Source organism: Plectrocnemia conspersa, unplaced genomic scaffold (genome assembly GCF_051122295.1).
Source record: "Plectrocnemia conspersa isolate PC_06_02 unplaced genomic scaffold, ASM5112229v1 ptg000009l, whole genome shotgun sequence".
In the NCBI taxonomy this organism is placed as follows: Eukaryota; Metazoa; Arthropoda; class Insecta; order Trichoptera; family Polycentropodidae; genus Plectrocnemia; species Plectrocnemia conspersa.
Genome location: NW_028277173.1, coordinates 29,237,980 through 29,288,593, shown reverse-complemented (window position 1 = coordinate 29,288,593; position 50,614 = coordinate 29,237,980). Strand labels below are relative to the sequence as shown.

At 42.3% G+C, this 50,614-nt stretch overlaps 8 protein-coding genes across 13 annotated transcripts in view; 6 read left to right on the top strand and 2 right to left on the bottom strand.

The window, feature by feature from the left end:
• The first annotated feature begins 813 nt into the window (after positions 1-813).
• On the top strand, positions 814-7,243 carry egl (Egl_like_exo domain-containing protein). Its single transcript, XM_088191572.1, has one exon. The coding sequence runs from the start codon at positions 890-892 to the stop codon at positions 3,272-3,274; it is 2,385 nt and encodes a 794-aa protein (XP_088047698.1). The 5' UTR covers positions 814-889; the 3' UTR covers positions 3,275-7,243.
• LOC148232559 (hsp70-binding protein 1) lies at positions 6,167-11,919 on the bottom strand. The gene is made up of 6 exons (XM_088191573.1): positions 11,765-11,919; positions 11,622-11,702; positions 8,139-8,331; positions 7,860-8,081; positions 7,638-7,793; positions 6,167-7,571 (listed from the first exon to the last, which is right to left on the bottom strand). Exons 1-6 carry the CDS (start codon positions 11,870-11,872, stop codon positions 7,270-7,272), a joined length of 1,062 nt encoding a protein of 353 aa, XP_088047699.1. The 5' UTR covers positions 11,873-11,919; the 3' UTR covers positions 6,167-7,269.
• Positions 11,920-16,128: 4,209 nt separating this feature from the next.
• Positions 16,129-30,743, top strand: LOC148232558 (cholesterol transporter ABCA5-like). 2 transcript variants are annotated; one of them, XM_088192095.1, is made up of 27 exons: positions 16,132-16,243; positions 16,317-16,479; positions 19,116-19,286; positions 19,346-19,521; positions 19,585-19,786; positions 19,854-20,083; positions 20,145-20,223; positions 20,286-20,393; positions 20,460-20,603; positions 20,666-20,816; positions 20,878-21,028; positions 21,387-21,732; positions 21,793-21,942; positions 21,999-22,242; positions 22,301-22,477; positions 22,537-22,686; positions 22,753-22,832; positions 23,233-23,765; positions 23,832-24,018; positions 24,084-24,200; positions 24,269-24,576; positions 24,635-24,824; positions 24,888-25,061; positions 25,130-25,827; positions 25,894-26,265; positions 26,328-26,512; positions 27,826-30,743. In XM_088192095.1, exons 2-27 carry the CDS (start codon positions 16,372-16,374, stop codon positions 27,939-27,941), a joined length of 5,547 nt encoding a protein of 1,848 aa, XP_088048221.1. In that variant the 5' UTR covers positions 16,132-16,243; positions 16,317-16,371; the 3' UTR covers positions 27,942-30,743. The 2 variants fall into 2 exon arrangements, with proteins under 2 accessions (XP_088048220.1, XP_088048221.1); XM_088192094.1 differs by having other exon boundaries at positions 16,129-16,243; positions 22,537-22,832.
• Positions 28,000-31,089, top strand: okr (DNA repair and recombination protein RAD54-like okr). The gene has a single exon (XM_088192096.1). The coding sequence runs from the start codon at positions 28,353-28,355 to the stop codon at positions 30,600-30,602; it is 2,250 nt and encodes a 749-aa protein (XP_088048222.1). The 5' UTR covers positions 28,000-28,352; the 3' UTR covers positions 30,603-31,089.
• Positions 31,090-32,769: 1,680 nt separating this feature from the next.
• On the top strand, positions 32,770-34,561 carry gny (ALG6 alpha-1,3-glucosyltransferase garnysstan). Of its 2 annotated transcripts, XM_088192623.1 has the most exons (2): positions 32,770-33,048; positions 33,380-34,561. In XM_088192623.1, exon 2 carries the CDS (start codon positions 33,599-33,601, stop codon positions 34,535-34,537), a length of 939 nt encoding a protein of 312 aa, XP_088048749.1. In that variant the 5' UTR covers positions 32,770-33,048; positions 33,380-33,598; the 3' UTR covers positions 34,538-34,561. The 2 variants fall into 2 exon arrangements, with proteins under 2 accessions (XP_088048749.1, XP_088048748.1); XM_088192622.1 differs by having other exon boundaries at positions 32,770-34,561.
• On the top strand, positions 32,770-36,571 carry Mvk (Mevalonate kinase). The gene is made up of 8 exons (XM_088192624.1): positions 32,770-32,859; positions 34,644-34,738; positions 34,808-34,882; positions 34,946-35,096; positions 35,156-35,911; positions 35,973-36,026; positions 36,128-36,255; positions 36,322-36,571. The coding sequence occupies exons 1-8, from the start codon at positions 32,797-32,799 to the stop codon at positions 36,443-36,445; spliced, it is 1,446 nt and encodes a 481-aa protein (XP_088048750.1). The 5' UTR covers positions 32,770-32,796; the 3' UTR covers positions 36,446-36,571.
• Positions 36,506-47,434, bottom strand: LOC148232554 (uncharacterized). Of its 4 annotated transcripts, none has more exons than XM_088192617.1 (11): positions 45,165-47,434; positions 44,765-45,106; positions 41,256-41,391; positions 41,069-41,177; positions 40,865-41,000; positions 40,476-40,805; positions 40,199-40,411; positions 39,985-40,137; positions 39,835-39,913; positions 39,545-39,767; positions 36,506-37,253 (listed from the first exon to the last, which is right to left on the bottom strand). In XM_088192617.1, the coding sequence occupies exons 1-11, from the start codon at positions 47,382-47,384 to the stop codon at positions 36,686-36,688; spliced, it is 4,509 nt and encodes a 1,502-aa protein (XP_088048743.1). In that variant the 5' UTR covers positions 47,385-47,434; the 3' UTR covers positions 36,506-36,685. The 4 variants fall into 4 exon arrangements, with proteins under 4 accessions (XP_088048743.1, XP_088048745.1, XP_088048746.1 ...); XM_088192619.1 differs by having other exon boundaries at positions 40,476-40,802; XM_088192620.1 differs by having other exon boundaries at positions 44,807-45,106.
• Positions 47,435-50,200: 2,766 nt separating this feature from the next.
• Positions 50,201-50,614, top strand: part of Rad9 (cell cycle checkpoint control protein Rad9) — a 1,173-nt gene continuing 759 nt past the window's right edge. Inside the window, exons 1-2 of the mRNA XM_088191769.1 lie at positions 50,201-50,315; positions 50,376-50,614. The exon at positions 50,376-50,614 is cut by the window's right edge and continues 759 nt beyond it. Coding sequence (XP_088047895.1) covers positions 50,282-50,315; positions 50,376-50,614 — 273 coding nt within the window. The 5' untranslated portion in view covers positions 50,201-50,281. The remainder of the gene's footprint in view (positions 50,316-50,375) is intronic.

Here is a 50,614-nt window from a genome sequence, read left to right as displayed (position 1 = left end):
ATGGTTGCGAAAGTAGTATGACATTTACATTTCAATGTTGGAATCCACTTTAATGGATTCCGTCTGGAAAATATTTTTAAATGCTTCGTGCCTTTGCTAAAAAGCAGGGGTTAGTTTGCGCCAAAAGGTCACTAAACATAAATCATTTATGGGCAAAATTAAAAGGAAATGTTTTCCCATCACAATTGCAAATCCAAAATTGATTTGCGAATAAAATTGCAGATGAAATATGCCAAAAAGGAATTCAGCGGTAATTATAGCTAAGGGTGGATCAACTAAATATTAAAAATAAGCTTAAAATTAGCACTTTAAACAAATTTAATCGTTTTTTTTATTCATATTTCAACGATTTTTTAAGATACATTTTTGGAGTGTATCTTAAAAAATCTTAAAAAACTGATAAAATAGCAGTGGCCACATTATTTCACAAGCTTCTCCTCGTATTATTTTTTTATTTATTTAATTTAAGACTCTCGTCATACAATGTAGACCTCAACTGACCCTGTAAAATATTTAAACAAAAGTAAAGTGAATAAATACCTCCATAGCTATTTTTTCTTCGTTTAAATCCGTCGTGTCTGCGTGTTGACGCGATCGACGCATCAAACAAGTATGTAGACATGCGGTGACATATTTGCTTTACCCTTAATACTGAATTGTATGCGTCAGAATTAGGTTGCAATCGCTTGTTTTTTGTTTGTATTTCGCAACTGAAAGAGTAAGAGGGTTTGAAGTAATTGATGTATTTTTTAACGAAATCGCAAAATTGCGAAATTGCGAAAACGGCGCACGCGCACACTGCTCGTCAGAGACGGCGAGTTTTTCGCTGCGGCAACACCTGCGCGACGTCGGGGCTCGCGCGCCTGACGGGCGGGGGCGGCGGCTCGCCATGGAGTCGGCCGAGTACGAGCTGACGCGAAACCTCACGCTGCTGTTTTTCGTGGAGCGGCTGGTGGACAAAGGGGAGCCGCGCACGCTGCACGACCTCAGCTGTCAGTTCGGCGCCAAGGGCTTCACCAAGGAGATGCGCCAGATCGCGGGCGGTTCGCAGGCGGGGCTGCGCAAGTTCCTATCGCAGTACCCCGCTCTCTTTTCGCTCGACGGCGACCGCGTGTGCGTGTCCACGCTGCGCTCGCCCGCGGCCCGCGACCCCGCCGCCCCCGCCGAGGACTACGGCGACGAGGCGCGCCGCTACTTCGCCGCCAAGATGCTGCAGTACGGCGGCGACGCGGAGGTGCCCATCAAGAGTCTGCTGGGCCACCGCAGCCAGGCTTCGCCGCAGGTGCGCCACATCTCCGGGCAGCGCGTCGGCGAGTTCCGCGATTTTCTGCTCAAGCACCCGGACACCTTCCGCGTGGCCGACGACACGGTGGTGCTGCTGGACGGTGAGTACCGCGACACGGACGCCTTCCACGACCTGCCCGCCGCCGACGTCGACCCCGAGACCACCCGCCGCCTGCTCGACTACTTCGCGCGCTGCATCGAGGCGAGGGGGCCCGTGCTCGTCGATCAGCTCTTTCACCTGGCCGTCTCGGAGTTCCCGCGCCGCTGCTGGGTGCGCACCTTCAAGACGCCCGACGACCTGCTCACTTTCCTCAAGCTCTTCTCCGATAGCTTTCGCGTGCAGTCCAATATAGTCACTTTGCTGCACCGGCCCGAGTACGCCGAGGGCTCCTTCCTGGATCCGGCGTCGTCGCCGCTCCCGCAACTTCAACCGTCGCCGCTCCCGCAGCGACCTCCTTCGCCGCCCTCCACGCCCAGTCCGCCGAGCTCCAACGGCACGCGCCCGGTCGTCGCTATGAAACAGCGCCTCAACACCATCGTGCTCAAAAACTGGGTGGACAACATGGTGCGCGACTCCATGACGAACGGACAAGCGGCCGAAGAGCGCGCGCCGGCCGACGGGGACGCTTGGAGGCGCAAGGTGCTGCAGAGCGCCTGTGTGGTGGTCGACGTGAAGGAGTGCGCTGCCGTCGTGGAGCGCGTGTCGAAGCCTCGGTCCAGGGGCGGTGCAGACGGGCCGCCTGTGGTCTCGTTCGACTGTGAGGGAGTGAACCTGGGCGTCAAGGGCCAGATCACGCTAATGCAGCTGGCCACGCAGCACGACGAGGCCTTCGTTTTCGACGTGGTCGCCTGCCCCGCGCTCGTCGTAGAGGGCGGACTCAAGGCGCTGCTCGAGAGCGAGACCGTCGTCAAAGTGGTCCACGACTGCCGCAACGATTCGGCCAACCTCTACAGCCAGTTCGGCGTCATGCTCAAGGGCGTGTTCGACACGCAGGCCGCTCATGCTGCGCTCCTGCAGCAGCTGCACGGCGCGCCCGCCCACAAGGCTAAGAACTTGTCGCTGAACGCGCTTTGCGAGATGTACGACGCGCCCGTCAACCCTGCCAAGGAGCAAATGAAGAGCCTGTACCGCAAAGACCAGCGATACTGGGCTCGCCGCCCGCTCACCAAGGAGATGTTGATCCACGCCGCCTCCGACGCGCTCTCGCTGGTGCACCCCAAGCTCTACGGCCGCATGAACGGCGCGCTGGCGCCCGAGTACCGCTCGCTGTTCGAAGACCTCTGCAGCGAGCAGGTGTTCGCCAACATCCAGCCGGACGAGGTGCGGCTGCGGAAGCGCCAGCGCAAGATCTGCGCCGAAGTGGCCGAGCTGCGCGAGAAGCTCGCGCAGCGCAGCCGCAGCGTCGTGCTCAGCAACCGCGAAATCCGCCTGCTGCGCTACCTCGAGCTCACCGACGAGGAGAAGGACAAGCTGCGCGGCTCGCAGAAGATCTGCCGCAAACTTGAAAAGCTCGAGTCCTCGGGCGCGGTCGACTCTGACGGCGAACGTGAGCCGAGGAGCATGGACTCGGGTCCTTCAGACGGCGCGTCGACTCAACCCCCGAGCCTCACCGAGTCGATGCAGCTCATGGACGAGATCCTATCGGACAACGCTATGGACCGAGCGGCCAAGTTCGACAGGATCGAGGCCATCCTGTCCTCGGTGGCGTCCTCGGTCGAAGTCGACTTTGCGACGGCGACCGCGGAGGGGCCCGGCGAACGCAGCCCCCGTCGCTCGTGCGAGTGCCGCTCGCGAGAAGACCCCGAGCCGCTCTTCGAGGAGCGCGCGCCGTTGCCGAGGGGCGGCCGAGTCCACGCCGGCTCGCAGACGCTCAGCACGGGCGACATCGTCATCACCAAGATACACTTCAGAGAGGAGGACAAGGCGTCGGAGCGGACGCTCGAGGCTTCGAGCGCCGCCAAGAAGCCGCGGCCGCCGGACGAGCGATGACCCCCCGGAGACCTCCGTTGCCATACTTCGGGCGCGCCGCGCCGTCGACCGTCTCCGTACGCTAGTCAAAGACGACGGAGCGCCGTGCCTTCGCCGCCTCCCCTCCTTTCGCTCCGGCGAAGGGAGTCGGAGGGCGGCCTCGCTCTCGTCGTCCGGCGGCCGACTAGCATAGTGTGCCTTTCCACTTTATTTATTTCGTACGCGTAGTATTAGGCGTTCGGGAATATCTTCGCTCGCTGTTCTCTCCTCGCAGCTCTTTCGCGAATATACTTTTTAGATGACTTTACATTGCGACGAAAAGCGTCCAAGATCTCACAGACCCAAACTATAGCCGTCCATTTTTGGCAGCTACCGTAGACCAGAAAGAGAGTGTATTTTTATGTGTATTTATACGTTTATTACTCATTTTTAAACTATAAGTGTATGCAAATACACATTTCGATTGAACGATTTTAACGCTTCCGAGACGAGAAAAATATTCTAAGAATAGATTTTAATTTTAAACTATTTTTTATCAGCAAATGAATATTTAAGACAGTTGAAAATTATATTTAAAAAAAACATTAAAGACCCTGACGATGATCACACTAGTCCAATAATTAATGTGGCAAAATAAGAATATTAAATAATTTATACAAGTTTTAAATTTAAAATTAAATCTTTTAAATTAAACCAACTATAAACAACTACTTAGAATTGATAAAATTAAATTGAAATTAACCAATTATTGATTTTATCAGCACAGTTTATTTTTCATTTTACAATATTTCAGGTAAAACAATGACAATAGGAAAAGGTGTAATTTAGAGGGGGAAAATATGATATTGAAATTCATTTCTTAATTTGCATATACATTTTTTGCACCTTGTTCACAGCAAAAATTCTGATCATAGATGATTAATATGCACATATATGTATATTTAAGAATACATTAATATATATATAAAAAAAAGATAATGTATGTTAATATAATTTTAATTTGGAAATATCGTGTTTTAAAAATATTTTACAATTATATTAGTAATTTACACTGGTATGATACGCTTACATTTCCTATAATTCAACATTTTACTTTAAAATAGAGAAAAATATAAAGCAGTTGGAATTAAAACTAAAATATATTTGACAATCAAACAATCACATATGTTCATAATTTTCGTCTGCGCAATAATCCGATCACTGTCCCCTTCCCATGTTTATTATAATTACTTTGGACATTTGGCTGAGAGATAGTCATATATATCTTTACTTTAGATGATAATCTTCCGCATTTTTGAGCACACGAAAATCTGACACAAAAATTCTGAGCATAGATGATTAACTCAAATAAATTTTAGTTTTAATTCTGACTGCTTGACATTTTTCTCTATTTTTAAGTAAAAATTTGTGTAATAATAGGAAATATAAGTTTATGATACCAATGTAAATAACTTATATAATTGAAAGAGATTTTTAAAACATGATATAGTCAAATTAAAATCATATAAACACCTGCTATATATACATTAATGTATATTGACGAATTCTTAAATGTACATATGTATGTGTATATTTAAGAATTATGAATCATCTATGATCAGAGGATTTAGAGGTGTGTTGTTGAAGCGATATAGTAACTGTTGAATTGTCTTAATAATCCAAAAAATCATAGGGAACAAAATGTTCATGAAATTTTTTATTCAAAATAGCTGCATGAATAAATCGGTCTCTTCACATTGCCTCTACTACCATCTTTAGCATCCCAAAAATATTTCTTTCCAGATAATTTATTGTATACTGAGAGGATCAAAATTCCCAAAAAACGTTTAATTTCTTCGGACTTGACTGCGAGCTTTGATGAATTTTTGTAAGTAGTATAGTTTCAGTTACTAGATGATTGATCATTCCCTCGTTAAAAAACAATTCAAAAAATATAAGTCGCAGATTTAAATATTTACTATAGTTTTCTACTGAGAATGCAGTTTTTGAAATATGCTCAAGGTCCCTGTCAGTCCAAGTGTGATTATTATGGTAGCCCAAGGCCCGGTGCACGCATACAGTTTTAGATGTGAGACTTGAGATACATGGGATTCAATGCAGCCGTGCATCGCCACATTGAATTCCATGTATCTCAAGCCGCACATCTAAAAATCGCATGTGTGCATTGGGCCTTATAGGTATTAAAATCTTCTATCGGATATCCCTGCTTTCTTTTTATTTCTGCTCTTGCGGCAAGTTGGTGAACACTCAAATTATCTTCATCTCGTTAGATTCCAGAGGACAAATGAAAATATCAGTAGTTTTAAGGATTGTTTTCACCAATGATGGGGTTCTCCAAAGAATTTATAATTACTCCTAAAATTAAATCTTCATTAGAACTGAAATAATAACATAAAACTGCACTTAAAATTTGAATTTATAAAAAGTTTAAATAAGATGTATAAAAAAAACAATTTTTATTTTTTTGTATATCCGAAGGACTAGCATGATCAATTCGGTCACACAATTATTTAGGAATGGATTATAACTATTTTTTTTTGTTATACGAAATTCATTAGTAAAATAATAGGAAGTATATAAAAAATAAGTACTTCAAAACCGTTGTTATCATCCCATGTATTTTGAATGTTTATTTGTGAATGATATTTATTGTTACCATATGGTCACTCGTCTTTGGAGGTTTAAGTCGAAACTGGCATTTTTAAAAAGAACGCACGAAACAATTTTACAGCTGTGAGCTTAAAAAACATATCTCATGCAATTATACCGTAGTAAGATAATTAATATTCCGGGGGCGTATTGCTACTGCTTTCTGCGTCAGTCTGTGAGATCTTTTAATCGAGTAATATTTAAAACTTAGGAAGATAATAATACGTTTATTAATATAACATAGTACATATTAAAAAACAAAGATGAGCGTTCATTAATATTTATTACAATTATTATTTAGGTTTACATGCAGGCAGTGTATTAATTTACAAATACACTGCCTGTGTGGAATATTTTATGTATTATTACATAGCAATACACCGTTTAGCATTATTGCATAATACACTATTTAAGTAACAATTTTATAAAAAAATAATAAAAACGCACACTAAACAGCATCGGACGAACATATATAGAAATGGAATCATGAAAACGTTACATTTATCAAAAATATGTATATATGTTTTAATATACATGCGAAGTGAGAATTGTGAGCGAAGTAATTTTCTCGACCCGTAGTATTAACCTCGTCCAACGACGACGCAGTATTTCTCAGTATCGAAGCGACCGTCAGTCGCGCCGTAATGCTCCGTGTAGCTCCAGGAAGTGGGGCGAGGAGAAGGAGCGGGTTTGGGCTGAATTGTTATGGGGATATTTACGGTTTGGGCTCAATTATCATAGAGAATAGTTCGAAACAGTCGTTTCTGTAAAAAAAACAGTATTCGCATATAGCGGAATCTCATGTCGGACTCTCGCGCGTGGACTATTTTAAAAGTCTCTTTTTAGGAACGGCTTTGGATTTGCACGCGCTAGTAATAACGACGACTGCGATATTAAACGTGTACATAAGAGACGGTTGTTATTTATGGACCAAAAATTATTATTGTACCGCGGCGTCGGTTTAAAGTATTAAGGTGCGACGATCTCGTCGACCAGAACGCACACCTCCCGCCGCATCGTCGAAACCGCTCCGCTCGCGCGCCCGTAGTTTCCAGTAGTCGACGTGCTCAATTAGTCGAGAGGACTCTTTCGACGACGCGTATTATATAGTTATAGGAAATGAGACCGTTTCGATTATATATTTTATAATATCGATACTTTATTTTTAATCAAATTTATATACATAATGATTATATATACTTATACACTCGTTCTCGCACAGAGACACGTAACTCGAACGCTGTGACGCTGCGGGGCTTTTGCCCCGTGGACCCTTTTTTGTTGTTGAAGAGCCTCGTTTATCATGTTATATTATAAAATTTTAATAAACTCATTATTTACTATCCGATTGTTTCTTTTCGAACGCCCTATCTGTCGACGGATGTTTCGCCCCTGGCACGAGGAGGTCCTAGGTCAATCGACAGCAGAGACTCGCAGTATAGCTTCTCCTCCGATTGCGCGGCGTCTTCGCGTTTCAAGTCTTCGCTCTCCAGGTAACCGGCGAGGAGTCGCCTCAGATGATCGCATTCGGGCGTCTTCAGCTCTTCGGCGACGCGAGGGTCGGCGGCGAGCGTTTGCAGAGCGCGCAGAATCTGCTCCGAGTCGACGCAGTATTTCTCGGGGAGAGCGTTCACCAGCGCCTTTACCACGCCGGTCTCCACCAGATCGTCTGAAAACGAAAGAGACAATATAGCGGATGTGCGTTATGTAATTGCAAATTTGAAAAGGTACGCACTTCCGATGTCGGGAGTTTCTGGAAAGATGCCGTTGATCAAGAAAGCCGTCTTGGTGCGCAGGGCGGGCGAGGGTTGTTCGAGCACTCTTCGCAAACCTGACAGTCCTCCGTCCTTTAGAAAAGCACGTACGCAGGGTTCATGGTGACGGATAATGCCTTGAAAATCGAGTAAGTTAGACATTGCAGATTACGAAACGCACGAGACACGGTTTAAACTCTCACAGGATATGCCATATACAGTGCTGGAGAGCAGGTCCGCGTCCTCCTCCGCCCGGGACATGTCTATGAGTGTCCGAAGATATCCGCACTCGAGCACCCTGGTCTGGCAGAAGGGATTGCTTTGACAGAGTTCGGCTAGCAGTCTGCAAGCGGCACCTCTCACGGCCGGATGCTCACAGCTGAGGCACACCGGAAACACCGAGAAGCCGCCCAGCTTGTAAAAACCTAGAGTGATCAAGAGGTTAAATGCAATCTTGCCATTCTACCGAACGCAATACGAACCTATCGCGTAGTCGATATGGGAGACGAAGTTTTCCAAAGAGTCAAACGCCTCGTCTATCTCATCCGGAACTGCATCGTTGACTTTTATGCTGCTGATTTTTTCCTTATCTGAAAGTGTGGCGATTCCGCTTCGAAGTTCAGATGTCACATCCACGGAGATGTTATTTATGGCTTCCTCTAAGAATTTCCTTCGCTAGTAATGTATAAAATATATTGTAATTTTAGCAACATAATTATAATAAATTATAGACAAACAAAAATAATATGTACAAAAAAAACCTCGATAGAAAAGTAGGTTTTTCGAATGTTTCTTTAATAAGAAAATAAATAGCACAATACAATGTTAGTGAAGTTTCCATAAATGGATTAAAATATTATGTGATTTTAAACAATGATATAAAACTTTATTTCACAGAATTTTTTTTTATTAAATTAATATAAATAAACATTTTTTCGAAAATACTCTATATTTCTATGTATGTATTTAGTTAGAGGCACGGGCAGAACATTGTTTAAACATGTATGAGGAGGGACCCAAAAGTAACTGGACTCGAGCTGTGCAGGAAAGGGATGTTAGGCGAACGAGTTCCGGATGGTGGGGCATTGTAGAGAAAACCAGTATGAATCAGTATGCAGCGTTTTGTCGCCGTGAGAGCAACCATTCGTACGTAGCATTTCTTTTTACCAAAAGAACTTTTTCACACTTGGCGAAAACGTGAAATGGCTGACCTGGCTAAAATTTTGTTTTCTGTTATGGAAAACTTGTAATGCTTTAAACGGCTTACAAGGATAATGCTTCGAGTAAAGCTCAGGTCTACGACTAGTTTTTACAGTTTAAAAGGGACGTAATGACAATTGATGCGCCCCTCACTTCAAGGCCGACGACAACGTTGAAAAAATCAACACCCTCGTCCGTGAAGATCGTCGTCTTCTATAGGTAGGTATTGAAAAGGTTGAAAGAGAGAGAGAGATTGAACATCAGAAAAAAGGGCGGATCTTTGGCGCACAGGGAATTGGTTCTTTATCATGACAATGCAACCCGGTTGTCTGTGAGGCAGTTTTTGAGCAAAAATGGAATGACACCGATTATTCATTTGCCCTACTCACCTGTGACTTTTTTTGTTCTATACACTCAAATTGTACATGAAAGAAAAATGTTTTTAGACTGGAAGAGATAAAACAAAAATCGCTGGAGGGGTTAAAAGACATCCCATTATGTAGTTACAGAACTGTTTTGAACAATGGAAAAAACGTTTGGAAAAGAGCATATTGGTCAATGGAAAGTACTTTGAAGGTGATCAAAATTTGGTGTAAAATATTGAAAAATAAAAAAGTTATAAATAAAGTCTCGTTATTTTTGGGTCCACCCTCGTATAACATTTACAGGATTTTTAAACAATTTTTACATTTGACCGGATATTTAGACCATTATATCGAGGCTTTACTGTACAAATAATTAACACATACAAGCAAAAGATAAACAACGTCACTATAATAAAATATAAAAGTCCAAAACTTGACTGACGACAAAGTGAAATATATATTGCATTATTTATTACTGTTTCGTAATTACTGGTGATAAAGGTTTTTCGTTTCAAAACAAACCTTATAAAAATTAAATTAAGCAATTGGATATTTTTTTATTAAATTCATTTTATTGTACTACAATTTATAAAGCTTCTTTTGCAGCAGCTTTCAAAGAATGTTGTTGCATGAAACAATTGCGCACTCCGTGGTTAATTCAAATATTTTTCGCAAATTTTTTGAAAGATTATTGCAGAAATTAGCAGAAAAAAAAATCGAAAAAGTGGTTAGTTTTTGACAAGGCTGGCAATCACCATATCTATAAAGTGAGCCTGTTGAACACACAAATCATAATTTAATTTTTCTACCTGCATATTGACCAATGAGAATCTATTCAAAGAAGTTTTTTCAAATATTAATTTTTTGCTAGAAATTTGCTGGCAGATCCATCAAATCGATTGAATTTGGTAGATCTTATGTACAATAAACGAGTTTATATCCACTGTTACTCCGGCGAAATTTAACAAATATTATATGAAATTAACTTCAGCTGCTGCAAAACAAATTTTATAAATTGATATTATGTACATGTGAGTACATATATTGAAAAATATCCAATTTTTTAATTTAATTTTTAAAAGGTTTAATTTGATTTATGAAAGGTTTAATTTGAAATTAAAAACCTGTATTTAGAGATTCAGATATTTTGCATTTAGCAAGAACAAAAAATTTCATATATTGGTAAAGAGATGAAATTTAAAATATATAAAAAAAAAAAATCAAATGAATTGGGATCTACGGTAACGGGGCGAAACATGTCGAATACAACAAGTTTAAAAATATATTTAATATTGGCAACTAATTATATGATAAGTGAATAATTTCAAAGATGATCAGTTAAATAAAATAAATGGCTTGTGAATATAACTAAATGATCAGTAGACATAATAAATAATCCGTTGCAATGTGACCAGTTATTGTTAAATTTAGTGGTGGACTTTTCTGGCAGTCGCCATTTGATTTTATTAAACATGGAAATGATATCTCTTCGATTCCTTGAAAACATTTTTGGAGATGGCGACGCCAGCCGGTTTAAACATTAACAAACACAGCCTTCAATGATAACAAGCATCAATGGCAGTGTTGATAGATTCGAGAAAGGTAATTAACGACATTTTTTTTGAATTTTTATGAATTTTATGCAATGATTGATTTCAATCACTGCATAAAATTGTGATTATATATACATATATTTAATTAATAATAGATACGACATATCGAGATACAACAAAAATAAATGTTTTGTCACTGTTTTGATTTGACATGTTGTTTATTTATGGAACCGGGATCTAATTCATATGCTATTTAAGAAATTGCGATTAATTTATTACTTTTTCAGATAAATTAAAAAAATGCTCTTATTCTTTTGTGTGTATATTATAGAACAAAGTTGATTTCATAGTGAATTACTTTTATAATTCATGGAAAATAAAATTGTATCAGTTGCTAAGGAAGTATTTTAAAATTGAAATCTTATCTAAATTTAAATTAAAAGGTTCCACAATTTATTTATAAATAATACCAAATGTTTTGAAGTTATTAAAAGCGAAATACTTTCAATCTGCATTTTAATATAAAATAAATTAATTATAATCGTTTGTAGTATTTGTGAAAAATTGTTTAAAAATAATTACCTATTTAGGTTATAATCATTTTATATTTAGTTTTTTTATGCAACATGTACTGAACTATAAATTAATTGATATTATTTTTATTTATCATAGCCATTAAGTTTCATTATTAATCGATATTAATTTAGTACATGTTAAATTATTAGTCTTATGACTACTACAATACACTATTCGAGCGGTGACTCGCATGTTTCGAGACCGCGACTATAATAGAAAGTCGATAAAAAGTAAATAAAACAATAGCCATTATGATAACAAATTTACTCACATCTTCGTCCAAAGGAGCTGTTATTCTGACGCTGGGAGCGTCTTCGCTCCTCGTCGCCTCCATAGCAAATCGTAGTAATCCCTACAAAAAAAGAAGCAAACGTGAAACCATGAAAAGGGTAAGAGCTTTTCTGGCGCGCTTACCTGAAGGTTCGAGGGCTGTCTTGGTTGAACGGGAGCCATTTGAGGTGCGTCTTCGACCGGAGGTTCGGCCAGTACTAATCTCTGATCGTTAGCGTGCGACCCCTCCATGTTGCCGAGAGACCGATAACTGTCGATCGACGATGACACATGCGAGTGACGTAGGCCCTAACGCCCCCGAACGCGTCCATGAACTCGTATGCGATACCTTTTGATTTTATAATAGGTACTCCCTTTTGGAAAATTGAAAACTATACGTTACTGTTAATATAAGGCAAAACAAATTAAATATGAACCCGTTCTAATTTTTCGAAAAAAATAAATAACTTTATTATTCCATAACATATTTGTAATACATAAAATTCCTAATGCATAATCAATCAAATATAATTCGTGATAAAATTATATTTATTTCCGTCCCTCTCTTATTTTAAAACCAATCCCTATTATCAATAGAATCATTTAATTTTACATATACAAATGTAGGCTTATCTTATGTTAATAATATTATTTTAAATAATGTAGTCAAAATAAAAAATAGTGAATATAGATTTTATTCCATATATATATTTTACTTCTTTTATATTGTTTATACGTGTCTATAAAAAGCTAATGTTTTAATTGGAATTTTATTATATTTAATTAATATTTTCCATTATATCAAAATGTAAAAAAGGGCTATTACCTATAAGTAGATTTCATATAATTTTTTTATATATATATATTTTTTTTAAATAAGTAAAAATACAGGTATTTTTAATCCCATATCACCTTAAAAATTTCGCTGTCTTCATTTCTTTAGTATGTTTACTTATTTTTATAAACCAAAATAAATTATAAAGAATGATATTTTTCTAGCTGATTGATGTCAGAATGCAATGATATATTAAATTATTACTTTTGGTGGTTTATATAATATAAGATGTATTAATGTATCAAAATAAATTATAATTTCGTAATTCTGGGGTAGATAATTATTGATTTTACGAAACAGTTTTTAGAAAGTCATTGTTTTCTTTTTTTATAGCAACTTTCATCGCATTCACATTACTACCAATAAAACTTTTATTGAACATATCTTATCTTTCCTCATAAGATTTATCAGTTTTCAAGTTAAATTAGTAATCTAAAAATGTATTTAAATAGTAATAATAATATTTATTTCCTGTATGGTTCATTATGGTATATTTCATTTTCTTCCATTTTATTTTTAAAATTAAATACGTTTTATCTAGTCATTGTCGAAGAGTGATTCTGGATCTGGAAGAAGGTGAACTGTCCATTAAAAATTACGGTAATAAGCTGATAAGTTGATAACTTATCGGAACGTTAGAACCTTTATCAGTTTTTTCATTACAATGGATTTTTTAAATTTTCTAAAAGGTTCTATACCCAAAAGATAAGCACACTCTAAACAAAGATAATGAATGAAAATTCTAAGAAGGCCAAACAATATGCTTTCTAATATATCAATTCCTGGACTTTCACTACATATAAATGTTATTCTCCAATAGATAACGATTTGATTTGCAAAGAAACACCATTAGAAATTTCAAGTGTCGTTAAAAACTTAAAAAATAAAAATCGTTTCTACGAAAACTATTCGACGACTCATAGAAGTTTGTTTTACAAACCCTCGACCCTGATAAATTTTGTATGGTCATACTTGAAACATATAAGCAATGTTGTTTCTCTAAATAATTAACATTCATTACTGAGTATAATATCAGCTGGAGCTAATCATGGAACTTTGCTCAAATTGTATGTATAAATGATCACTAAAATTAAAAATACGCGATTATTTATGTATGCTGCCATTGAAATTGAAAAAGGTGTTTATTTTTTTCTATTAAATTGTTAGTTTTAACGTTTTCTTTTTCGTGTTATTGTACTAAAATAACACATTTGTAAACATGAAAATGGTTAGAAACCCATAACATATATTATATTTTAAAGTATGTCTGTACATTTTAAATAATAATTATTTTTAAAATATGTAAAAGTTTTTATTAGAGCAAGAGTATGTCACCAGGCCCAGTAGAGCGTGAAAGGTTAAAAAAAATCATATCAAATCAGAAACTATCTCTTTGATGAATATTGCAAATGCTATATCATTAATAAATGGTGACAAATCTTTCGAAAATTGCTGCTATGTAGAAAGCCATCGATAACTTTCAACAACAACGTCATATAACCCTGAAAAAGAACACTAGCGTGACGGAGCTTAATATAGTTATACTAACCATCCAATGTACGTATGTAGGTATAGACAAAACAGAATGTCATCTTTCGTGTTAGTTCAGAAGCACTATTTACGATAAATTGCGGAAAACTTATTAGCTTAATAGAAAATATTTCATTGACATTTGAAGCCTATAAGAAACAACGAAACAAAGTATAAACCTAAAGGTCTGGCAATAAAAAAGGCCGTATACTTTGAAATCTTATTTGATTTAAATTAAATTAAGTAAGAAATAATACATAGTATATAAGAAAAAAACCTGAAATATTACAATGCAATGATACGAACCGGACCAACTTAACGTAGTTGACATTAAATACATTAATGTGCAATGCCAGTATATTAGGGAGCTGGGTAATTACAGCCATAGGCGAATTGCCTGGTGTCAGCTAACAGGCATCAAAAGAGAACGTGATCGTGACTTTTATAAACTGGAATTCCTCAAGACTACTTGGATTGCTTAGTTATACATACAACTGAAAACTCAGCGAATCATATCCAAATGATCCTAAAATAAAGGCGCTGAAATAAAAGAATGGATAGTAACCAAATAGCCTCAAGAACCTTTTCTAAACATATTCGATCAAGAGGAAATATTCGGTTATTCGAGAGGTCCAAATCATAGATCCCGATTCAAGAATCCTGCGAACTTAAGTATCATAGAGGACACGAATAACCGACGGCACATGACTCATAACAAACCCGATAATTTCGGAAGATTCATAGCAGTTGCATACAAAATAACGAAGAATAAAAATACTTTCTAACTGCCGAAATTCTAAAAATTACTCATATTGCCGAGATATTATGCATTTTTATAAATTTATATTTTTTTATTTTTATATTCCATTATTACATTTGAAGCAAAAGTTTACCAAATAAACTTGAGTTAAATAATTTAAATATTTAATCGATATTTTAAACCATTCATGTAAGGTAAATCTTGTTGTCAATTTATATAATCATAATTTTAAATAGATTCGTTGCAGAGAGTTATTTGTGGGGTATTCACTGTTTTGGCCAACGCTCTTTTTGTGATTAACTTGATTAACTAGGTATAAAATTTCATGCATATTTTTTAAAATTTTACTAATAAAAAACCCTTGTAGCCATAAACGATTGTAACATACACATTTTCAAAATATATATCACAAATCTTGATTTTTTAATCTCCTTACAATCAACAACTTAAAAAGTTGTTCTGTAAAATCACCATCTTTGTATCAAATCTAGAATCACTGTTGAATATTTCAGCAAATTTAAGATGCAATCGTTTACAAAACTCACTTCGAATTCATAGATTAAAATGAATAGAAAATGCATAAAATAATTGAGTAAACACATATTTCATAAAATGAATGACGTGTTTAAGAAATCACTTATATTGTTTATTTCATGCAGATAGATAACACGCTCGTCTGTCAAATCTTGTTCGTTGACGATATAATTAGCCCGCGTCGGAGGGTTCATACACTCACTAGTTAAAGCATACACAATGATTGCATACTTTATCTAGGGAAAGTATACATAAAATGAAGCATTGTAAACTTTAACTAAAACTCATAGTTAGTGCATACTTAGCCTAGTCATTATATACATTATCGAAATTTAGCACTTCAACGTTGACATATGTATATACAAACAAATATGGAAAAGTGCGACTATATTATTTAGATGTAACAGTACCAATAAGCTGCAATTATCATTGTCACCAAACATTTAGGATTTGCAGTAACTAATTGATCAATAAAATTTTACTTAATATTATTTAGCATGATAAAATATATATATATATATATATATATATATATATATATATATATATATATATATATATATATATATATATATATATATATATATATATATATATATATATATATTTATAGTGAATTTTGCAAGGCACTTTAAAAAATCAACATACTACTGTTTCATATAGTTTAGAAGTGATTATGTATTTTCTGTAGATATTCTTAAAAGTTTTCACCCTTACAGGCATTTTCTTTCAATTCGTATTTATAGAAGCTTAAATTTGAGTAAATGTGTCGGTCAGTCGGGCAGAGCGCGAAGCGTAAAGGGCAATCGCTCGGGTAAATGTCGGGTACGGGGGCAGATCGTATAGGGTGGGCGGTCGAGGGTGGGCGGCCGAGGGTAGGTCGCGTTGCGCAGTGCCAGTGTGACTCGCGCCGCGCCCGACTGACACACATCGATTTTCGAGAGCATGGCACGCGCTCCTTCCGGTCTGTCCTCCGTCGAGGGTCCGCGACTGACCCTTCCGACGAAAGTCCTAACCTTGTCGTTTCGCTTTTTCAGACACCTGATCGAGAGGCCGAGGATGCCGGAGCGGAACACCTAAGACGCCCGGAAAATGGCCGCCGACCGACCCTCCACCCGGCACCTCTACTGGTCGCAGCTGCGCGCCATGCTCATCAGGAACGTCTACCTGAAGAAGCGCGACACCAGGAAGACTATAGCGGTAAGTGCGATTAGATTTACTTCTATCGCAAGCTATCTCCAAAATGTATTCCAAACTATTCAGAGGTGTGTGCTTCTAACTGTCGTTTTTATAAAAAATCTTTGTCACACATTAAACGCAAAATATATTTTTTGATTACAGTCTAAAATGAGGTTGCACCATATCATGAATTTCATATGAATTTTATTCGTAGGCATCGCATTAATTCAGTAATATTTCATACCTATGTAACATCACAAAATATACTGTTTATGTAACATCTTTGGATTAATGCACAACAATTGTTAAAAATATAGTCCAGTTGTGAGCGGGAAGCGCGAGATTATGAGCGCAATGTTTGATAAAGCTGACGGACAGACAAAGGTTAAAATGACCCAGAATACTTGTGGGCGAGATGTTGCATTTAAAGAATTGTGGGCGTTGATTATGACGAAATTTATAAATGAAGCCATAAGCTTAGTTTGATTATATTCGATTGAAAGCTATTTCTATAAACTACAATAGTTACAACAATTACTTAAAATATAGATGTCTGATCATCCATTACCATAACCTAAATATTTTTTTATTTTGCATATTTACTTTATTCTTCTATTTACATTTATCCATCTTCCATTGCAACATGACAGGCCTTAACCTAACGGTTTACAACTGGGTAAACACAATCAATAACTACTAAATAAGACATAATACTGTAAATCAGTTACATATATGTTATTAAAATCAAAAATTACAATCAATAAATGTCACTAGCTCGATTTTATTTTAAGTATCTAGAAAAATCTAATCTGTGAAGATCAATCTAAGTAATAGGTGTTACCATTAATTTCGATTTCCTAGACACTAGATAGAAATATAAAAAAACACTTAGGTACATATAGGATTCGATGTATACAAACAAATAATAAGATAGTTGTTTTCACAAATTACTTTCGTAAAATATTCAGACAAGATGCTCTTATCTCCCCGATCATTTATTTCCTCTCTTTGCATAAGAAAATAAGGTGTATTAGTTAGCGTTATTAAGAACTATCTTTCTTAATATTTGACATCACAAATTCAGAATACGATACAACATGCGTTTGCAAATCCACATTTAAAAGGCTTTTAAATGATTCAAACTTTATGTGACAGTAAACACAATAAACATTATCATTCGCATTATTTAAAGCAAGCTCAAATTGTGCCCGTAAATAACTTTCTTCATTTATTTAAATCTTATCCTGGCTTTCTCAATCCGACACTTTGTCTCAAGTATGTGGTCCAAGTTTTCATCAAAACTGTATTTTATTTCACTTCAAATTGGAATTTTAATGAAGTTGAGTCGTCTGTGGTACTCCATAATGAGCTAAACACTCATCCGAGTGACGATTGCCTTAATTCATATACTGACGGCCACTTAAGTAACTCGATTAAAACTAACAAAACCGTTCTAGAAACCAAACTTCTAAGAAGTAATCATAATTTTGTCGAATGTTTTTTGAAACTTTGTATGGGCACTAGAGGTTAGTGACCGTGGAATAATGCAGATTAAAACCCTGTTGTTGGTCCACTAACGCCTCAAAATTTCAGGTAGGTCATTTGGGGAGGGGGAAGTGGGTTTGTATAGAAAAATATATACCATTTGATGAAATACTATGAATCTTAATGAAATCAAAATATTAAACAAACGACCACTGACTTGTCAACTTTTGCCTGCACTTCGATATCACACTGTTTCAAAAATATGATAGCAATTCTTACCGATATTATTATGGACTTCTGATATAAGAGGGCTAATCGAAGTATATTCAAACCAAATTTAGGTCAATAGAAGGGCGTAAAAACAATTATCACTTCTCAGAAGTCAAAAATTCACGTTAAAAGCAATAAAATCATGTCAGCCCCGTTGCAGTGGGAACTCTCGTTACTGAGCGTTCCTACTGCAACGGCGCCGGAATTATTTTATTGGTTTTGACGTGGATTTTTGCCTTCTGAGAAGGGCAAATTGTTTACTGTGCTATTGGTCATAATTCGGGTAAGATATGTTTCATTCGATTCTCACTAATTGTAAGTCATAATATTATTTTAAAAAGAGCGCTTTCACTACGACAGCGAAGGCACGATTTTATTACTTTTGACGTGGACTTTAAACAGGAACGTCGTTTGGAAGAATTTGGCCAGAAAAATGTATGTCGCTTAATGAAACACTATGAATTTGAATAAAATGGAAATATTAAAAAAACGACCACTGACTGGCCATTCCCCCCCCCCCCCTTGGAAAAAGCTGAAATGACGTCCCTGTGTGATTTTTGATATACATATTAAGTAAAGAACGGATATCCTTATCGTCTATTCGTTTACCTTTTCAAATGAGCGTCATTTTTATGTTGAAATTTATCAAACGCCTTCTCAAAGTCGATAAAATGTAAATGAATATTTATGTTATATTGCGAATGCTTTGTAATTAAGCTTATATACTAAAAAATATACTTTTGTTAAGTAATAAGACGATTTATCGACTGAGGTATATTAAACTTACTTAGTTGCGTAAATGTGTGATGTTATGGATATTTATATTAAGGGGAGATTAGTAAAAGCCTATAAAATTGTTGTCGTAATGAATTTGAAGTCGAATTTTATTTATCTTCTTGCAGGAAGTGCTCGTACCACTGTACTCGCTGGGCGTTCTGATCATCATGAAAATCCTCGTCCGCAATCCCAATTTTCCCGAGATGCTCGAACCTCGCTTTGACGCTCGCCTTTTCCAGCATTTCGAGAGAAACAATCACACCATCGCCGTAGTGCCTAATGACACCGACACTGCGGTGAGTTAAAAACGCCACTCTCTCTTTCTGGATAGCCCGCTGATCGATCATTTTTTCAGGAGTTCCTCGACGAGGTGAACGCTCAGCTGCTCGGCATCCCCCGCGCGCGCCATATTAACTGGCTGGCATTTCAAACCCAAGAACAGCTGCTGGGTGAGTATTGGAGTCGTCCCGAAGGCATGCCGATGGCCGTCATCTTCCGCACCAATCCAATGGCCTCTGGAACACCCCTTAAGTAAGACAACTTTTCTATCTCGCTACTCACTCAAATTTCCTTACTTTTCTCTTTATTTCTAAGGTATACAATTCGAACAAACCCATCTCTGGCAGCGACGCCCTCCACCCGTACACTTTGGTCCTCTCCAGCTGCTTGTAGAGTGGCTCCTGCACACTGGACCAGCGGGATGTTCTCCACCGGCGGCGACACGTGCCCCGTCAATCAGTATGTCTTTTCGGGATTCGTGGCGTTGCAGGCACTCATAGACTACACCAAGATCAAGGTTGGTCGCTGCTCTGCGTCATCGTTCGGCGGAGCAAATTAATAATAAAACATGAATGCGCCTTCAGCTCGAGAGTCCCGACGGAGAGTTTCCAATGCCAGACATCGCGCTAGAGCTATTTCCTAAGCCGGCTTACACGGGCAACTGGATCGTGGCCTTCCGAATCGTCATACCAATCTACATGGTCATGACGCTGTCGCAGTTCATCACCTATCTGCTGATGCTGGTCGTCGGCGAGAAGGAGAGCAAGATCCGCGAAGGCATGAGGATTATGGGACTCGTCGATTCAGTCTACTGGTACGATTTTTCGCCTCGACGCCCACAAACGTCCGAACCGACATTTTTCTCACGCTTTCAGGGCGTCGTGGTTCATCTTATACGCTGGCTTCGTATTGGTGCTCTCGATCGTCTGTACGGTCCTGCTGTTCACGCTGAAGGTAAGCCGCTCACATTGTCGCAATGCCGATCTTATATTAAAATCTGGGGGTCTTCTTTTCAGGTCTTTCAGCATTCTTCTTGCGTTCTGGTGTTCCTGTTGATCCTGCTGTTTGGATTCACTATAATCATGTTCGGGTTTCTGCTGACGCCATTCTTTGATAAAGCGAGGGTGATTGTCGCAAGTTCGCTTACAATTTTATCACACAAACTGATGAAAACTCTGCTCTTCTTTCAGACGGCCGGCATACTGGGCAACTTTGCAGTGAATCTTATGAGCGTGCTGTACTTTATACAAGTGTTCGTGTCAAACGCGGACTCTGTGGCCTTCTGGTTTGTTTCGTTGATTAGTTCTAGTGGATTCGCGCTTGCGATGGATAAGGTGAGTCAAAGAGAAACGCTCGAGCGTAGAAGAGTCGATCAATGAGTTTTTTTTATTTTTAGGCTTTGGTGCTTGACATGGCTGGGGAGGGAGTCACGTGGGACAACCTATGGAATGGTCCCGGAATACCTTTTGGAGGCTCTCTGATCATGATGGCCTTTGATACTGTGCTCTACGGCTTACTGGCTTACTATTTGGACGCTGTTATACCAAGTAAGTCGAAAATTAACTACGACGCGTAGAGTAATCGATAACACGCTATCTCCGTTTGCAGGCGAGCATGGAATCAAGAGACGTCCCTGGTTCTGTTTTTTGCCTTCATTCTGGTGCTCGAAACATAAACCTCACATGAACGTGTATCACGCTAATTCTAACGGAGAGACGCTGAACGTCCAGCTTAATAAGGACGTCGAACCGGTGCCGAGGTAACTTTTAACTCAGTAATTTTCGTACACTCTGGCGGACTTATAAAATTACAAAAATTGAAATATATTTTACAATGACGTATTATTATTTATTTTATTATGAGACAATGTCCCATTAAAAATGAGTAGTAGTACTTCAGATCACCTAAAAAAATATTGTTATTTTGACACCAAATTTGGTCTTAATCAGTTTGTATATAATTTTATTACACATTTATTTATGATTATTTTTGCCTCCTACAATATACTTTTGATATATTTAATATACGCATATAAACAAATACATAATCTTACTAAATTTGACAATACTTCTATTTATGATCTATTATAATCTAAAAACGATTTTCTTTTGTCGCAGAGAGCTGCGGGACAAAGAGGCTATTCGTATCGTATCGCTCCACAAAAGCTACCGGAATTGCAGGAAGGCTGAGGTGAAGGCGGTCGACGGAATAGACCTCTCAATCTACGAGGGGCAGATAACAGCGATTCTCGGGCACAATGGAGCGGGAAAATCTACAATGTTCAACATATTGACGGGCTTAACGGCACCCACCTCAGGAACGGCTTACGTGTTCGGCTTGGACGTCAGAGACCCGCAGGACATGGACGAGATACGTAGAATGACAGGAGTGTGCCCACAGCACGACATTCTCTTCGATTTGCTGACCGTTAAGCAGCACTTGATGTTCTTCGCAGCCGTTCGAGTGAGTGCAGAAAAAAGCGACTGGCCGAGCGTAGAATTGCACTAATCTATCCAATTTCAGGGAATTCCCAAGTGGAGACTAGAGAAGGAAGTGCATCGGGCCATGCAGGAGGTGTCGCTGACGGAGCAGGCCAACAAGTTCGCCAAGCACTTGTCGGGCGGACAGAAGCGCAAGCTGAGCGTAGCCATCGCAATTATCGGCGATCCTAAGGTTCGAACAAAATTATTGCGATATCTTATTAAAGTTGCAACTGATAATATTTGCAGATTATCATTCTGGACGAGCCGACTGCTGGAGTGGACCCTATTTCCAGAAGGCATATGTGGCGCATACTTCAGCGGCTGCGTTCGGGCAAAGTGCTGCTACTTACGACGCACTTCATGGACGAGGCGGACATACTCGGCGACAGGAAGGCAGTCATCTCTAGAGGAAAGCTGCGGTGTGCCGGAACGTCGCTGTTTCTAAAGAACAAGTTCGGCATTGGTTATCACCTGACGCTAGTGTTAGACGGTGAGCGATTTAGTGTCGGAAGTGAATGTAATTCGATGTGAAAGACTGGTATTTTTAGGAGTATGTCGGGAGAACCAAATCACGCGTCTCGTCACCAGCAGAGTGGCCCGCGCAGAGAAGGCTCGTCGTCACGGCCGTGAGCTTTCCTACATCCTGCCTCACAACGCCGTGCACCAGTTCGTCTCCCTATTTTCAGCGATCGAGGAAGAGATCAATACTAAAGCCAACAGACTAGGTAGAATGTTCTTCGGCGGAGCAATATTTAGACGGTCGAATAACGTTCGGCTGTTGCAGGTATCTGCAGCTACGGCGTATCAATGACGACGCTGGAAGAGGTATTCCTGCACTTAGAAGGCGAGGGCGAAGAGTCTGGCACGCCGGTAGATGGCCTCTCCCGAAAGTTGGTGAGGGCGAGGGCGCTGTCCAGATCGCTGTCGCTGCAGAGTAAGAGCCCCAGCTACCAAGAGCTGCATGACAAAGAGAACAATTCAACTCAGGTTTTGCCCCCAGACGTGCACTTCAACCCTGTGGGAACGCAGGCGACGGGGCTGGCTCTTCACACCACAGGCCACGGGGTGGAGCACGTCAAAGTACTTATGTTTTAGTTTTTTGCACAATATTGTAATGGATTAAGTGAGATTTTGCTATTTTAAGGCTTCTTTGTGAAACGTGACCAACCGCGATACGGAATCGGTCACCTTCAATTAACATGAGTAATTCTTTTTTGCGTATTTTAATAGATTTTTCTGATACAATAAATTTCTGTACACGGGATTCATGTGAATGTGTTGGAGAGATAATCAATTATACAATTAAATATTAAAAAACAGCGAACAAGATATTTGCCACAAATACAAAATAATCAAATTTATGTAATTATTGAAAATATTAGTATTATTACAAAATTAGGTAAAATAGTTTTAATATATGACTTTTGTACTCCACTAGCAATTGTATAACATTTAGATTTCATTTCATTAAAAATCTTAGGTGGCCGGCGCAAACAACAATGCAAACAGCTCTGCCGCACCTCCACCGGACCTTGGACAGTTCGCTGAGAACATTAAGATCAGATCGAGCTCAACTCAGATCCTCGGCGCGCTAATCTGGATCCGGACGATACGCATGATTCGGGATCCGTACAAGCTGTATATGCTGATAATCTTGCCTATCCTGTTCGCCGCGTTTGGTCTGTATGTCAAGTCGCGTCAGGTGTCCTTCCTGAAAATGCATCCGCTGGTGCTTAACGCACACACCTACCGAAATTTGACGTCGGTGGCAGTGAACGCCGCAGAGGAGGACTCGGAGCGTTTGGCTGACACCTTTTCGCTGCTGGGCGCCGGTCCCGTAGATGCATCTTACGACGGAACCTTCGCTGGCTTGCTAGACATGCCGCCTAACATGGCCGCCTTTAACGTCAGTCGCCTGGATGCGCCTGGCGCCTCGCTCGCCATCGTGTACAACGATACCTTCACCCACGGCCTACCCATCGCCATCAACCTCATCAGTAACACGCTCTTCAGGTACGTTATTGTTTCATTTTTTGACGTACAAAACTGCCACCGCTTTAATGAGAGATTCGGTTTCAGAATGCGCGCTACTGAAGCCGGTGTTGCCGACAAATGGCATCCGATCGAAGTGGCCTCGCATCCTTTGCAACAGACTTCGCACCCCGAGGAGTTCGACGTTGGCACTCTCTCTTGCGCCTCCTTTATGGGCATGATATTTGTGTTGGTACCTGTGAGTCTCGCCGTCGACATGGTCTACGATAGAGAAGTAAGAACGTTCCGATTCTGTAAATCGCATCGACCGCGTCGCCTCTCACGCTATTTGGCTTATAGATCAAGGCGAAAAACCAGCTAAGAGTAAATGGGCTGTCTCTGGGAATGTACTTTGCTACATACTTCGCCGTACTCGCCGTCATCATGTTAATAATCACGATCGCACTCATGTTTTTGGTAAGCGAGCTACGGTCAACTCTCAGTCGGTGTTTTCATGACCTCACTTCCGGTTTTATCGCTCGCAGATAGTCTTGAACGACATACCTTCGCTGAGGGAACCTCCAGCACTGGCGACGCTGAGTGTCCTCTTTGCTGTGTACTGCCCGGGATCGATCCTCTTCTCGACCAGCCTCTCGTACATCTTCGATCGTATGGACTCCGCCCAAGGCATCCTCCCGAACATCGCCACGTGGGTCGGGATGATCCCGTTCTTGTTGGTGGCCATCCTCGACATGCTGAGACTGGGTGACTCTTGGGCTTTTAGTCTCCACGTGACGTTTTCGCTGCTTAACACAATGTATATTCCGTACGCACTGGTGTACTACGTGGACAGGTGTGTTGGTAATTTATGTACGCGCTTCCTACTCTGTCTGACGTCGTCGCGTTTTCAGAGTGCACTTGATGTGCAGACTCAGTGCGACGTGCTCCAAGCTGACGATCGCCGATTACGCAACCGAAGAGATAATCGTGCTTGTCGTGGGCTCCGTTTTACACGTTCCTCTGTGGTGCGCCGTGCTGTACTGGGTGGACGCACTCAAGGCTGGCGCGCGCACCTCGGATATCTTCTCTTTCGGACGAAAGGTAATTTCATCTCACGTGTTTCGAAATGACTGATCTTCTAATTGGAGTTTTTGAACATTTTAGAAAACTGCAGCAATTTCGAACGAAGAGAGTGAGGATTCGGAGCCAGGCAACAGGTGCGCGGGAGTCGGCGGCGAGACGAGCGACCACGAAGACGCCGACGTGCGCAGAGAGAGGCATAGAGTGGCCAGTCTGCTGAAGGCCCCTCCAGCGCATCCGCCCGTTCTCATGGTTCACGTAAGTTTGGTCTTAAACGTCTGCTTTCCTGGCGATCGTTTCTCTCACTCAAATATTTGGGTTTGCAGAACTTGCACAAGGAGTATAAGAGCTCGACCTTGTCGTCTTGCTGCCAGAGTGACGAGACTGAGGTTGAGGATGGAGAAGCTGACGGCGAAGGCAACGGAGCCCGCCAGACTGCTGTGGCATCACTGTCGTTCGCCGTAGAGGCAGGAGAGGTGTTCGGATTGCTGGGGCACAATGGCGCTGGAAAAACCACCACTATGAAGATCGTTACCGCCGAGGAGTCCCCCACCGACGGTACGGTCGTGCTCGGCGGCCACAACGTGACGCCGTCCAGCCGCGACGCTTTTCAGATGCTGGGCTATTGTCCACAGCACGATGCGCTCTGGAAAAACGTTACCGTGCGCGAACATCTCGAGTGCTACGCAGCCATTCGTGGAGTACCCAAACAGGACGTCGATAGAATCGTCGACCTGTATATGACGGGGCTGCAAATCCAAGAACACTCAAATAAAAACGCGGACGAGTGCTCGGGGGGCACGCGCAGGAAGCTGTCGTTCGCGATGGCGATGGTAGGCTCTCCGAGGCTCGTCCTGCTTGACGAGCCGTCCACCGGTATGGACCCCCGCAGTAAGAGGTTCCTCTGGGACACGATCCTCGCGAGCTTTCAAGGCAAGAAAGGCGCAATCCTCACCACGCATTCCATGGAGGAGGCGGACGCTCTCTGCTCGAGGGTCGGCATAATGGTCAAAGGAGGTCTGAGGTAAGAATCAACGGTTGAAAGGTGGCGTTTTCATTCGTTCGTCTAATGCGCCTCGTTCGCTTCCAGATGCATCGGATCGACGCAGCACTTAAAGAACCTTTATGGAGCCGGCTATACGCTGGAGATGAAGTTTCTGCCTTCCACCATCAGAAAGAGGCACTCGCCGGACGCGGCGGGTTCGGCGAGAAGCGCCGGACCGGTTTCCTGCAAGAGCGCACCGCCAACAAACGGGAGGGCCAACAGCGTCAGCCCTTCACTGGGTGAGAAGGACGAAATTGATTCAGCCGGGGGGTCACTCCTCGAGGACGACGGGGCTACCTGCGCAGCGGAGTGTGCCGTCGACGCCAACATCCACACTCCACTCGTCGGAGTCTCCGACGCTCTCGACAACGACGATGATGACGACATTCGTCGCAACTCGGTCTCCGTCAACTCCAGGTTTCGACCGGCGACTTGATTATTATTTTTAAAACGTGGTAATTATCTTTCTTTTTTTACAGGGTTCCCTCTGATGCAGAGAGCGTCGACAGAGAGACAGCGGGTGACGTGACAGTCGTGATGCAGTTCGTCTCCGAGCTGTTCCCCGACGTAAAGCTCGAGGAGAGTTTCGCCGATAGACTAGTTTTTAGCATACCGCAACACGGAGTCACTTCGTTGGCGCACTGCTTTTCGAAACTCGAGGCTGGTAAGTGTCGTCTTACATGCGATTGATATTCTGAACAAACTAAATGTGTGAAACAATGTATCTCGTGTTTGATAGTCGAAACAGATGTCAAGATGTTCTAGAATAACAGATCCAAATGTGGCTTACTACATTTATTAACTTTATTTATCTAGAATATTTTAAGAATTTGATCAAGGTTTGGTATTTTGTATATTAGTTTGTTTAACAAAATATGACATGAATGTTTGTTGATTATAAAGAGCAGATTTTAAAGAAGCTTGCGTTTATCCGTAATTCTGACTTACGTGGATATTCAGTCGAAAATTATGAATTATTTTTCGTAATGGTGTTTCATGTTATAGACTTGATAATTTGCAAGAGTTTTTTCGCAAATATCGAGATATTCATATTGAGCTAGTGATTTTTTCAAATTTTACACACATAAAAAAGCTACAAAAATTATAAAATAATTTAGAATTTATTAAGACTTGAGCACGTGTGGGAAAGCATGGTCTAATTATGGTTATGTCAAATCACGATATCAAGGGAACTAAAAGCCGGCTTACACACTATACACATTTTATATTACTTTTGTATTTTTTTCTCACTTATAATATCTTTATATGGATCATTTCATTCAATCTGTATTATTATAATTCTTTCGATTTGTTGATCGAAATTATTCTGTATAAGTTAACTGATAGTATTTGATGATGTCTTTTATATAATGGTTCATAAATACCCATTTTTTCTGTAATTGTTCATTAGCTTGGTGCAACGCTAAAAAATATCAGTTTTAAACCCCACTGCGTGATACTCTAGCGTGGTGTATGTGTATGCGTGCGCGCATTCGCGCCTGCAGTAAGACCGCAGCATTTGCATGTTAATGAATTCATTATTGTTCAAACCTAAATCTAATTTAAGCAAATTAGCCATTATACCATTATATTCGTTTATCATTTTTTGGGTTTGAACAGCAAATTGACGTTTCGCAACTGTCAAATATGCACAAATATGCTAGACGCTATTGCAACGCAGTACGGTGTAAAATCAGTGTTTTTTGGGCGTTGTGCTGTAATAATTAACACGTACTATTTTTCTATTTGCATAGAGCTAAAAACATTTTTTTCGAATTGACGTACATACATTATCAACTTAGCAATCTTACTATATTAATTATAATATTATGTATTATTAATTTATTTAGCTAATATAGCTAATTGTTTAGAAACAATGCAAAAAAAAACAGTATTTAAAATAAAAAAATTGATCACCCCCCTCTTCGGGCCTACAGCGAAAGATTTATAGTAAATAAATATTCTCTTTCGTTTCAGCTAAGGAGACTCTCCGCATCGAAGAATACAGCTTCAGTCAGACGACGCTGGAGCAAGTGTTCCTCAAGTTCGCTCAGTACGACGACGCGCAGGAAAACGAGGCGTCCGATCACTAGTCGAATTTTCGTTATCGTAGATACTCGATCGCTTGCAAGAGGAAGTAGAGGAGGGCGCCGTTCCGTTTCTCTATCGTAGGAATTTACTATTAACCGTGGTACCTGAGATTCGCTTCGCAGTCGGTCGTGGAAATTATTTTTGTAACGAGAGCGAAAGCGGTTTTTATATCAATTTGTAATATTTTATACGTCAGCAATAATATGATTAAATCAGATTAGTTAATTGGAGTGCGCCTTTTTGTCGTTAGACTGAAAATGCAGCGGAGCAACGCTATACTTTCAGCCTAAAGCGATTTGTATTAAAATATAAATTGATAATAGTACGCTGCGTATTTTGGAGATGGTCGGCGCGTCGCGCATGGCGGCCAAAACTGTCAAACGAAGGCGGCGCGAAGTGTCAAACGCTCGAATATGAGACGCAGCCTAGCGCCAAGTCGGTGCTTCGACGGCGGCGGGGAGCGACGATGCGGTTTCGAGTCGCCTCTCGCGCCGGGGGCGAAACGCCGCAAGACCAGGGAGGCGAACAAGCGGCCGCCGCCGCCGCCGACTCCCATTCCGATCGCCGGCTCGGACCACGAAGCCCTCATATTGCAGATTCTGAGTCGACCCTTCCGCGTCCCCATTCCCGACTACGTCTCTTCGTTCAGCGGAAAGAGCCTCGGGTTGAAGAAGTCGGCGGTGCGGAGGGCGCTGCACGATCCCGACGAGCCGAACGCGCTCGTGCTCTTCCGGCCGCCGCCGCTCTCGGAGGCCGATAAGCTGAAAGCGGACCCGGAGACGCTGCAGGTAGCCGTCGTGGTGGATCCCGTCGTCGGTAACGTGCTGCGGCCTCATCAGCGCGACGGGGTCAAGTTCATGTTCGAGTGCGTAACCGGGGCGAGGATCCCCGATGCTTTCGGCTGCATCATGGCCGACGAGATGGGCTTGGGGAAGACGCTGCAGTGCATCTCGCTGCTGTGGACGCTGCTGCGCCAGGGTCCCAACTGCAAGCCCATAGTCACCAAAGCCATAGTTGTATGTCCGAGTAGTCTCGTCAAAAACTGGCACAACGAGTTCCAGAAATGGCTAGGTCAGAGGATCGACGCCATGCCGATGGACGGTGGCTCGAAGGCCGAGGTCGAGACAAAACTGAATCGTTTCATGAACGCCTTCTCGACGGTTCGCGTCGCCACTCCCGTGCTCATCATCTCGTATGAGACCTTCCGCATCTACGCTAAGATTCTGCACTCGTCCGAAGTGGGGCTCGTGCTGTGCGATGAAGGCCACCGGCTCAAGAACTGCGAGAATCAGACGTACCAGGCGCTCATGGGGCTCAAGGCGAAGCGGCGGATCCTCATATCCGGCACGCCCATCCAGAACGACCTCATCGAGTACTTCAGCCTGGTGCACTTCGTCAACGAAGGCATCTTGGGGACCGTGCAGGAGTTCCGCAAGAAGTACGAAAACCCCATACTGAAAGGACAGGACGCGCTCGCTTCGCCGCAGGAGCGCGAGAGGGCCGTCGAACGCCTCGAGACGCTCACGTCGCTCGTCAACAAATGCATGATCCGGCGCACGAGCCAACTGCTCACTAAGTACCTGCCCGTTAAATTCGAGCAGGTCGTCTGCGTGCGCCTTTCGCCTTTACAAGCGCAGCTCTACCGCAACTTCATCGCGTCGGACGCCATCAGAAGGGCGATGAGCGACAAGTCGTCCTCTCTGACTGCTCTTTCCAGCATCACCGCGCTCAAAAAGCTCTGCAACCATCCCGACCTCGTCTACGACAAGATCGTCCAGAGAGCCGACGGGTTCGAGAAGGCTCTCGAGCTGCTTCCGCCGCGCTACAACGTCAACGACGTACTGCCCGAACTCTCCGGGAAGCTCGTCGTCTTGGACTGCATCCTCGCCAACCTGAAGACGAACACGGACGACAAAATCGTGCTCGTTTCAAACTACACGCAGACGCTAGACCTGTTCGAGAAGCTGTGTAACAAGCGCGGCTACGGCTACGTCCGCCTCGACGGCTCGATGAGCATCAAGAAAAGAGCCAAGGTGGTCGAGGAGTTTAATAAGAGGGAGTCCAAAGAGTGGATCTTCATGTTGAGCTCCAAAGCCGGGGGCTGCGGGCTCAACCTCATCGGCGCCAACCGTCTAGTCATGTTCGACCCGGACTGGAATCCGGCCAACGACGACCAGGCGATGGCGAGGGTGTGGCGCGACGGTCAGAAGAAGCCCTGCTACATATACCGCCTCCTGGCCGCCGGCACCATAGAGGAGAAGATATTCCAGCGGCAAGCGCACAAAAAAGCGCTGAGCGACACGGTCGTCGATCAGAACGACGAGTCGTCGCGCCACTTCAGCGCCGACGACCTCAAAGATCTGTTCCGTCTGGAAGAAAACACGCCCTCCGAGACCCACGACAAGTTCAAATGCAAGCGCTGCGTCAACAACATCCAGGTGACGATCCCTCCGGAGGGATCCGACTGCACCTCCGACCTGTCCCTGTGGTATCACAGCGCCGACAAAAAAAGCCTTGCGGACGTCGTTCTAAAGCAGTGCTGGGACCTCGCCAAGTCCATCTCGTTCGTCTTCCACCACAGATCCGCCAGAGCCGAAGTGAAAAAGACGCCCGAGGAGAACGAAGAGCTCCGAGAAGCCGACGAATCGAATCCCGGCGACTAGTCGCCTTGCACCGACGTTCCGAATAGAGTAGGTTTTATGTTAAGTTTGCGCGTCGCCGCCGTACCGACGCAAAATATATTACGTTTATTTTTCTAACTGTACATTTTACGATATGTGTAAATATAAATTATGTTATTGTTATTATGTAATAAATCATTCGAAGAGTTAGCCGACTTACTCCGATCGTCGCGTCGCCTAGTAATAATCGAAACGGTGCTTCGTTTAACTTTAAACTCCAATTTGTATTAAACGAATACACGGTGCGAACGTTCGCTTTTACATTTTCACTTGTACTGAAAATAATAATTTGCCTTAAAATACGTACGTTTATGCCGGCCGCGGTAAAATCGTTTGCCGTACGTTATCGCCGCCGGCTCTTCAATTTTTATAACGAACCTAATGATTAAAAATCTCATCTCACAGGTCGATCGGTGAAACGTAATATCTAACCTTTGTGATAAATTGTAAATAAATATGGAGTTTCAAATGTTTGTTTATTTCCTACTCTATATGAATGTTCGCTTGTTGGGAATTCGTCGGAACAGAAACTATGCTTTTATAAGATTCGTTTACGTATTTCTAACTTATGTATACATCTGCGGTATTTATAAATGGGAAGTTTGCCTTATTATTAAAGAGCACCGATACAGTTAAGAATGCTGTTAGAGTTGCCGAATGACTTGTGAAAAAATCTGCAAAATTTAGAACTGCACATATTCGAGAACTCGTTCAAAATTAATTCTATAAAATATATAAGAACTAAACAAGGGCCGCAAAGAAGAAAATATTGGAAGATTTAAGTTAAAAAGTATAACAGAAAGAGGAATACTGTTAAAAATTTGACCATTTGATTTTTTACTGTGCACGTATATAACAATATACATCCCAAAGAAAGCTAGCAAGTTAAAAAAATAATGTTGATAATACAACGTTTACCAGGCAAAGTGTATATAAAGAAAATACTCAAAATTGCAAATATAAAAAATATATATAAGTTCTAGGTCGAAGCCTTACCTAGAAGCCATTTTAAAGTTAACACAGTTTTTCTTTACAAAATAATCTTTTGCTTTTGTTTGAGTTGTTTTTAATACACCCGTATTTAAAGTAAAGAAATTTCATAGTTGCCAAATTTAAAGTAGTATGAATAATACATTCCATAAATTGGACCTATGCATGTAAGCAGCAGTGTGCTGGACGCCGATTCTCGCGAACCTCCTAAAATTTCCGAGATGACCATTTTTATTCTTGGTGTTTTATTTTCATAATATATTTTCAAAATCTGGTCACCTTATTTATAATCATGCCGAACCATCAATATTAAAATGTTTTACAACCTGAACATTTCTACTTAATCGTACGTTTTTATAGATTAAAAGTTTTTGTTCGTTCGAAACAGTTACTAAAATACACAGTCAAGTCGTTAGTATATATATTGAACTTATTTAAATATATTCTACACGGAATTTCGAATTGGGTGCTGACTAAATAAATTCAGGCCTAATTAATAAAAAAAATGCTATTAAATTATGGCAAATCGTGTCGTATCATAGAAATAAACACAATCATTTTATATTGTTTTTACTGATGAAACCAGGTAACAAAAGTTGAATCTCGAGCGTTTCTAATTTATATTAGAAATTTTCTAATTACAGTTATTATTAAAATTGTGACAATTTTCTGTACATATTTTATATTAATATATTATGAAAGTAAATATAGTTAATGTTACCAACGTAGCGACACCTCTTCAAATTGCATCATCTACAACTATACCTAGGACTGACGAACAAGTTGTTAATGATAAAATAATGTATCTGATGTGTGAAGAGGATATTGATCTGTGCAAAAGGAAGTCGTTTGTTTGTTAATTATTTTTTTGTAGATTTATATAAATATATGACTTTAAAAATGTTGTGTTTTTACTTCCAGCATGTTTTTATTTGCATTTTTAAATATGTATATTTTCTAGGTAAATATATTTTTTATGTATGAAAATGTATATTTATTATATGTAATTAATTTGTATTACTATATAAAAAAATATTTTAATAATTTTTGAAATATTACAGACTAGTCAATTTTTACCTACACCTGTTCCTGAAACATTCACGTACAAATCAAACATTATTTGACAGGTGCTACCCGGCTTAGAGATTTTCCGTGCGGCAACACTGTGCCGATCGACCATCGAGTCATGGCGATATCGGCCGAGAAACTGCGGCAACTGCTGACCGAGCGCTTGGAAGCCGTTCACGTGGTGAGTGCGCGCGGAGGTGCGTGGCGCAACTCCGCTCTGACGCCGCGGGTCGTTTCATTGCAGCCAAAATTCGCGTAAAATGCTGGCAGGCTCTCCCGGGTGCCTGCTGGGGTGCGCCCTGATGGTGGGCGCTCTGTTGCGCTGGTGCGTGTCTCTGTACCCGCACTCGGGGCAGGGCCGCCCGCCCATGTTCGGCGATTACGAGGCGCAGCGCCACTGGCAGGAGATAGCGCTGCACCTGCCGGCGCGCCATTGGTACCGCAACACAACGCAGAACGACCTGCAATACTGGGGGCTGGACTATCCGCCGCTCACCGCCTACCACAGCCTGGCGCTGGCCCGCCTGGCCGAGATCGCGGACCCTGACTCGGTGGCACTGTTCGCTTCGCGCGGCCACGAGACGCCGCGCCACAAGCTTTTCATGCGCTGGACCGTTTTCCTCTCGGACGTCTACTTCTACGCGCCTGCCGTCGTTGGCTACCACTTTGCTGCGCACCGCTCCAAGGTCAAGGAGATGAAGGCGCTGCGCCTCTCCACCGTCGGCCGTAACGTCTTCTTCCTGCCTGACGTGGCCAGCTGCTTCGCGCTGCTCTACCCGGGCTTGATCCTAGTCGACCACGGCCACTTCCAATACAACTGTGTGTCGCTCGGACTCTTCGTCTGGGCGGCGGTCTTCGTCAAGCTCGATAAGCTTTCGGCGGCCTCCTTTTTCTTCGCACTAGCGCTCAACTACAAACAGATGGAGCTATACCATGCCCTGCCGTTCTTCCTCTATATGCTGCGACGCTGCACACCTGCCGATCGCTCTGAAGCGAAGCGATGCGCCTTCTCTCTGTTCAAGATAGCCGCAGTCGTGCTGCTCACCTTCTTCGCCGTCTGGTTGCCATTCCTGACGGACTTCGAGACCTTCAGCGGCGTCGTCTCTAGACTGTTCCCTCTCGCCAGGGGCGTGTTCGAAGATAAAGTGGCCAATGCATGGTGCGTCGTCAACGTGTTCGTCAAGCTCAAGACCGTATACGACGACTTGACCATGGCTAAGATATGCGCTGCTACCACTCTGCTGGCCCTGCTGCCCTCCAGCTTAGACCTCTTCTTTCGACCGAGCGAGAACAAGTTCGCGCTGGCGCTTATTAACTCTTCGCTGTCGTTCTTCCTCTTCTCGTTCCAAGTCCACGAAAAGAGCATTCTTCTCTGCGCCATTCCGGTGTTGCTACACCTGCCTCTCGACCCCGTACCCTGCGTCTGGTTCCTCACGGCGACTACGTTCAGCATGCTACCTTTGCTGCTGAAGGACGGCCTGGCGGCCTGCTACGCCTCCCTCTCCTTGATCTACTTGGCTGCTTTCGGCGTCGCAGTCTCCGCGAGCGACCCTCGCATCTCGTTCTTCGACGCGTTCAACGTCACTAAAGTGAACAACGTCCTGAAGGGGACGAAGAGCGAGTACGGCGGAGCTTTCTACAAAGTCTTCAATTTTCTGTACGCAGCATCTCTCCTGACAATGGTCGCGTTGACCGTCTGCGCGCTGGTGGCGACGCCTCCGACCCGCTATCCAGACCTCTTCTCCCTCCTGATTTCCGGTTTTTCTTTTTGCATATTCTTTCTTTTCTATTTATACTTTAACTATTGTCAGTTTATAGTTCCTAACAAATACTACGTATTGTGCAAGAAGAAAGTGTGATCTCGAATAAAGGCTTAGAAGCGATACCGTCTTTTGTATTATATATCCGTCTTTTGTATTATGCTTCCGCCTTGTTGCGTGCGCTCAACCGACCTTTGCTCCTCAGGAGGTCGTCGACGAATCGGACGGATGCGGCGGGAAGTTTGCGGCCACGATCGTGTCGGACAAGTTTCTAGGAAAGCCGTCTCTGGCAAGGCACAGGTCGATATCAAACTCGTATCGGACTATCCGACGAACGTTTACATTATTGCAACTCGGATCGCGTTACAGGTTGGTCCACTCCGCGATAGAGGAGGAGCTGAAGACGATCCACGCCTTCTCGCAGAAGACATACACCGCGCAGCAGTGGAAAGACTTAAGCTGAATAAATACTGCTTGTAACTTTCTGTGAATAAACGCTTTTCTTTCTTCCCTATCGTTTGATCTTTCTTCCGTTAAAATGCCTCTATATAAAGCGTCCGCTCCGGGAAAAGTGATCCTGCACGGCGAACACTCGGTCGTCTATGGCAAGACCGCTCTGGCCGTCAGCCTCGGGATTCGAACCAGCGCCGCAATACAGGTATCTCTTTTAATTTTTGCATCTAGTTTTACAAAAGAGCTGACCAATCTCCCACACAGGAAGTACCCGAGAGACACCCCAAATCTTTTCACATCCTGTTGAAAAACTTATCACCCGAAGCGATCGTCTTCGACTGGGCGCGGGTCGTCGAAGATCTGACGAAGCGCACAGAGAGACTCTGCTTCGATTTCGCTTCGCCTGAGGCATTGGACCGCGAAAAGTATCTCGAGATCGTCACTGGTTTCGTGCAGAAGTACAAAGAAGAGACGGGATGGAATCCGCCCGATGCTACGTCTCAGGCGATCGTCATAGTGCTGTACGTTTTCTGCGCGTTCGCACAGATGGCATCCTACGAATTCTCATCTATAGATCTGAGCGTCGACTCTGAGTTGGAAATAGGCAGCGGCGTTGGAAGTTCAGCGTCGTTCGCCGTTGCGACCGTTGCCGTCATCTTGCATTACGTTCGCGCCAAATCCGCGCGCTATTCACTATCGCGCAACTTCAGAGCGTTCAGCGATACAGAAAAGAAACTTATAAACGACTGGGCTTTTGAATGCGAAAAAATCAGTCACGGAAATCCGTCCGGTGTGGATAACAGCGTATGCACATACGGCTCCATAGTAGAATTCAGGAAGGGCAGCGAACCTGCGTTTCGCTCGCTCCGAGCCGGTTTACGGGTGTGTTTGGTGAACACGAACGTGAAGAGGAACACAAAGACTCAAGTGCAGAAAGTAGTCTCGCTCAGAAGCAGACACGAAGACGTAGTAGATAAATTAATGGAATCGTGCGACAGCGTCGCCTTAGCAGCACTCGCGGTGAGTACCGAGACGACTTCTTAAAAATATTACATAATTTTATAAATGCGATATTCGGCAGGTCGTGAACGGGGCAGACGGCGAATTAGACGCTTCTAGTTATCAAAAGTTAAAGGTTGGTTAATTTGACATTGCTACAAAAAATTAACTTTCACTTAAATATTTCATATTCGAAAGCATGTAAAAAAGACACGTTCGCACGAAAAAATATTTTAGGAGCTCTTTGAGATCAACCACTGTCTGCTGAGAGCCCTCGGCGTATCGCATCCCAGCCTCGAACTGGTGCACGAGACGGCCGAGAGCCTCGGTTACGGCTGTAAGCTGACTGGTGCCGGAGGCGGGGGGTAATGAAATCGTCGTACAATCTTTTCGAGTGAACGTTTCTCGCAATTCACTGTCGTTTATTTCAGATTTGCAATCGTTCTGTTGCCGCCGGACACCGAAGTCGACGAACTAACGAGCAAACTAAACGGACTCGGATTCCAAACTCGCGTCGCTCGCTTGGGAGGCAGCGGAGCGACAGTCGACGTCTGAACGTACTCCGATGTCGCTTTTCAATTTTGGTGGCGGGTATGATTAGAAAAACTGCAAGACTACCGTCACGATTATAATTAAATTTATCGCTTCAAATATGGCGGAAGTACAAATATTGTAAGAAAATATCGACACCTACACGTTGTAATCTTACGCAGTAAACGAATAAAAAAATATACAACAGTCAAAAAAAGTTTTTTATGTACACGAGAAATCCCTCCGCCGGCGCGCACTTTCATACTAATCAATCTTGGCCAAGTGCTCCGGCACGTCGATCTTCTGACTCATGATGGACGAAAAGACAAGTTCGGTGTTGCAGACGATGTTCAGGTTCTTCTCGGCCTGCAGAAGATAGTAGACCAGGTGCAAGTCGTTCATGTCCGTCAGCACCAGGTAACTGTACGGCTTCTCCTTGTGGATCTCCTGAATGGAGGCATAAGACTTGCGGTTTTTCTCCACCTTTCCGCCGCACGTCTCTATCATTTCGGCGAGGACGCTCTTACTCGGCTGCACGCAGGGGGTCATGTAAAACGTGACCCCTTCGAAGAGCTTTCGCCTCTTTCCGACAGGCGAAGCGATTACCTCTGACAGGTTGCACTTGTATGTGGCGTCGAATGACTCGTCTCGCAGCGGGAACTCAGCCTCTTCAACGAACTTGCCCGCCTTGTGGCTCTCCACCAGCCACGAAGTCGTCAGGACGTGTTTGACGGTCACGAGGGCTGAGACGAATTTGGGGGTTCTCACCAGCCTGCCCATCACCAGATGGGTAGCCTCAGAGGGCTGCGCCGCAACGAATCCTCCGAGTCGTCTGAAATGTCGGAGTTAAAATTCAAATAAAAATCTAATATAATGTTGCATGTTTTTAGATTTATTCAAAAATTAATTCAACTTAAATTATCATACTAGTCACTAGAATGAACATTGTCATTAGTATAGTAATTGATTGTGATTTTATGTTGATAGTTTTCTTAGTTACTGTATCTTGTGATATTGCATTTTTAACTTGAAATAAAATAGACACGATCTTTATTTTGCATTTGATATGAAAAGGTTCAGGAAAATATGATAATCGTCTTCAGGAAATGAAAGTGGAGTGAGAAAGATAAGGTTTTCAACTTAATCTTCTTAGTGTAATTAATTTAATTTATTATTTACAAAGAAAATTGACAATAATTGGACTTTGAATAACATTGGAAAATACAAAAAATGAGATGTGTTAAAAATGATCAGAAATGCACATAAATTATTGCTAAATAAATTTTAAAAAATGTACAATATCTATTTTAACTTCTATTATCCAATCGACGTTTGCCGCCTTCTTTGCATGTAGAAGCGGTTACTTTTTCGATTTTTTTGAAAACATATTAAAGGGGTTACCTTAGTAATACTCATTGGTAATTATTGTACAAGATATATTAAACAATATTTTTGTAGAATTATTAACAGTAAAATATCGTTGTGCGTCACTGGCGTCAAGTTAGAGAATATGACCTTAACACATTGTTTGCTGACTACATCAAATTTATTTTCAATTGTTGGTGCTATGCGGGACCGGTAAAAATACGTTTTTTTTTGTTGACTGATGGTAGAAGTCGGATAACGTAATTATATTGCGTTATTTTAACAACGGTTTTCATTACTGTCTGTTAGATCAAAGTTCACACAGCACAAAGCACTTCTATACTTTTTTTAGTATATGATTAATTGTAATAAATATCAATATAGTTTGTGATATATTTTTTGTCAAATAATGAACCAACCTTTAATTTCACATAGTTAAAACCTTGAAACATATCGTATTTATGCCAATTTTTTAATGGGCTGCTTTTGTATCGCAACTTTGTTCAAACTTATTTTTTATACCTGGATGGAATGGTTCATTGACATGGGGCTGGCGGAAGGGATTTTTTTTATTATGTGTTAATTTTACTATATAAATGGTTCTTCAATAGATAATTAGAGTTTATAAACGTAGTATATGGTATATTTTCGCCAGTGCCAGGCAAGATATGGCACGCAATTATGCGCACAAACAATTTATTAACATATGAGAATATGACCTGAGCAAAATAGTCGATTAAGATATACGAAGAAATTTGAATTAAAAAAACAATAATTATGTACAACTAGCTGCGGTACGTCGCGATAGTGAGTGACTGACAGCTAGTTAGATACGTTTGTTTAACACTAGATTTAAGGTACAAACCTGTCAATGTGACGAGTGTCATTAAAAATAGGTACATAGTAACCAGATTTTCAAAAATAAGAAGTTTCAGAAAATAAAAATATTGTCAGAAAAATCAAATCAGAAACCCATCAATTCGATGGGTGCCGTAAATAATTGTTTAAAAAATATTAAGTTGAATAATATGGTGGAACCCTTTCATCGTTTTCACAAAAGGCCAGAAATGATATTACACTTTTCACTGCTTGATAAATAGTAATGAAAATGTTGTCTTTGGTAGTCTATTTTTTAGTTTGGTTAATTTGTTTAGGTTTTGGTTTGAACAGCAACATTTGAACATTTGCAACTGGCAACAGATGTAAAAGTAGCGCATGCTAAAGTTACATTCTTTCCACTATAAAACAGATACTTTCCAGCAGTAAAGTAGTTCTAAAAAAAATAGTACCGGAACGCTACCCCATGTCAACACAATTAATGAGATATGTGGGTTGTGCAGATCAAGTGTTTCATTTTCAAGATCTGTTTAAATTTATTTGGTCTTCTTGAACGAATAAACAGATCTTCTAATAAACCTTTGTTAAAAGATCTATTTAGAATGACGGCGCCAAGCTCTAAACATTTGGTTACATAAATATGTTTTTAAATGTAAGCAGTGGAAACGAGCAGCGGCGAAAACAGTGAACCCTCCATTAATAACTATGCAACGAATATGCTTAAAAGGATATAGCACAGCAATGTGACAAAACGAGGATTTATTTGTATAGCACAAAGTTTTACATTTATAATCCAAATTATTCAAGTGGAAAGTATCAAACTTATAGAGGATACTATTGAATTTATAGTGCAATTAGTTAACTCTTGGTTCAATTATTATAAAACAACACTAAGGCATAACGAGTAATCGGCATACGCACTTGACTATATTGGCGTACGGTTCCGGATCTCTAATAGAAGAGAACATGACGCGGGGAGCTTCGGCCGGATCGGGCCACTCGACGCGCGTTATGTTGGTCGATAGCAAAGCGGCTGCGGAGAGACGAGGCTTCTTGGCTTTAAGCGACGGCACCGTCGGCAAAGCCCCTCGCTTTACGCGTTCGTGAGATTCTTGTGTAATGTTTATTGGCATTTTCCACGAATCTACAAAAAAAAAGTTTCTTATGAATTTGCAACAAATTTCGTCAGTGCGATTTTCAGTCGTCCTTACTCATCAAATGGGGCACCAGAGTGTAGTCCATTCTGAACGGGTTAGCGGCGTTAAACTGCTGATACTTGGTGTGCTCCAGCTGAGGAACGATCGTGACGCTTTAGATATTAGGCGGTAAATGTGGAATAAAAAGCACGGAAGATTACAAACCTGAGCCAGGGCGCTCATGTTGCCAAGGAGCAGGTCTGTCAACCACTGGACGGACACCGCCGGTATTCCCCACTCTCTCGCCCTCTGGTACTTGACGCCTTCGGGTCTCCGGCATATCAGGACGGTGTTGTCGCGAGACATGTACGTCGTCAACTGCAAAGTCGGAGATCGAATAGTGAGACGCACTAGACTAGCGAGCGGACGTCGACCGTACCTTCGCCCCCGCGTGTTCCAACATAAAGCGCACGCGATCTCGCTCTTCGCCGGTGAAACCCGTCATCGACGCTCGGTGTTTGTGCGCGGGACGGTCATGCTGAGCGTACATAAGCGGCAAGTGCAGCGCTTGCCACGGCGGAGCCACTTGCTTTCTGGTCATGGTGTCCGACAGCCAGTAAGCAGTGACGCAGCGCTTCACGTCTCTCAGCGCCTGAAAAATCGTCCGTTGAGTCTCTCGAGAAGTTTAGATCGAAATAAAATCATAGGACGCTCACTTGCATGACGACTCCGTGCTTTTGAGTCTGAGCCAACACGTGAGTAACTCTGGGACAGTAGCTGGGCTCCACTTCGCCGCCGTGCCTGCCAACGGCCTCCGTCCATTGTTTGATGTTGTGGTCGGGGCCGTTTCCGTATTCCACTATGTGAAATATGCATCCCAGTAAGAACAGGTCCGGAGGAAGCTTGAGATTAGGATTGTGCCCATAGAACTGCACGCGAGGAAGCGTCGCTGCCGACTGTGGAGTGGGCGCTGGGACCCTCCCCGGCGCCCCGACGACGTTGGCTGCCGCACCCATGCTGTAGGCGGGCTTCGCTAAAGTCTGCTGCTGGAGAAAGTGGTTCGTGAGACGTTGCGAGTTTTCGACGGGTAGAATAGGACAAATACCTGATGGGGGTGCGGCGAGACGGGCAGCTGATGATGCAGCGTCCCTTGAGCAGCCGACAGCGCTCTCCTCTGTTGTAGCGTCTGAACGACTTCGACGGGAGCTCTCGGAGGCGCGTTGTGCGCAGCGGTCATCAGTCTTAAAAATAAACGAATATTGAAACATCAGCCACTAAAAGTAGACTCCCAGTCGAAATAATCAATTACCGTAGCGTTCCAGCTGCAGAGGGCTCCGTCGCGTCCTGATGCGGCGGTTGATTGTTCTGCAATCTAATACTGAGCAAGTTGGCTAGTGCCGTTTTGGTACGCGCATTCACTGAAACATTAAATGCAACGTCATCGAAAAGAAAATAATAACAATAATAAGAAAGCTCGCATCGATTATTGCTCGTACCTTGTTCTAGAGTCAGGCCCTGTTGAATGGCAACGGGATCGGTAACTTGCGCGGCCATCTCGGCCATGCCGGCTCCCGGGATCTGCCTAGTTGCAACCACAGTCTGCGGATTGAGATTCGATTGCATGTTTCCAGGCTGTAAGTCGTGTAAATAAATTGGTCAAATGAAAGAATTGAAAAAAACTTAGGATAATAAAAAAATAACGAAAATATTAATTAAAAAAGCTGTTAGCTAGTATTAAACATTGGTGATATTTTTATACCGACTAGTTGTAAGTGGGTAAAAATATTATAAAATTAAAATATGCTTCAAAATTAAACATATAAAACAAAAAAATAGGATTCTGATATTTATGGTAGTTATTAACACTTTACATACCAGGCATTATTCATAAAAATGCAGCAGTGCGGCAGGGCTTATTTGCGAAAATTAGAACCTAAACCTAAATTTTTTAAGCCATCATAACTTTTGAATTGGTTAACATTTTACTGTCAAATTTAAAATACAGTTTCGCAAAGATTGCTTTTTATATTCACATTGGTAAAATCAGTAAATTTCAAACTGTGGATATAAACAAATTGTGTTTAGAATCACCAAATATACATATTTAAAAAAAAAAAGATACAGATTATGTAAAATGGTGAAATACCTTTACTCATTACAAAAGCAACAAATATTAAACTTTGTGACTATAATAATTTCTTTATTTTTAACAATTTATAGTCGATTTACACAATGATATTCGCACGACCAATATTGGTGTTTTTGGTCTAGCACTGTAACGTTTTAGTTAACCCTCGGACATTTTAGTTATCTTCTGGCTGCTACAAGAAAACATTTGTAGACCACATTTGTTTTTTACTACAATTTATTTTGACTTTTGCGGTTTTTCAAATATTATATTGTGTTATTGTAATCTTTTAACAATATTGTGACAATACATTTTTACAATAAAATCATACAATTTTTTACTATAAAATTTTAATTATTTTTATTATGTAATTTTTACTGTGATTGTTACAAAATCGATGAAAGAGAAGAAACTTTTAAGGATCATCTTTACCAACCTTCTAGTAAAGATAAAGAAGACATCAATGATCAGTGATTCTGAAGTAGTTTTTGGGTCACAACTCCACATAAGTCATGCGTTTGTCTTCAAATATTATTCGGAAGATATTTCCGATGTGACATTGGATTAAATTATGATAACTCTAATGTTTATATTAAAAACTTATTTGACAAATTTCTTTTTAAAATTTTGTGATTCTTTTTTAAAACAACCCCTTGAAAGAAAGCTAGATATTTTTTCCCAAGTTTCGCAATAATATGTCAACTCTTACCTTCCTTTGTGAATTTTGAGGGGCCTAGTCGTAAAATTCTAATTGTAATCTATCTGAATATATATTCTAAATAAAATATTTTACCAAAAAATATATTCTGAAATGAAAGGACTGTAGCCAAAAGGTTTCCATATTCAGAATATAAATAATTCCCATATTTATGATTACCTTAATAAATGTCATTTCTTAAGATATTTTTAATAGTTCTAAAACTTTATCCAAAATATACATATAATAGTCATCCATCTTTACTGCATACAAATTAATTTTTGATAATTTGAGAAATTCATCTGGATTATAAATTAAAAAACCCATAACTAATTTGAATATGTTATTAACTAATAAATGATAAAAACTTGAAAATAAAAATGAATTACTGCAGAAATACGCATGATGTTCACAGCGATGACACAACACAGACTATTGTATCAAGCACCTGCTGCATCCGCTGAGCAATCCAAGGCAGAATATTTTTTATTAATTCCAGATGTTGAATGAATGGTTGTAGAATGAGAAATCGGTTTCTTTTAAACTGTTACCTGATGTTTACGATAAAAAAAAATTCAAAATAAATTTAAATTATTTAAAATAAACTGGTAAAAAAACAGTGTCGAGTTCAACTCGACATATAAGTTCAGAGGGTTAATTATTATTATTTATATTATTGTGTCAATTCATATACTATGCATATTACAAAAGAAGGTATATAAAATGTTATAAATTATAGTAGAAAATAAATGTTCAATACAAATAAAAACGTTTAAATTGACAGGTTTCTGATTTTATTTTTATCAGACAGTATTTTTTCTGTTTTTTTTTTTATATTTGAATAATGCAAATATATTAACACTATTTTTATTTTCAAAAACTTATTTTTAAAAATCACTATATACCTATTTTTAGCCCTTTAAATGCGAGTGCTTTCAATTTATTATCATGATTTATCACACACTATGAAAATTATAATATAAAAAAAATATTTCTAATAATATATTTTAATTTTTTTATTTGTATACCAGGAAAATTGTTGCATTATTTTCCTGGTTTTATCTGATATAAATTTTATAATTTCTATATTCTTTATTAATTATTTTTTATAAAATGATTGTCAAAAACATTTATATATTTTTTTTCTTTTCCCCTCATTTTATCACTTTTTACTTTTTTAATTTCAATTCTGAAAGTGAATAAAGATGCAGCAGAGAATGACTATAAACATATAAAAAAATCACAATTATATCTTTTACTTTTTTTTAGTTGATAATTGACATATTTCCTGACTTTTTATGAAATTTAATTCTGCACATAAAGGGTTAATGACAACCGTAAAATTGATGGGTTTATACCCTTAAATCTAGTGTTAATAAGAAACACAAAAACAAGGGTATCTAAACCCAAAAGCAATAAAGATTTTATTTCTATTAATCTGGATTTTTGACTTCTGAGAAGTGGTAATTATTTTTGCGCCCCCCTATTGACCAAAATTCGTTTTTTTTCGGACATTTTGACCAATACTCTCATATCATAAGTGTGTTGTTTGTAATTTAGACTAAACTATAATTAGTTTTAGAACTTTCATTGGGTTTGGTTAATTTGTTTAAGTTAGGTTTGGGTTTGGACAGCAAATGTACGTTTCATGTCAGATTGAGTTTGACGGATATTATAAAATAGCATATAATTTTATTAGCGCCTATCAGTTCTAGTGTTAAATTATTCACTTGGGACTGAACTAAAAACCGAAAAGGTTATTATTTTTATATATATATATATATATATATTTTAATTGAACCGGGATGTAAACCGAAATGAAAAAATAACGATTCAAAGCCATGGATTATAAGTTTGACTATAGCATTATTTTTTTCTACTCTCTGAAAGATACAGATTAGATCGAGAGTTTGTTGTTTTAATTTTGACTCAAGTAAAAATTTGATATTCCAAAAACAATAATAAAAACAACTTTAATATCAACAAAATAAAGTAAGCTGCAGATTTTTGTCTGTCCACTTACAACTGTCGGTATGTTAAACAAAGGTGATTAAAAATTATGTAAAGGAATTATTGCGGATAATTTTGATTTAAGTAAAAATAAATATCGCCAATCAGCAAAATAAATTCCGTTTTCGTTCGGACGCGCATAAAACGCGAATAACAAGAGCGACGGTTACTTGTAGTTGAGGCTGCGTCTGTTTAAACGCATGGTCCCGTACTTGAGCTTGAATCCTCTGAATTCGCTGATGCTGCCTCAGCTGAAGCTGCGCATACTGCTGCTGTTGCTGCTGATGAGGTATCTGTTGTTGCTGCGCGAGCTGCGGTTGCTGCTGGACGAGCTGCGGCTGCTGCTGAACGAGCTGCTGTTGCTGCTGCGCGAGTTGCTGCTGAACCAGCTGCTGCTGTTGAACGAGCTGAGGTTGTTGCTGCATTTGCGCTTGCTGTTGCTGGACTGCGACAGGCGACTCTGCGGTCGCCGCCGCCGGATTGCGAACGCCTTGCTGCTGAACCCACTGGATCTGCAGAGCGGAACGTAACGTGAGTGACGAATGGACAAACTTTTATGCATTTACGTACCTGCTGATTGGGATTCGCCCCCGAAGCGAGTTGGCCGCGCACCAGCGTCAGAGTCTGGGCAGCGGGGTGGCCCTGCTGCTGTTGCTGCACGACGCGTTGAGCGGACAGCTGCCTCCGCTTCTGCAACTGGGCGACGAACAGCGCCCGCTGCTGCGGATCCATCTGCTGCAGCTGGGCGTGCGTCTGCGCGTCCAGATGTATGAGCTGTCTGCCCGGGCCGGTCCCCCACGATGCCCGCTGGCCGACGGTTCCGGCCTGGCCAGCCGCGATCTGCTGTCGCTGCTGCAAGAACTGCTGTTGCTGCCAGGCGATCATCTGTGGCCCTCCTTGCTGTGAGACCATCTGCTGGCCGCCCTGGGGCGCCATTTGTCCTTGTTGTTGCATCAGCTGGGGCGGTTGGTTCGAGATCTGCTGCTGCTGGACGACCGGCGCCATCGGGCGGTGCACTTGGGTCTGCTGTCCCCCCGACGACGCGATCTGCTGCGTCAATATCTGCTGGCCGTTCTGCGCCGGCGCCTGCGCGAGCATCTGAGGCCCGCCCTGCGTCTGAATCTGCTGCCCGCTTTGGGGCTGAATCTGCTGGACGGCCTGAGTTAAGATCTGGCGACCGGCCAGCGTCTGCTGGCCCTGCGCGAAGAGCTGTCCGCCCTGAGCAAACATCTGCTGGCCCCCCTGGGCGACCAGCTGAGGCGCGCCCTGCGGCGGAGCTTGCTGGACGTTCTGCTGGATAGCGATCTGCTGGCCGACCTGGGCAGACGCGGCGACCTGAGACAGGACCTGCTGGCCGCTCTGCGTCAGAATCTGACGCCCGCCTTGCGCGGCGATCTGCTGACCCGGCTGGGCGGAGATCTGCTGGCCGGTCTGCGTCGGCGCTTGTTGGCCGCCTTGAATCGGGATCTGCCGGCCGGCCTGGGCGAAGACCTGGCGGCCTGCCTGCGCCTGCTGCTGGCCGGCCTGCGACAGGATCTGCTGTCCGGCCTGGTTCAAAATCTGCTGGCCCGCCTGCGTCAAAATCTGCTGGCCGGCCTGCGTCAAGATCTGGCGGCCGGCGCGCGACATCGGCTGACCGAGCTGCGGCGCCTGCTGAACGACGCGAGACGGCTGAGGCGATATCTGATCCGGCGCCTGCGCTCGCACCGGCGACTGCGGAGGCACTCGAGCGACCCCCGCCTGCAGCGGCGTCGTCGGCCGACTCTGCGCGGCCAGCTGCTGCAGCTGCTGCTGTTGCGCCTGTTGGGCGGCGATCTGCTGCCTAACGGGCGACGCGTCCGCCGTCGGTCTGGGCGCGGCGCCGCGGACGATCGGAGGCGCCTGTCTCCAGCCGGGCTGCTGCTGTTGCTGTTCGGGGACCGCTGGCCTGGCCCGGTTCGCCGGCGCTCTGGGGGGCGGGCGCGGCTGCTGCGCGGGTCTCGGCGGGCGCTGAGCGCGGTGCTGCTGCAGCAGACGCTGCTGCTGAGCGCGCACGGCGTCGAAGCCCTGGGGAGCTGACGGGCGCTGCGGCGGCTGCGGTCGCCCGCGCGGCATGCGCTGCTTGAGTTTGTCCACTAGCGCGAGCGTGCCGTCCTGGTCGGGGGCGGCGGGCGGAGGGTCGTCGCGAAACTCGAAGGGGCGCGACGGCGACGGCGAGGGCGCAGGCGGCGGCGGAGTGGGCGGCGTCAGTAGCTTGGGGTGATAGTCGCGGGAGGGCGCAGGGGCATCGCGGGTCGCGCTGTCGAGCACCCAGTCGGGCGTGACGAGCTCGAGGCCGCGCGCTTCGGCCGCCCGGTAGCGCGCGCCCTCCGCCCGTCCGGCCACCAAGTGCGTGCACTCTGGGTCGAGGCGCAGCTTGGCGCGGCCGCCGCCGAACGCTAGCAGCGCGTACAGGGCCTTAGCGTCGCGAGGGGCGAGGCGCGCCAGGCACGCCACCACGCCGCGGAAGGGGCGCACTCGCCCCTTAGACTGCGGGGGGCAGTAGGCGGCGCAAGAGGCGAGGCGTCCCAGGCGCAGGCACGCGCCCGCCCAGCGCCAGCCCACGGCCGGGATCTCGTACAGCTCCTCGGCCTCGACCAGCTCCTGCTCGAGAGCGTCGGGACCGCATATCAGGTGCGTGACGAACTCCGAGAAATACTTGGCTCTCTCGGCGCCCCCCGCGCGCAGGGCCTCGAGCGCCCGAGCCGGCACGGAGCCCGACGTGTAGAAGCGCACGGCGGCGAACGGCCGCGAGGGACCACAGCCCGCCATGCGCCGCCGTAAACATGTCAAACGCCGCCGCCGCCGCCGTCGCCGGTCCCGCGGCGCTAACGCCGAGCGTGAGACGCTAATGAGCCGCTAAATCACATATTACAATTTATATATCAAATTTTCCTCCCTTATCTGTTATTAAAAATCTCAACCGTTTCTTTCCAGCCTTCTTTTCAACTCGATTTTCTCAGATATCTCAAATCCGTATTCACAACACCTTTCCTATTCATTTTCACGCGCCCATACTACACATTTTTGTCAGAGAATTTCACAAGAGAGAGATGGGTTCCCGTGACAGAGTGAGAGAGTGCATCAGTATTTGTTTGCATGTCGTCAAGAGATTTACGTCAAAGCGCAGAACACTCCTGCGCTTCTCAATGTCAATTTTATCATAACAAAATATTGATATCATTTAGGTATGATATCAATATTTTGTTATGATAAAAAAATATGACAAATATATATTATTTTGCAGAAAACTTTTTATATATCGAAATCGGAGCATGTTTAGAGCTCACGTCTACTGTTTTTGGTTTTTTTTTATTTGGTTTTGCTGATAAAATGTGCTTAGCGTCTTACGTTTCAAAAAATTTCTCACGGTTCTGTTGCTCAGTACAAGAGTATTTAACACAGATAGTGAAGGCAGCAAAAACAAACGACCACCGCTGATTAATTTCGTAAGAAAACAAAACTCTTGAAGATTCTTGCATACGGGCGACAAGACGGTGGCCATTCAGAATATTTATGGAGCACGTTGATATTATGGCTTCCAATGCCTACAAAATATGGATCCATAAATATTCTTAGTGGCAAATCAACAATCGACGTCGTCGAAAGTATTTCATACTTCTCCTATTGATAGATTTAGCAAAATAAACTGTATTTGAACGACAAGTGAACGTATATTAGCATAAACCGCAAAAGTCAGCGATTGAATTATTCGTAAAGATTTTTGCCCCCGAAGATCTTCCTACATCGTCTTCTCCCAGCAGTACTTGTAATATTGAACGAACGCGTACGTACGTGTAACTTTTGTTCTGTTAATAAAATTACGCGTGTATCGTATTTTGTTAATCACATAGCTGTTTGTCCAATGCATAAAGTAATAAAATGCCCGGATTTCAAGGCTATTAAATTTTTTGTATGTTATATGTTTATAAATGTATGTTTTTTATAGTAATTGAGGTTTAATTTTTATAGATATGTTTTTCACCATTTATTTTTTAATATTGTTATTTGTAAGAAAATGTAAAAATATATATTGTATTTTATTGCGAACGTTTAAGAAGCCACTCGTGTTTGACGTCATCATATCTGAGTAGGAAATGCATTTGTGTGCGTGCATTACCAATAACAAAAAGGCATAGCACGGTCTCGTTCTATGCTCGATTAAAAATATTTCACTCCCTCGGCAGTGAAGGTGAAAAACATTGAAAGTATAAGTGTAACGGTTAGTATGAAAACTAGACATGTGACAAATGACAAAAACTAGGGCTGGTCCTAGGTTATTTGGCGCCCAGGCAAAAACTGAATTTGCGCCCACCCTGTTAATAATTTAATAACTCATTGCATGAACACAAAAATATAATTCAAATTAAAGTATTTCTTTCTTGCGATTGTGGGTATTTACGAATTTACGGTTTTATTTTCGTCGCGATCTTTGAAGCGCGAAATAATCTAAAGAGTACACAATAGGGTGTACCAAAACACTAATCTCCTTGGCGAAACTTAGAATGAATAATGTCAAATGCTAAGTGAGAGAACAAAATGATCTATCAAAACTTTTGCGAACATTCAACAGCCTACGACAGGGCGATGCTATAGCGTGCAATCTGTTCAATATTGCCCTAGAAAAAGTAATCCGAGATGCCAAACTGGATATAACCAGCATAATAAATCGATACAAATCTTCACCTGCGCTGATGACATAGATAGAAATAGAAGCCTTTAACTCCATTGAATCATCAGCCAGAAAAATAGGGCTTAAAATCAATAAAACAAAATACATATTTATTATGCCTAGTTTGAGGAGCCAGTATCCTAAGAAATCTCGAAATGAACGAGTACACTTTTGAGTGTGTCAGTGACTTTATATACCTCGGAACCCTATTAACAGCTACAAACGATATCAGCAAAGAGACCAAGAGACGAGAAGTGTCTGCAAATAAATACTATTTCAGCCTAATAAAACAAAGACACTATCTCGTCGTACAAAAATATTGCTCTACAAAACGCTGGTCAGACCAGTTCTGAAACACGGTTCAGAGAGCTGGACACTTACCAGGGCTGACGAAAGGCTGCTTGACACATTCGAGAGGAAAGTGCTTTATATACGAGAACAACGAGTGGCGTATACGAAATAATCGAGAGTTTTACAACCTCTTCCAAGAAGAGAGTGTCTCCACCTTCATCAGAGTTGTAAGACTACAGGAAGGAAATTGAAAGACAAATTTGATTGTAAACGGTGAATGTTTGCTTGATATGATATATATAAAGTTAAATAATATGGAATAGTGTACCTAACCAATCAATGACCGTTATATATGAAGTTTAATTTATGAAGAATCGCGGCAAATAATATCAGATTATATTCTTTAATAATATTTGATAATTTAAAGTGAATATTGCGCCTTTATTTGGTATCACGACGTTCCACAAGATCTAGTGCCCCAGGCGATCGCCTGCCTGCCTCCCGGTTCGGCCCTGAATACCCTGGTTGCAACCATATCAATCGCAAGAAAAATATTCATCTTAAGTTAAAAAGTTGTGTAAGAACGGCTGTGTGATAAATATTTATTTTTATTGGTTTGAATATATTTCACGGTAGCGCACCGCCTTTGATCGTGGGTGAATATATTTTGAGCTTAACGCGCTATCGGTAGCTCTTCGCGTTGACCATGCGCGCGGTCGTGCCTGGCGCCAACGTCAAAGGTTCGTCTCGAGTTTACTTTCGCTCCGCTGTGCGATGATCGCTTTTCCTTCGCCCCGCAGCGCTGGCGAGGGCCGTGCACTTGGCCGCCAAAATCGGCGACGACGTCCGCTTCGAATGTTCACCGGAAGGGCTCGCCGTGAAGGCGCTGGACAGCGCGGAGTCCGCCTTCTGCCGGGTGCTCTTCTCGGACGCCTTCTTCCTCAGCTACGACGTCGGGGAGAGTGCGGCGCTGGAGTGGAGCGTCTCGGCGAGGTCGGCGCTGGCCGCCTTTCGCTCCTCGAGCGGGGCGGACGCTCGC

Coding starts and splice junctions, on each gene's coding strand:
- egl (XM_088191572.1), top strand. CDS start 890: ATGGAGTCGGCCGAGTACGAGCTGACGCGAAACCTCACGCTGCTGTTT.
- LOC148232559 (XM_088191573.1), bottom strand. CDS start 11,872: ATGGAGGGGTCGCACGCTAACGATCAGAGATTAGTACTGGCCGAACCT. Junction 11,703..11,764: donor GACAGCCCTCGAACCTTCAG/GTAAGCGCGCCA, acceptor CTTTTTTTGTAG/GGATTACTACGATTTGCTAT. Junction 7,572..7,637: donor AGAAACTCCCGACATCGGAA/GTGCGTACCTTT, acceptor TTTCGTTTTCAG/ACGATCTGGTGGAGACCGGC.
- LOC148232558 (XM_088192094.1), top strand. CDS start 16,372: ATGGCCGCCGACCGACCCTCCACCCGGCACCTCTACTGGTCGCAGCTG. Junction 19,787..19,853: donor TAGACTACACCAAGATCAAG/GTTGGTCGCTGC, acceptor ATGCGCCTTCAG/CTCGAGAGTCCCGACGGAGA. Junction 21,029..21,386: donor GACGTCGAACCGGTGCCGAG/GTAACTTTTAAC, acceptor CTTTTGTCGCAG/AGAGCTGCGGGACAAAGAGG.
- okr (XM_088192096.1), top strand. CDS start 28,353: ATGAGACGCAGCCTAGCGCCAAGTCGGTGCTTCGACGGCGGCGGGGAG.
- Mvk (XM_088192624.1), top strand. CDS start 32,797: ATGGCGATATCGGCCGAGAAACTGCGGCAACTGCTGACCGAGCGCTTG. Junction 34,883..34,945: donor AAGACATACACCGCGCAGCA/GTGGAAAGACTT, acceptor CGCTTTTCTTTC/TTCCCTATCGTTTGATCTTT. Junction 36,256..36,321: donor ACTGGTGCCGGAGGCGGGGG/GTAATGAAATCG, acceptor CGTTTATTTCAG/ATTTGCAATCGTTCTGTTGC.
- gny (XM_088192622.1), top strand. CDS start 32,939: ATGCTGGCAGGCTCTCCCGGGTGCCTGCTGGGGTGCGCCCTGATGGTG.
- LOC148232554 (XM_088192617.1), bottom strand. CDS start 47,384: ATGGCGGGCTGTGGTCCCTCGCGGCCGTTCGCCGCCGTGCGCTTCTAC. Junction 41,001..41,068: donor TCTGCAGCTGGAACGCTACG/GTAATTGATTAT, acceptor TTTATTTTTAAG/ACTGATGACCGCTGCGCACA. Junction 40,412..40,475: donor AGCACGGAGTCGTCATGCAA/GTGAGCGTCCTA, acceptor ACGATTTTTCAG/GCGCTGAGAGACGTGAAGCG.